Source organism: Grus americana, chromosome 5 (assembly GCF_028858705.1).
Source record: "Grus americana isolate bGruAme1 chromosome 5, bGruAme1.mat, whole genome shotgun sequence".
NCBI lineage: Eukaryota > Metazoa > Chordata > Aves > Gruiformes > Gruidae > Grus > Grus americana.
In genome coordinates, this window is record NC_072856.1 from 7,053,348 (window position 1) to 7,125,436 (window position 72,089).

Consider the following 72,089-nt stretch of genomic DNA (forward strand, 5'->3'; position numbering starts at 1 on the left):
GGTTTCCGAGCTTGCAGCTTTGTTCTGAAATGCTCCAACACATCACTGCGTAGGTGGTCATTTCAGTAGTCTGGCACCAAACTGTAAATTATACCACAGTTATAGCCCTACATAATACCTGACACATACTTTATTAGCGATGTTGCACCAATTCTTAGAAACCGTAGATACCTACTGTGTTATGAAGCACGTAACAGAGTATTGTGGTCCTAAAGGGGAATTTATGATGCGACCACGGAGTAGGTAATGGATTGTCGACCCCTAAAATCATCTCGGGCCACAGGAATGCTTTATTTCAGCATCTCTTCATACTAACTTCCTGCCTTGAAAGTTCAAGCAAGGCTTTAGATCATCAGCCCATCCACTGTATTATTTTCAGTGACAGGCAGGGCTAATTAGCTTGTATAGCTATTGTTTGCACTACTTTATCCTCATTATTTCTTTGACTTGCCATGCGGGCAACAATTATAAAGCCGTAAGGACATGCAGAGTTATGCCTGGAATCTCTGGTCTAATTTAGAGGAGGCACAGACAAGAGGAGCACTGCTACTGCTAACCGCAGATGCCTACCTGACAGATTTATGAAGAGATTTCATGTGCTCGCCTGCCTTTCCTCCGTGTCCCGCGCTGCGCACGCTGAATTTAACAGCTGGCAAATAGGGTCCTGCGGTCCCCGTGCTCCCTAGGCTTCCTGGAATAACATACCTGACTATTGAGGCCTCGATTCAGAGTCACATGGGGATTTTTAGCTTATCGGAAAGGTAAAGGTAACGCATCTTCTAAGGGGACCAATGCTTTCCCTCCAATAGCCTCTTCAGAGGGTTTGCCCTAGTTTCCCCTTGGAAAACAAAGCTGCTGTTTAGCACTTCAGGTGATGAATTTCCATTTCACTAGACAGCTCGTTCGCAACAAGACTTCTGAAAACAAGGAACGTGGCTTATTCCTCCTGAAGCACTAAGGCAGAGGCTACCCGTTGTCAGAATTTAAGTATGGGGTCATCTACACCGTGTCACGCCTTGCAGCGAGCTAACAAGAACTCCTGTTTTATACCTACTACATCTCTATTCAAACAGCACGTAGCAAGGCAAGGAGAGGCGGCTGCGGGATGCTGTGCCCTGCCTTCCCAACCGGAGGGTCCCCTTCAGTTTCCAAAGCCGCATCCCCACAGCCCCCCTCCTGCTGTGACAGCTCTTCGGCGGAGACCTGCGCGGCTGGGAGGTGTGTACCGGCAGCTATTAGCAAGACTGGACGAGCATGTCTGAACTTAGATCCCCTGAAATGGGGAGGAGAGTACTCCACACCAGCACAGCTGGCAGCAAGGAGGGGAAATTTAAAGGGGGGGGGAAAAAAAAAAAAAAAAGCACATGCGATTGTATGGCTCTTGTGAATAGTTAAGCTGAAGCTGAGCGAGACTTTCTTGTGTACCCTTCGGAATTAAACAGCCAGACTATGGCATCTCTAAGTCTAATAAGTCAATCAAATCCACGGGAATAGTGGGCAAAAGATGAGGTGATTTGAGATTGGATGAAGCGAGCACAAGACACCTTGTTGCAGCATCTCAGGACTGGCAGGTCCCTTCCGTCAGCAGAGATCTGCACCTACACCAGCGTCACATCCATTTGACCATACCCTCTGGAGCAGTAGCTCCAACAGGGCAGAAAGGGTATTCGTTTACAAGGTGATGTAGTGATTTTTTAAAGGTTTTTTTTTTTTAATTAGATGTACTCCTGTTGTAGCTGAGACAAGTGGTGGTGTTCTCCAGGTGGGCTGCACCACAGAAGGACATCAAGGATGGCAATTTTGTTTGTCCCATGAATAAAGCAGGCCAGAAGGACAAAAAAAAAAGAGGTTCCGCACAGTTTGGGCAAGAAGAGTTTTCTGTGTGCTGTTTGCTCAAGTAAATGTACTTCTTGTAACAAAACAGGACGCTAAACACACATTTGTTGTTGCTTATTCCTGCTCCAAAGAGAGTTGACTGGCAAAGATGCCGATGTCCATCCTGCTATGGAAAGGGGCAGCAGCAGCACGTAAGATGCAACCATCCTGTGTCCCATCACCTGTACCTCCCTTTTGACAAAGCTTACTAGATTTGTTCCTTTTATGATTCTCAATTCTCTTTTGCGTACATCCTTCCATTCTATTTTACAGCTATACCAATGCGTACACCCATCTTACGTGTGTTTGAGTAAGAGCAGAACGTAGAACTGGGAGCGAAATGGCTTCATTGGGCTTTTTCACGGATGTAAACGACAAAGTTGGCAGCACTAACTATTTTTGTAACACAAACATGGCCGCACATATTTTATATTGTCTTTAAATAACAGATTCCCAAGATTGGAGTCCAAATATAGTGAAACTTCTACAAAGGACCACGCTGGGGTTAGAGCAAAAATGAGTCTCCCAGCAGAGTGGTCTTTAGTTAAAGGTCAGAAAAAATTATAATTGGAAGCCTTATTAAGATAATTTAAAATCCTGACTGTAGATGCCAGTTGATGGCATATTTAGCGCAGTAAGTACCTACGCTCTTATTTAGCGTCTGGGTACTTTTAAAGGCTGTTATAACCAATGTAACACAGTAGGAGAAGAGAGCTTGGTTTACATACACGAACTGCAGCTTTAGCTTGGAAATTCCAGTACTTTATAGACTTAAGCTAGACCAGATTGTTTGCTCGGGGTCTTTTTTTAATAAAGGGGAGGAGGGGATGGTATAAGGAAAGGATTATTTTAGCAAGGGGAAACATTTTCAGAGTGCAGACACGTGGGGTGCCACTCTAGAAGTGCAAAAGTCTGCACTCCTAGCGGGATATATTCCCTCCTTGTAGCCCACCCCTTGGCATATCGCCTGAAATATTGCTCCTATTAAATAAATCAAATGCTTTTGGAGTTCCTGCTCTGGCGTTCTTTACTGCGATACGAAAGGAGATTATTCGGGTTCGGAGGAAGATAAGGGAGAGCGTTACTTCACCTTCTGCTAATGCACAAGAGCAACGCCCGTACTGAGAACCCAGGTTTCTGCTGGCTGCTATCAGAACAGACAAATAACTTTCTTCTCCAAACATTTTAGCTCAGTTTTCCCGAGCCCATTGCATTCCAGCCGCCTGCCTGGCCCTATTGGAAGGGCCTCCAAGCCCAACCACAGCCTTCTGCGGCTGCGAGGGGGCGGCAGTCCCGGGGCGGCGGGCAGGACAGCCTGCCGGCGGGGGGTAAAGGCATACCCGCACGTGCGGATCCCGGTGGTTACGGGTAGCCCCGGCCTCTTCCCGCTGCCACACGGGTGCTTTGCCCAGCTGGTAGAGGCAGAAAGGAGGGATTTAGACAAGAAGCCTCGCAGCTCCGTGCCAAATCCTCTTCCTCATCTCCTAAAATCCCTGCAAACTGGCAACGCTGGCGCCGATGAGATCAGCGGTGTCTGCTGCAAACCGGCACGGCTGAGGGCTCCGGCAGCAGGGAAGCCCTCGCTGCCTGCGTGGCCCTCCCGGGCCCCAGGGAATCACCGGGAATTGCCACTCCTGGCATCCCTCCGCACATCATTCCTACGGACCTGCAGCGACAGGCAGGGCGGCTACAATCCCATATACAGTCAACGACACAGCACCAGCCTGATCAACAGAGACAAACCAGCAGTACCAGTAGCTATTTCACGTCTAGATGAACACGTATACGTATTTGTGACTTCAGTACGGATCCCCAAGAGAACCGAGCAGGCTGCAGGCAGGTTTTAGAGACTCCCTGTTGCACAGCAAAGCAAAACACAGCAGCTATATGCTATTTCCCTCAACAGAAGGTCAGTGTAGCAAAGAGCAGCTTACCTCCAAGTGCTTCCTGCCACCATCTAACAGGAGGAGATTTAAAAGATATGATTTCCAGAAGCATCTCAAATTCCACAGGCGAATCCAAATCTTTCCTGGAAAAGCTGGATCCACTCATGCCATCTCCAGGCCACCTTCTCCCACAGGCATCCAAAATCACTCTCAGTTTAACTCCATCAGTTTATATCAACACCACAGTCCCTGACTGCCCAAAATGGTAGCAAGTGGTTAAAAAAAAAAAAAAAAAATCTCCTCACCCACAAAAAAGGTTCAGAAAAATCTTTTCCTCCTCCAGAACACCTCCCTACAGAACCTTCCTCACTTTAAAATTGCTTCATAAGGTGAGGCCTTGGTGCTCTTTATATTTACTCCAAACAAGTGCATCCATTCCTTTTTCATTTTAATTGCTCTGCCAGAAGGTGTCTTCTAAATGAGATCTTAATTAGGAGAAGTAGCCTGTGGAAGCAGTGTATTGGATCCACCTGGGACAAATTGAAATAAATGTCCTCCCCCTCTCATTGCACTTCAATGTAGCCTTGATACTCTCTTCAAAAATCTTCTTTTACTGCTTGCTATTGTTTTCTGGCTGAGTAATTTAGAAGTCTATAGCTATATGCCTTTATTTCTGCTCCAAGTTATAAAAGCTATGGAAATATCTTTCTTTTCCCCTACAGAGCGAGGATTCAGTAGAGCGTTAAGGATGGATGGTTAGCTCCTGTATCTTCCTCTGTAGCTCAAATGCATAGTTTGAGGGTGCCCATTTCATTCCCTAGGTACCTATGCCATATATTTAACATATATTTAATAAGCTAAACCAACCTCACCCATCTCCGTCCTACCTAAGGGAAGAGGCAGGGTCCGAGCGGAGCCGCAGCCAGGAGCAGGCGCATGGTGTGGTAATAACGCGGCCCCGTTCTGCCATACACCAAAGATTTTAGTATCAGTTACTGCTTCCGTTAGCTTATTTTAAGACAACAATAAAGCAAGCAATGTGCACGCATGTGTGTTTAATATAAATGATAATCTGCAGAAGCACCATTTCCTCGGTTCTCGTGGAGACGTTGCTGGCGCTGGGCTCTTGGGAAATTCGCAGCGATGGAATTTTTTAAGAGTTTGGGTTTGTGCTCTCCCCCCTCCCACTTAAGTTATATGAAAGTTTTCTATTCATCATGAAGATTTATTGATTGTTCTAGGGCTGTGGGATAATTAAATATACAAAGGCTTGGCAGTTGTAGTAGAAAATATTCTTTCAGAAATGCTAACAATATGTTAAATCCAAGGAATTCCACTCCTAGTACTCCATGGGGTCATTAATAAGTTCAGTGCAGGGGATATAAATATACATGACACCATTTAAAAATCAGGTACATGACTGGACTATAGCTATTGAGTTTATGTCTCACTTATCCCTTAGTTACTAAGGTTAGTAACCCCTCCCCCTCACTTCCATTACGCTCATTATTTTACGGCTGAATAAAATCATATATAAATGTCATTCATGGGTTTTTAGTCTCACGAGGACTTGTGTGCTAGAATTAAATGGAAATACATCATTCTGCAAATATCCCAACTTTTATGGAAAGTAAATTCTTGCCACCCCTCCCCTCCAATGCTAACTGTCCGGCTATGAAACGGGGCTATCTGCCCTCCGAGTGAGATTTTATTGCTAAAATAAAGTAAAAATTGTTTTAAAACAAAGAACACACATCTTTATAGTAAAACTCAAGTTTGTTTTACAATTAGAGAAAAGAGTCACATGGTCCCCCAAAAAAACCCAAGTTTTTTATATATATATTTTGAAAATATATTTAAAAACATAAAAAACTCTATAGTTAAACATATATTATGTTAATCAGTACACTTAAATATAGCTTAATTATATTTACAATATGACGCAGTTGCTTTTAAATTTTAATGCCAATTTCAGTTCTTCCCAAAAACCATAAAATTATATAAATATACAATAAATATTTATGTTACACAAGGTGAATAATAGAGAACAAGGCCACAGACATTAACTTACAGTTGCAAGAGTCTTTACTTTAACACAGCACTAGGCCTGCTGACATGCATGATATACCTTTGTCACAAACAGACCACAGCAAGAGTTCAATTAAGTGATGTGAAAGAAAACCACCCCCACCCCCCCATCTCTGTTTTAACGAAAACTGCCAAGCCTGCGATCATGGATGCGTTAGGTCGGGCAGGTGAGAGCCGCGGGACTGCAGTTTAATTGCCAGCTTCACGTGCTATCGGTAGGCACGGAGTTGGCCTGTTACGGGGAATATCACTCTAGATGTAGCTACGGGACACAGATCTTCCGTGGGTTCTCAGCCCCGTCCCCGAGTCCCACGTGGGCTGCCCTTACCCCTCTGAACCTACTGTTAATTCTGCACCTCCCTCACCTATGCCAGGTGGGGACTGCTGACTTAAGGATGCTGCTGTGATTAACACGGGGAAATGAGGAACTTTATTTCTAGCATGATTTATGCATTAATACTTCTCTTTTGGAAATTCAATTTATTTGAACTGGGAATTATTTGACTCCTGCCTCTGAATTAGATTACTGTCATGTCCTAGCTACCATTTCTTTTTCCAGTCTAGATGAGTGATGTGTCTGTTGTTCACTCATTAGCATCATCCTTTCCTTGTCCTAAGCAACCAGCCCATTTTGAAGGAAGCCACCGTTACACCATCTGTCTTCTGTAGTTTAGGAATATTGTTGAAGTTTTGAGACATTTCAGTAAGGTATGGGTTGGTTGGTTTGTTTCATTTCTGATTTCTATGTGGGAGCTTGAATATCTGCAATCAATGGGGAAGGTTGAAGTTTGAAGTTCAGGTGGGTCACACAACCCTCTTCTTCGCACTCAGCGAGCGCGTGGCCGATGCCAAAGGTTTTCATTGTACAGCTAGGGTGGTTCTCCTTTGACAGCCAGTTATCCTAGCAAAGGGAAGCCCTTCTACCCTAAGTAGAAGAAATCACCAATTTTGAAGGTTAGCTTCCACCATCAGTTTCTACTAGTAATGACATAAACTCCCTGTTAAATATACTCTTCAAACAGAATTATTGTGGGGGAATCGTATTTCAAATAAGCTTTGCCCAGTCCAGGTTTTTATTAACTTGAACAGCAAGGCCGGCTACCTGAGTCCAGACTCAAAATCGAAAACATCCAGCCAATGCTCCCAGATGAAAGATGCCAGCACTGAAAGATGGTTCTGGCCTGAAACTTCCCTCAGCAGCCCTTTCGCAACCCCGCTAACACTGGGGCCGTGGGCTCGCCTTGCCACCTACACAGTCCTAACGGCGCCTTGCATCTCTCTCACCCTCTACCAGAGTCCAGCCTCAAAACTGAAAACATCCAGCTCAATGCAGATTCTGCAGCATTCAGAAGCAGTTACATTTTGCAGTGTTTTCCTCTTTGTTCAGCTACTTTTCTTCATCTACAGGAATTACAAATATAGCATCTGCCTTTGGTGATCTCACTAATGAGCTATTTCTGCCTCTCTGCCCACTGTAGTCAGTGCAAGTGCTATACACAGCTCTTCAGCTCACAACCTGCCTTTTTAGAAATACTTCTCAGGATGGTTAGAGGGGTAGCACAGGCTAAATACGTCTATCGGAACCTAAGCAACATTAAGCCAACTCCTCCGGCGCTTCCTCTTCACTTACTTCGAGAGTATACCACTCATATGGTAAGTGAAATATTTTTAAGACCACAACCAACATACTTCCAGAGGGAGGAAAGGAAAAAAAAAAAAACAACCCTCAAACACAAACAAACATGGTATAAGCAAATGCAGGTCTCAAAAGACAGCAAATAGTAATAAAAAAAAAAAAAAGAAAAAACCCAAAAAAGCTTGTTGCCATACAGTTAAATAAGTGCTGTCTTTAAGCCTGAAGTTCAACAATGTGAAGTGGAACATCACCATTCTTTTTCAGTTGCCTCTTTTTTTTATTATTTTTTTGTCAGTAGTTGGATTGCTATTGCAAACACCTTCACAACATACAAAAAACAAATTTGTTTTTAATCCAGAATAAGGTAATGACTTTTTTTTTCTTTTTCAATCTGATGGGAGTTCAAAAGTAAAAGAGAAACAGTAAAACTATGACAACAGCACCTTGACATTGTTTTAATTCCAACGCTATCAGAAGTTAAAAGCAGTAAACAGATATAATACTAACAGGAATAAAGATACTTACTGTCTAAAACGTAAACGGAATGTTTTGGTTCAATTTATTTTTCTGAAAGAGGACAGTTTATCATCAATTCACAATTGAAGCAGCATGCAATTTTATTCTTTTTTTTTAAACTTTTTATATTTTCAATTCTTGGCAACGGCGACAAACCACAATGTTATCGAGGAATGTAATGCAGACTTTTTTGTTTGCTTGGTTTTCTTTTTTTTTTTCTTTTTTTTTTTTTTAAACTTGTGCGCAAATGACTTTTGTTCCCCTTCAGGTCATGGATATGTTCAATAAATAGATTGTGGAACCACTGTACTGTATAAACTTCAGTTATACATGCAGTCCATAAAATTATTTTTTACTGAATAATTTACCCTGTTATGTATATATACAAATAGATAATTTTGTTTCAATATAATCTATACAACACAAATCCACTATCTTCCCCTTTTAATGGTTAATGTACATACACAGGAAGTGTCTATCCTTATAAAGCGCCAGCCGACTCTCTTTTTATTATCCATGGTGAGAGCTCTCACGTAAGACTGGGTAGTTCGGCACTGGGAGTTCCAGTGCCTCTTGTCTATGCCCCTGCAGCCCTCCTTTGTGTACCCCTTGGGGTTGCATTTGGTCTCGTAGAAGTATTGCTTCAGTTGGCCTTTGGGTACTGGGACTTTTTCCAGGACTGTGACAGTCGCCCCGGACATGTCCACTGCAGTCTTTTTCTCCGCCGCTGTCACCCACTCGCTCGTGCTGTCGCACACGCTCAGTTCCCCGCGGCGAGCTGGGTCAGAGTGGCGCCGGACCCTCATGGACATGTTTGCAGCATCCAAGTAGTTTTTGTACTCCTCGAGCAGGAAGAGCAGTGGGGGTTCCAAAGGCACTTGACTGCTTAGCATGACTCGGGATGTGTACAAGTCTGCATCCTTGTTTTCCTCACTGGGCTGGATGTCCTGGTCCTCATCTAGAAGCTCCTCTATGACATGTTCAAAAGTGTCCGCCAGCGATGTCAGTCCTCTTGAACCAGCATTGGGCCCATTTAGGCTCTCAAGAGTCCCGTGGGTCCGAAGACCTGGGTAAGCCAAGCTGCCTTGTCCTCTTACACTAGCTTCTTTCATCGGGGCAGCTTTCATGCAACTGAAGTATGAGATAACCATAGTAAGGAAAAGGATGGTCATCACTCTTCTCACTTGGTGGAACTGCGAAGGACAAGAACAAGAAAAAAAATTTATTGCTCCATCCCTTGTAAGTTAAAAATTCACCCGAGTTGTCATGAGACATTATGCATTTTCTGCAGAGACCTGCTGCATGCAGCCGCAACTCATTACCAGTGATAAAGCATACGCTTGTACAAGGGTATTCTTTGATTTAGAGTTTCAGATAAAGCATATGCCAAAGCTTAGGCAACATTGATAAAAGCAAGTCAGAGTTCTCACATGCCGAAGTCCTTCTGTAGTATTAGATCAGATACTATACAGACCCCTTATTTGTTGACTGATTACACCTATTTCAAGTAACAGCAAAAGCTGAACTGCTGTTTAGCAATGCAACATTCTGCAGTAAAAGGCAGCTTTGCAAGTGTGAAAGGCAAGACTTCCATTTCAAGTGCAAATGCAAATATTTGCTTTTTAATATCTCTCTATGCCGAAAATGCTTTGTCATTCTATCTACAAAAACCTGAACCGCACCAGGATAAATTGCATTTGTATTTTGAAAGCAACCTTCAAAACACAGGAAGAGGCCATACAATTCTGACGTCTTAGCAGGTCAATTCCTCATCTAAAAGTAGAAGTTATGTATGCATAAATACAGAACAAGAAAATGGTCCAGGACAGTGTGCTCACTACCATACTAAATTTGAGCTGGACAGATGCTTGCGTCACGTGAATGCCATGGAAGGGACCTGCTGGATTACAGAGCTGATAAGAGCTATACTGAAATGACAGTACCAGAACCACTGTACTTTCCCAGAGCCCCATACCGCCTGTTCTCAAATGGGCAAAGCATCTGTTTAAACCCAGTTAAAGTCCAGAGCTCAGCATGAAAACCAGAAGCACAACCAGCCCTACTACCATATTGGAACACAGAGCAGTTTGCCCATTTCCCTCACGGTCTGCCCCAAGTTCTGGCGCACGTTATGGGCCACGCTTTGAGGCTAATACGTATGCTTGGCTCTGTCCTCATTTAGCATGGAGGGGTAGCACCAGGAGTGCCAGTAAGAAAACCCCTCACCAGCCTTGGAATCAGCAAGACTCACTCCTATCAGCACCCCCAACAGCCCGGGACTGTCTAACTGCTCCTTCCCAAGCACTTTGCTAAGTCTCTGTAGACTGTATGTTCCTCAGGGTAGAAATTGTTTCCTCCTCAAGTGCAGAGTACACACTTAGGGTACTATTACAACAAGAACCCCCCCAAATCCTGCACTGACAGAGAGCTATGCTTTCTGTCTGATCCCAAGTGCTACTACAACATCCATCATGTCCAGTTGTTATTTTTCCTCCTTCCGATCCCTGCTCTCACCAGGTCTGCTTGCTAGAAAGCAATGGCGTTGTTCACATTTTTGAAGCAGCAGCTAATGCTTGTTTCAGAGCTTTTGAAGTTCATTCAGAAGTACCTCATACTTGGCAGCACTCATTGGAGTAAATGCTATTTCTGTTTGCCAACAGGGTGCTATGTAAAAAGCCTTACTTCATCTCCTGCAAATGTGCTGTGGGAAACTAGTACTCTTAAGGCTCGAACATGGAAAGACAATCTATCATAAAACATGCAAAGAAAAGGAAACATGTACTAGAAAGGCAGTGCCCAAAATGTAGGTCTCAAAGTTTACTTAATGAAGTCGGGGGTGGGAAGTGTTTGGGTTTGTGTCCGTGCCCCCCTCACCCCCAGCCCCCTACTAAACAACATTTTGGCTAAGAATCCTCTCTACTCCAGCACAACTCTTCCTTCATCCCTCCATCTCTTTTCCTGTTTAAAAGTGTTATTGTGGCATAGATTTATTAAGATTAAACAAACCTGACATCTGTGACTCACAGGAACATAGTGTTTGCTCTAACTATGCAGAACATTAATATTTTGCAAATTTTTTTCACCCTAGGATTTTTAAAACATTCTACAGGGAGTAATATCAGATTTCTTCCTCAAAGGGGAGGAAGAGAAACACTACAGAGATGATTTACAACACAAGGAAGAAGGTTATCAGTCTTCCTTTATCAAACAAGGAGAGACAAGACAAGAGGGAGAAGGGGTGGTTTAGCTAGCATAGAAATGCAGAGCCAGTGGAACAGGCAACAAATAATATTCATACACTCCCTCTTCTGAGAATTGTTTTATATAAAACTGAAGGGGAAAAAAAAAACCCAAACACCCACATCACTCTCTGACCACCAAAGCAGTGAACAGAACGCAGATCTTCTGGCTCCTGATCAAGTTCCTGTTATTTTTATTAGAGTAGTGCCCAGAGGTCCCAGCCAATGTCTTGACTCTGGAGGACAGAGTCTGTCTGGGCACGTAGTACCCCAAGGGGCCTTCCAGTTTAAAAGAGAGGACACAACACAAGAGGCACCAAGACAAGCACAAAACAAAGAGAAGCTTGCACCCATCAGCTAAATACACCAGTTGGAGGCTGAACATTTGCTTTTCAACTTAGGTAGGTGAACAACAGATAGAAGGATTCCTGGACCAGGCCACAGCCTTCACTACTGTCATTGGGCTGTTCACTTCTTACGGTAGCAATGAACTTGGAGGGCTGTGAAATGAATAGAATAGTGGCTGTGCAACTTCATTTGCATGGATATTTTTCTTACGAGGCAGAAGACAGGGCAGAGAGGTACAGAGAAACCTCACCTATTGACTTCAATAAGCCCTCAGCATCCTCCCCCAAAGGCTGGTTGGTCACCCGATCTAACAGTACTTTATACCTCACGTTAAATTAATCCTTCCTTAATCAATGTTGCCTTCCATTTAGGAAGGAAACTGCTGTCAAGCTTGATCGATTTACATCCCATCCAATGACATATGACCACCTCTGTTATCTAGGGTAGCAAGAAACAATGTACGACTAGGCTCTGAAAACCAACAACTTTAAGACAGCCATTATCCACGTAAGATGCTGATAATACACAAGAAAATGTGTTTCCCTAAAAGCCACCCCTCTTCCTCCCCTTTAAAACAGTAGAAGAATATGTCAAAGTAATCTTTCGCAGCACAGACACATGGAATATTGTTAGCAAGCAAACACAGATCAAACATCTACTGCTACGTAAGTCCCAGACTAAGCCAAACTGTGCGAGCAGGATGTGAAAAGATTATTCTATCTTGACAGTGACTTGAGCAATACACACAGTCCTTGTCTTTGGCAGCGAAATGATATCAAGTGATTTAATATGAAAAAGTAGTATTTTAACACCTAGGAAATCTCTTCATTTTAGAAGCCACAGCAATTTCTAGTAGCAGCTGCTCAAAATCTACTAGTTTAACATGCTATAGCATAATAAGATTTAAATCTCACTTCATGGGTAGAAACACACCACCTTTCAGCTACTGTTGAACTGACTCATGAATGCACAGCTCATCTCTTACTTAACGAGGCAGGACTAATATCCCAATGTAGCACCAAAAAGGTCATTTGAAACACTTTGGATGGCAGCTTCCAGTCCTTTTCCTCCCGCTCCCCAACTATCAAACCTTCATGATGTTGCAAAGATTGAAAGATACCACCTGTCCTGTTACAGTAAGTGCCTTATAAACCCCAAACACTAACAGATTACGTACACCCTTCGGATTATGAGGCAGTCACTGTGTCACCCCGCATGGAGGCAGAACCGGGGTGGGAACATGGGAGAACTGCTGTATTTTCCTGTTTTCCCAGCATGCCACTACCGAGCAAGGAACTGCCACTTTCCATGCTGGGCACATCCACCACTATGAGGCCTTGCATGGAGACGCCCCAGCATTTCTGTGTCCACCCATGCCTGATGCTACCCTGGCAGACTGAGCAACTGTTTCCCACAGGGGCTCATCAGTGCTGAGTATTTCTTAACTGGAGCAACCTGGCTGATACCGCGTGTTCGGAGGGCATCAATACAACCGAATGCCAGACAAAACAGAGTAGCCATGGCTACTTTTAGTCAGAAAAGCAGCTAGAAAAATACAAATAATGTCACTGATGATACAGCCTCACTCTGCAGTCCCATCATACATCCATCCTCTCCCTTCTCAGCTGTAGGAGGTTCAGGTCTCTACTCCCCACCTTCTAGGAACACCACCACTTCTGCACTCCTCCTGTTCAGCTATGTCACTGGGCATAAAAGATCAAAGACTTCTGTAGCAGGGGGAATCTTGGTTCAATTGCTGCCCCATAGACTGTTGTATACACCTGCTAACTCATATAAAATAGATATAAGCTATTTCAAATAGAAGTATGCTGAGACCTAGCTTTAAGCTACTCCCTCAGGTCACACAAGACGTCTCTGTCAGAAATAACATTTGAGACTGGTTTCCTGAACAACATCTATTCTCATGGCTGCAAGAACATCCTTCCTTCTCTCATGAAGCGTCGCAAAGCTGAAGCAATGAAAAGAGGTCACCCACCATGGACCAGATCTCAGGAAGATGTGACCTAGTTTGTACTTCAATAAAGTCCATACAATTACAGCTAGAATAAGGGCACATAATTGTGGCAGTCGTCTCCACTAATGGGAAGGAGGCTCGTTAGATGAAGGTCATGTCAATTATCTACAGCTAGTTTACATATGCAGTCAATTACCTAGCTGTACTATTTATTTCAGTATTTGTATTTAATGAGGATTCACCAGTTAATTGTTTTATTTCATTATTTTTAGTTATTTTGAGCAGAAGTGTAGCAGTTTAACAGGTTGTATTTCCAGCAGAGAGACCCGAGGAACAGCTATGAACATGTACTTGCTTTTCTGCATCCTGATATGTGCCATGAAAGTTGAAATAACTTTCTGTAGTGAATAGATTCATAATGCTTTAATCTCCAGAAAGGAGTGTGCGGTGGAAGATAAAATTAGCAGCAAGAAGACATTCATTTTCTGCCTTGCCATTTTCTAAGACCTTTATACAAAAGTTCAATTTACTAAATACTACTGAATGGCACAGGCATGAGTTCCTGCTCTACGCATCATTACCGGAGTGTGTGAACAGATACCAAAATGGGATGCATGTCAGCACATGATTTGCAAAGACTAAATGTACTGAGAACAAATAGTATTAACCTTTAACACATGCATAACTGGATGTCTGACGCACTCCGGTTATCCTTGCGGCTATTTATGCAGCAAGCTATATAATTACTTTTTATTACTGAAAATAAAGCGCCCTCCCCCCCAATACATACACATGCACACCCACACCCAATTTGTATTCTTGTAAGTTGGTTCTTCATGTCAGGAAGAAGAAACCCATTTTATTTTTATTCTCTCTTGTTGGTTTTCCCTGAGGTAATAAAATCTACTTAGCTATAATGCCAGAGATGGCAGAGACTAAGAACCATTTCGAAGACTAAGATAAACAGCAAGCAAATTTACAAGTAGTTTGTAAACTACAACTTTTAACATGAGAAATTTGCTTTCATCTTATGTTGCTAACTATTGCCTATGGTACAGCTTCTGAGAGCAAGGAAACTCCAGCAATGCCTACATTGGCTCTGGAGAAGTAATGCATCTGTTTAAAGCACTACAAGGGGGTTTTGGGGGGTTCAAAGGTTTTATCGGACTCTCTCCCCAACGCATACAAAAATCAAAACTTCTCCTGTCAACCAGAGGTGGGAAAGAACCCAAAGAAAATAATGGCAAATTAATAATGCCATGACATTGCACTCTGGATCTTTGACAGAGTTACATATCAGAGTTTCCTACAAACTTTTATCATACCTTTCTGGACACTCAACCACCCATGCAAAGGGCACACTTGCTTCAGCTCTGAGAAGGAGAATTCAGCTGCTTTAATGGGCGTAGACCAGACAGTCTCCTCATTACAAGCATGCTTATACTTAAATTGGCCAAGTGCAGGACTACGAGGAGTTCCCGATCACATTTCTGTCAGATGGATCTCAGACCCATTCTGCCCATACCAGCAAACAGGCAGGATGAGTTCTGGCAGGATACACAAGAGAAGGAATAGCAGGCCAGACTCACAGATGATACCAGAGCTTTCAGAGAGACAACACCCATGGAAGAGAACAGATGTGCACTATTTTTATGCTTTTACAATGGGAACTGATTGTTGACCCAGTGACACACGTACTGCCTTTCCAGCTGTTTGCGCAGCATCCCGCACACGGGGCGCTCAAACTGCACGGGGGTTTGCAATCCCTAGTGTAAAGAAAGAAACTCAGGTCCAAAAGGGTACTTGTGTGCACACCACTATACATATCAAACACAACATGCTTTACCAAAACTTTTTTTTTTTGGCCAAAATTTCATGTTGAAATACCAAAGTATGCAGGGAAAGTCCCCCTCAAATAATAGCACTACCAGCAGGTTTGTTTTTGCTCATCAGGAGTATCACAGGTAGATTAACATGCCATACTCCTATTGCCATGCCAGGAATACCGTACACTAGGGACAGGACTTCCAAGTCTAAAACCTAAGCATTAGCAAATTCCGATTTCAAAACTGACTTCAGGCTTGGAAAACCGCATTAATCTGTTTTAGAGTATTTGTCAAGATACATGCATGCCATTACTGTGTTCATTCAGAAGTAACATTATGCAACCTCTGTGAAAGGAAAGTTCACCTATAGAATAGGCTACCTACCCCCCCCCCCAAAAAAAAAAAAAAAACGCAGAAAAACAACCACAAAACCATTCCATGAAATAATTACTCTGTGCCAAGATACTATCTGGTTCCTCCATGGGAGCAGATAATTACAGTTCTCCGAAATCACTTGCTTCGATAGCCACTAGGGCTTTACATAATGCTAATTCAACCTGTGCGCAGAAGAACATTAGGGCAGAACCTCAGACCTTTGAGCAGCATCTGTGGTTTGTCTCCCATTTCACTAGGGCGCTTTGGTACGAAATACTGTGCTGAATCGTCACAGGACTAAGCTCTTCTGCCAAGTACACACATGAAGCTCCCACTGAAGTCAAGGATAATTGGCACCCGAGAGCAGGAACAGAACGGAGCACGTTGCATGCAAACTAGCGTGAGCTGGATCCCTCATACTGTGACATGTGTCCAGCAGCCTTGCGACAACCCAGAAGCTGCTGTACCATTTGAGCTTGGATCTTACAAGTGCCTATAAACTATTGAACAGCATGTGAAACATCCCACGCAGCCATCGGTTCTGCAAGTGGCAAGCTTCCTAGGACCTATAGAACATTATGCACTCAACAGGAACATAAGTGAAGTTTATCCAAGGAAAATCAATGGTTAAAAAGCATAAGCACCGGATGGAGCAGTCACCCATGGTTTGGGCAGGCAGTGCTTTCTCTAGAGCAAGGGAGGAGAGTAAGGGCTATACCCATTTGTTGCAAGACTCTTACCTTTGCTGAGACCCTGACCCTGTGTGGCACTGCAGTAAGAGAATACCTTGCTTTTAGCCATAATCAGTCCTTGAAACGAAGGAGATCAGTACGTTGTGATATGCACGAACCAGAAACTGGAAATGCCTGTTGTCAGAGCCCTGACAGGTATTAACAATATGCCTGCATTTGCCAGTGGTGTTATCAGTCATCTTTTCACTGCCCGCCCTCGTGTGTGGATTTCTCTCAACACATGCTCAGTCCAGTTGTTGGCACGGCATCTCCATGGAAATGCTTTCCATACACAGGACAAGAGATAAAAGCCTACACTGAGGTACCAGAGCAGCTTCTAGGTGTATTCAAAGTTACATGGCAACAACCAGACCAGGAGCAGAAATCTGTAAGTTTGCAAAGCCACCTCAATCTATATTAATGGAATAATGAGGAATTTGTACTGAACAAGGATACACTCATTAGGAATCTAACCCACCTCACTGGGCAGCCAGCCCTGCATGTGTCCTGCTGTGACAATGGCTTTATCTTTGGAGATAACGCTGTTAGAAAATTATGTTAATATAGTAACATAACTCTATTGAAAACACTTTGGCAAGAAGTGCTCTTTCACCACTGATACTTTACTATGACAATGCAGCACACCACAGATTTCACAGCATTATAGTTTTCAGCTTTTTTTTTTCTCCACCTTCTAAGTGGTTTCATGTCAAAACAAGACTTTTGCAATTGCTATGCCTGGTTCTGTGTCCCTAATCTATCTTAAAAATTTGGGGGCCAACTTCAGCTGGATTCAATAGAGGGATACAAGTTTCACAGACAACGCCATTTCCATGGTCACGTGTTGTAACTTGCATGCAAGTGGCTGAGACCCACCCAAATAAACTCACCCCCTCCTCCATCCTTAGTCAGGCAAACACCAGTATATGGGCTTACCCACTTACAACACTGAGTATTGCTGCTTTCATTTCACAAGATCCATAGACAAAGAGGGTTTGGAATTACTAGAAGGGGTGAGGAGGTACATCTGGCAAAGATGCAAGTATCTGAAAACAAGCTTCATTAGTTGTACTGCTCCAGGTACAAACATTTAATGGAACATAAAGAAAAGGAAAAACCTGCAGCTTTGCAGGAAAAATTAATTTATCAGGCTCCTGCCTTCTCCTAGCTGTATAATGGTGTAATTTCTTTCACAGAAGAGTATTACACTGCAATTCCTGTGAATTACATGGACATTGGGTCCTTCCCCTCCCCAATTAAAAATGCAGTTTACCTGGCTCGTGACCTCTCATACTTGCCACCAGATGTAACACTACATTGTGGCACCATGCGAAATTATTTCCACAAAAAATGTTGAGGTTCATTGAAGCAGTACATTCTAGTGGACCCAATTCTGGTAGACACAGTCACTGCCTGGTGTAAATCCGTAGCGCTCTGTTCATAGATTTATACCAGCTGTAAAGGTGGTCTAGTATTTATCTGATCATAAAATCAGATATGACCAACACCTAAACTATAGCTAATAGCTGTATCATAACAAAATCTGACAGGTTTCAGCAAAACAGCTTCTTCACACTCAGGACTCCTGAGGGATACATGCATATTTGGTAATAATTACACTTTAAAGAGGATGAAAAAAAGCTTTCTAGGTGTGCAGACTATATCCTCCCTTCCCCCACTGATATAAGCACATAAATAGCCCAGACATGCCTATAAACCAAAGTATGCAAAATCCAGCCCAACACCACCTAACTTTCCTCTGCTCCGCACTTGGGTGTCTTGTTTCATGCACACACACCCCTGCTGAAGAAAGTGGCTTTGCTGCCAGCATACTGTTCTCACTGTAAGAGCCCTTAAGCTCCAAAGGGTAGGTTTGTATATGGGATTTCAGTCATTAAATAAACACTTCCTCAGAAAAACTTCAATACCTGTCCCTTCACATAAGCAGATCCTACTGCCCTGCAAGGAAGAAGAGCCTCTCTTCAGATAGCTGGGGGTGAGGGGAAGAAAGAGAAAGTCAAAGAGAGAAACATTAAATTACCCAATTAGTCTGTTGAAACCAGCTAACTGTTCTCCCTCTCCCAAATCTCTGCACAGCACGATATATTATCTAGAAGTCACCATCCGATTCAAAATCAAAAGCAGAGCTGTCTTATCAGAGATAATTAGTAGTTCTAGAGAAGAAAAAAACCACTTAGAAGTTGCAAGAGCAGAGAGACCTGGTACTTATGCTGCTGTGACTCTACACTTGTTCATTTCTTGGAGAACACAACTATCAAAGCTTCCAAAGTGCTTTGCAAACATTGACTCTCAACATCCTTAGGTGAGCAGGGACCGCATCAGAAATCCTATTTTCCTTCTGGGTAGGCTGAAGCCCATAAAGACGTTTAAACAACTTACCCCAGATTGCACAGCAAGTCACTGCTGAGCCAGGGGAGCCCCCACTCCCAATCCCTCACTTCAGCCGCTACACAAAGCTGCCTTAACCATATGTATCATTCACATATTTTGCAAATCTCTCGATGGTAACTTAGATGTCTAACCCAGAAAGAGGCAGGGCAGCTGATTAAAACCTTAGGGGTATTATTTTGAATACATATGCTAGCTCACTTCCATCTGTGTCGTTAATTAGTTCCTGACTGTAGGTTAAATGTAGGGCATGTTGTCACGAGCCCAAGGTGGGGTGGCAGGACCTCCTGCTATTGCCATATGGCTTTTTGTTTCTTCCTTCATTCTTCAGCTTTTAGCCTCATGCTTCTAATTTGTGGGCTCAACCATTATATAACAAAGAACAACAAGAAAACAAAAACTAGTGTTTAAAATAGAAACATTCTCCACCATTAAAACCTCTAAGAGGTTTGATTTGAAATGCAACATGTCTCATCCAGAGGCTGCTTTTACCCACAGCAAATTTGCTATGAAATTCAGGAAAGACCTATTCCCATGGAGAACTACTACTGCACAAGTAGGTATTTACCAGCCCTATGAACACAAGCCAGGCAGCTTGCCAGGGACCAAAGGTCAGCCTTAATTTGTATAAAATGGAGAAGAGCAAGGCTATGCCTACTCATAATACGGATGCTCAGCCCTTCCAGGGGATGAAGCCAGTGTAGCAGCACCATCCCCATCAAAACTATGAAAGGAAAAAAAAAGATGACTGACTTCTGGTCATCTTTTTCCCCCTGATGCATCTCCACAGATGCATCTTTTTGTTAAAAATACGTATGGCTCAGGACTGTCCTCAACAAAACTTCGGATCACATTTTGAAGTATGCCTGAACATGACTAATTACAAGATAGGCAGAGTAACAGCAGCTCCCCTGCAGTCATTTTCTAGTGAGTACAACTTGAATACTAACAGGTCTGGTGGTGCTTTGCAACTGAAGACTTGCTTCAAAGTGTTTAATTTGGAGTAGACATGGAAGTTATTTATTGTGTTTTCTAGCTCTCATTGCATAGCTCTCCTTCCATTAGCTAGAGGCAGGGGAAATGATTTCTGGTATTTCCCAGCATAATATTCTGTAATTTTTGTAACAGTTACAGGAATCAGAGCAAGGAAAAAAAAAATACGATATCTGTGTTGAACAAAACTGATTAAGAACCAGGTGATATGACTTCATGCCTGAGAATTATGGAATTCAAGATGCCTCATCTAGATTTGTCAAACTGGGAGGTAGACTTCTTTGAAGGCTTAGACCTCTGCGTAGTGTCTTAGATCTTATTTCTGCTGGGGTTTTTTGTTCCTTTTTTTTTTTTTTTAAATGGAGGCACAGGGAATTTACTCACTTATCCTTTTGCAACATCCTTGTTAATCATTAACATTCCTGCTACTTTTGCAGTTACAATAGCAGAAAAGTTTTGTGCTGGGGGCAGCAGATATGAATCATTAGTGCAAAACAGAGAGAAAAGGACTTAAAATGAGTCTTCCAAGGAAGGCTGCTTTGTTCTTTAAATTCAGGTGCCAATCATTAGCTTTTAAGGGGAAAACTATTTTCAGACATTCTATTGCTAGTCATTACACAAAATTTGTATTTCTGCTAGAAGATGTAAAGCAGCACCTGCTTGCTTATCCTCTTTGCACCATTTCATTGGCAGCAACTCACCAACGCCATACCAGTAAGTACCCTGCTGTTGTAACGAGACATGAAACATCCTTCTTTGCCTCCCATAGAATAAAAACAACCCTGACATTAGCTGCCAACAAAAAAAATAATCATGCCATTGCCATAAACTGTAATGTTTATAGCTGGAAAAGCAAAAATGGAGAACTTCAGATGTGTTTATTTCTACTTTTGGTTCAACCCATTATAAAGATAAAGGGCAGTCATGACGTTCAGCAGCAAATTCATACTTCACCACAGTTTCCTGGCATGGGTTCTGGTTAAGTTACCCTTGCCAGCTTGAACTTGTTAATGGCTTTGCTTCCCCCTTCAACTCACACTGGCTTTCAGTACAAATTCTATCAAATAGCATTTCTCTCTTGGCATTTATGGCTCAGTCAAACTGGATTATCAACTCGAAAGGAATGTAAATAGCAAGTGAAGATCCAAGTCTTAATGCAGGCAGCCAGCAGGCACAATTATCTAGAAATACCGCAAAACAAATCCTGTCGGTCATCCCAACAGTGTCCATACACTTCTGTAGTACGGTGACAGCTATGACTAAGGGGAGGTTGGTTTACTTACTAATCCAGCCCTTGAATAAAGTTTAGATTTCATTTCTTTTCATCTCCGTATATCAAGTACTAAACGCTCACCGAGAGCGCCATGGCCAGAGAAGAAGGGTAAACTAAACCATATGGATACTAAATGCTGCAGCAAGCTTAGAAAGTAAATGGCATAACGGACTAAGGAATCCAGAGATCATAACCTTTAATTCCTTGATCTAGACAATACTGCATTTCTCCAGGAGCTGTTATGTTTAAAGAAAGCAGTGTTTTGATCACATTAGATAAGGCACAACGTGCACTAGAATTGGCACAAGATTAAGCTTAATTCCCTTTTATAAGATACATATTATTAAAAAAAAAAAAGCCTTAGTCCTGTTCTTATTGTTACAGCCTTAACTGCAGCAACATGCTCCAAGTCTTTTGCTGCTGTGTTAATAAAGAACACGTAACAGCATTTTGCTCAAGACTTTGCCTAGTTCAATCTTTTCCCAGGCTCCTCCTGCTATGCTACATGCGTGCAAGGGACTACAAGCCTACCCGTAGCCCAGTGCGCGCACTGGAAAGGCTGAGGCTGGATGTGGAACTCCAGGTGAGCCCAGGGTAGTTTTTCAAACGCTAGTTTGGTACAAGAGCTCTCTCATACACCCTGATATGGTACGAACCATCTGCAGTTGCCTCCTGACTTGAACAGCAAATACCCCTGTATCACAGCTCCTCTTTTTCCCCAGGAAAACTCTGTTCCCTCACAAGCTATACATTAAGTACTTATCCCGATATACTTTACATTGACAGACTTAAAGTATTTTACAAAGTTATCAAAACCATAACCTGGAAAGATACGCAGTACATGCAACCAACTAGTGGCTTGCATTTTCAAGGTTCTGAGAGATGGAAGTTCTCAACTCCCACTGAGGTTTAGTTGTGTTGGGTTTCTTATTCCACTGGGCATATGATAGCCATAAACTAGCAGTTGTTATAAAAGCCCCCAAAACATACTGTGTCTGTAAGAGTCAAACAGAAATAATTGCACATGAAATTATGAGTTTAGTGGGTAAAAAAGGTACATTGCTTCTCTTTGTAAGAAGTTTCTCACAAATTACATAGACAACAGTACATATTCTCTCCCAATTGCAGAGGAAGAACCTGCTGTAGCCAAAGATTGAAAAATCAGCAGCCGTGAACTCAAAATAGGAAACTACATCCTAAGAACCAAGGGGCAGATGTAAAAAGTGTATTCCATGCTTGCAGATTTGAGGTAGCAACAAATACCTACATACGCAGTTTAACTTCAGTGCTTAATTGTGAAATTGGGAAAATCCTGGATCTAGTGAAATCGAGCTGAAGGCTGCCGAGTTGATACATTAAGAAAATCAGATTTTTTTTCTATTCCACAAAATATCTACTAAAGGACACTCCCTACCAAGCAGACTTCAATGCCAGGGTGGGGGCACCACCCCCCACCTCAAATCCTTAAGGGACTAGTTCTACATTGCACATTTTAGGTGCAAGCTTTGGACACACTACCAAGTCTCACCAACAGCTGTAACAAGCCAATATAAGTTTGACTTGCAAATAGTTCTTCAGGTGTAGTCTAAAGTTCAGCCAGCAAATGATTTACTGAAAGCGATCCTTCTTGTTCACCTATTTGAGCTGCGCAAGAAGACTGTATAAAGATTAGTTACCTACATCACTAGAACAGGATTCGCAGGTACCACCTCAGTTACAGGGTTAACTAAAGCCCACATGCATACACTAACCTTACCCTGCGGAGCAAGAACAATTGGGATTAGCAGCCTCACTCATCTTAATTGTTCAACCTCACTTGCAAGAGCCAGCCATAGCAGCGTGTTTAGCTCCTGCATCTCTAGGTGGCGGTAGCTGCTCAGATTTTGAGATACCAAGAGCTGCTTATCTCAAATTTAGCAACCAGTATTCCTCCCATCCTCCTAGAATTGCCTTTCCTAATTTGAAATGTGACCCCCTCCCCCATTTCTTCATAATTTATAGTAGTCTGAAGCTGAGTCACAAGGATTTCTGCATTTTCCTAACCAAGTACACAAGAAAAGAAGTGAACTGCCAAAGTATTGAGGTAATTTATAGCGTAAAGCATTGAGAGCTTCTAGTCGATCAAAGGACTCAGAGAAACAAACATAAGAACAATCATGCCTTCTGTTCTGTACAAATGCCACGGCCAGAAATAACTGTCCTAATTAACTGGTTTCAAAAAATGACTTCTCTGAAAGATACAATATTCTTACCGAGGAAAGTATACAGCCTTATGGCAGCTGTCACCAGGGCATGAAAATTCACTAAATGAAGTTTCCTTTTGCTTCCTCTGGTTGTCCATGGTACTCATCTTCAGACAGCTGTAGCCATTTGTGATGCCTAAATTATGCTGTAATGGGACGTTCTGCTACCACTAGTATCAGTGTTACTAATGGATTACAATCACATCAAATCAGCATCATTCCAGCCAGCCCTCTGTTCACAATTTATAAAGGGTAGAAACTGTGCCTGAGATGAGACTGGCTTTTTTTTTGGCAAGACTGTTGCCTATTTAGTCAAGTCCATAGCATCTTCAATATTTCAGACTGTTTCGTGCTGATTGTTACTTTTGGGTGTAGCAGTTGAACTCCACCAGTCTATAGCTGCCTGGTAATTAGGTCCTGAATGTTGAAAAGGAGAAAAATAAGAGCCTGGCCCTACAGATCACCTATACTTTATGCACATGACTTACAGCCAAAGATAAGACTGAATAAGGAAGGGAAACAGTAAGATTTGTAAGCTGACAGCCAGTGGGCACAGCCTACCAGCCCCATCCCAGCTCGTACACCAGGCAGTTTGCTCCGTACACACCTGTACTGCTTCCAAATGGTGTACCAGGGAACAAGAGAGCTGTTGGCAAAGCACCTTCCTAGCTGGAACTGAAGACAGTAGGTTATTGAGCTACCACTTCATTTCAGCAATACACAAAAATAGCTTTGCTTTGGTGCTTTTAAAAGCTTCCTTTTAAAGGGTGTTCACAGCTAAGCATTACCAAGAATGCCAGTGTATGAACTGATCTAAGAAATGATTGAGAGTTTCCTAATTAAGCAGTGTTTTAGCTATTCAGGAGGAACCAAACGCTCACAACATATGCTTGAAAACAGGTCAAGACAAGTTAGCAATTAACCTATTAAAAGCATATATCCTCTTCTAGTGGAGCCTACACCAATTCACACAATGCCTAACGTGAGATTTCTAGTGTAGGCACAGGGCACATTCTTAGAACAACGTTTCAGCCTTTTATACAAACCAGGAAGGCAGATATGGGAAATACTTTTTTTTTTTTGTAGTAGGACCACACTTCTTACACAATTCACTCTGAGTGAATTGTTTCTCATCTTCATACAGGCTTACCCACAGAAGGGATGAGAGGGTCTCCTACTCACAAGCCTCTCGTGAGCTGCTTTTATACCTGCACCCTGGCAGAGAACTATTATCTGAGCTAGACGTGCAGTTTCTTGTGTTTTCCTCACTGTAAGAGCAGAGTAACAGTTGCAGGAAGTGCTACAGGTACTGCAAGGACTTTTAACTGCAGCTGCTTTCAGCTCAGCATTGTCACTATGTGTAAAGCCTTAAAGCAAAAGCAGACATCCTTATTTTCCACTATATTCTTTCACATTTTAATGAGTCTTTAAAATCCTTTGCATCTGTGCACTACGTTTCGTAGTATTCCAGCATATTGTAGTACTCCCATAGCACTACACTACAACATAATGCCTTCATGTTTAAAAGCACGCTGCTTGAAATTAAACTTTTTTTCAGTTTAGCCTTACTCCCTCCAAGATAAAAGTCCTTTCCCATTTTTCTCCACTGTTATATCTGGATTATTCAGATAAAGTGTTCTTGATCCTTCTGACCCGGTTTACCCTGATTTCACAGCCACATAACAACAAGATCTACCCTGCTGCTCCGGAAAGCAGAAAGCACTGGCAACGTGAACAGAAGGCATGCTACTTACAAATGGGTTTTCCCAGCCGAGGTTCAGTGAAGCTGAACATTAAGTGGTAGTACTACAGCAGAAAATTGTTGTGAGCTACAGAGCCCTGTAGAAAGGCTCCTGTATCTACTAAATAGCTGAAACGTCTATCAGCTCCTTCAAGGTATTTTAGAGTTGAAACGGAGTCATTGCTTTGCCCCGAGACCCAGGTGACAGACGGCACTCTGTCCTGCTGCTCCCGCAGCGGGCAGGAGAACATCGCAGTTTGCCTTCTCCCTTTCCCTCACCCCGGGTTTGTTTATATAGCCAGTACCTTGTCGCTCTGCGTGCAGGGAGCCGTAGAATCCCCCTGACAGCCGCCACCTCCTCTTGCATGCCAGACCGTGGGATTCACAGCCCAGGTAGAGCTAAGAACATCCCCTCTGCTTACGTTCTCCCACACCTAGACTAACTCTGGGCCATCACTGGGGTCAAGTTTTCACCCAAGCGCTCGCAGGCAGTGGTCCTGCTCTGCAAGCGGAGCCATCGATTTGTACCAAGGCGCTACCTGACACAAACGAGCGGGACGCACAAGCAGAGCAACAACAAACCCCTTCGCTTCTGCTAGCCAACAGCCATTCAGCCAAACTTAGTGCCATGAGAGCTGCTCCTGTCCACGAGCAGGCAGCTCGTTGCCCGGCCCCTTGCTCCTATCTAAAGATGACCAAGGAAATTCATTTTATGTACTTATCGCACCATGAATTAAAGATTATAGAAATACTTGCTGAAGAAAAATGTATCGCCAGGATAGATTCTTTGCATTCATTAGAACTGTGTTACTAGAAACATAAATAAGTAATGACTATTGATCTCGCAATAGTCATAACCTCAGAACAGCAAACTACAATAAACTGAAAGGAAAAGTACATATTTTAACTGCAATGTACAAACCAAGATACCAATAGCATCTCTTAAAAATAAACAACCAAAGCAACCATGGCTGACAGTTGTAACACTTTATCCCATTTAATTTTTTTCTTTCTTTCTTCTTTTATAGGATTAGAAGCATAGCACAAGGCTTCCAAAGTATTCATTAAACCTTTGCCAACCAAATTTACCATCTAACGCCAATTCCACTCTGGCTGGAGGATAAGTGTTTTCCACACCAATGTGAAATCAAACCCAGCGGGTTTTGAGGACCAGAGGACCTAACCTCTCCCCTCTCCTCCTCCCCGCGCACCGCCGAGCGCGGACACACGACCTAGCCCAGCTCACATCGCCGAGCTCCCTCCTCGCCGCACCCAGCGGGCTCCCCTCGCCCGGCGGCCAGCGGAAGGCAGGACAGGCGGAGGACAAAGCCCCCATGGCCCCGGAATCCCGGTGAGGGTGCCCGGCGTGCTTCACATTCCAGCGACGGCTGCGCTTCAACAAGTGCATCGCTCCCCTCCCTGACGGCACCTCGCCCGCCAGCGCCGGGGCGGCGCCCCGCCGGCCCCGTCCCTCCCCGCCCACCGCTCCCCTCGCGCCCGCCGCTGCCCGCAGCCCGGCTCCCTACGCGCCCGCCCGCCCCACGGCGGGGTCCCGCCGCCGCCACCGGGGCCACCGCCCGCCCCAGCCCGAGCCCCCGGGGCGCCGCCGCTGAGGGAGGGAACGAAACGGGGCCGCCGCCCCGCCGCGCGCCCGCCGCCAGGGGGCGCCGCCCGCCGCCCAACGGCCGCCCGCCGCGCCCCGCGCAGGGCGCCGCCACGCGGGCAGCGCGCCCCGCGCCCGGCCCCGCCTCGCCCCCGCGCCGCCGCCGTCGGGGAAGCGCCCAACGGCCGCCCGGCCCCGCGCTCCCCCTCGCGCCGACGGGAGAGCGATCGCGCCGCCGCCGCGGCCCCGACAAAAGCTCCGCCGGGCCGCCCGCCCCGCCGAACACCGGCCGGGCCGACAGGTGCGGGAACAAAGGGGCGCGGGGCTGCCCCGGCCCTCCCCGCCCCGCCGCCGCCCTTCCCGCTCCCCCGACGCTTCGCACCGGCCCGCGGCCGCCCAGCCCCGCGGCCGCCCGCCCGAACCGCCCCCGGCCCCTCAAGTTTCCCGGCGGGGCGCCGCGTACCTCGTCGTCCACACAAAGCCTGTCCGGGTCCCCTCCGGGAAGTCACATCCTCTCCCGGGCGCCCAGTCCCACCGGCCGCCTCCCGCCGCCCCGGCAACACAGGCGGCGGCTCAAGTGTCTCATCAAAGCTTTATGAGGGGCGGGAGGGCAGCGGAGCCGGATCCCCCACCCCCGCCGCCCAACGGGAGCCTCCCGGCCCGGCCCCGCTGCCTCCCCGCGGAGCGGCTTCGCCCCCCGCCCGGGCGCCTCCGGCCAGCGGCTGCGGCGGCCGCAGGCACCGCGCCGCCCCGCGCTGCCCCGCTTAAAGCCTCCGCGCCGCCTCCCCGGCCCCGCCGCCGCCGCCGCCGCCCCGCCCGCCCGGCCCGGCCCCCGCTCCCCTGGCGCCCCCCGAGCGGCGGGCAGGGCGCGGAGGGGCCGGGCCGGGCCGGGCGGGGAGCCGGGACGGGGGGGGGGGGTCGGTCCGCCCGCCGCGGGATATTGGTTTACTCCGCCGGGTATTAAGCAAGCCCGATCCATTTAAATATCGCTCCCGCGCTGACCTCTCCGTAGTTTGCCTATTAAGAATGCAATCAAGATAATAACAGGCATTGCTTATTAATGAGCGCCCCAGGTAACGTTACACCGGTGACTTTCTGGAGGCGCGCAGCGGGCGCGGGTGCTCAATCCAGGCGGCCCGGAGGCGGCTCTGCCCGGCCGGGGACCGCGAAGGGGACCGGCACCGACCGCCGGAGCCGTCCGTCGCGCCAGCGCCCGCCGGCGAAGTCAGGGGCGGCCGCGGTGCCCGCGGGATCCCGGGCGAAACGCCCCGCTCGGCTCTGCCCGGCCGCCCGCCTGGTGGTTTTCCGTCCCCTCTGTCAAAAATCTGTCTTGCCGTTTCCCCCTTTTGCCTGTGCAGCAAGTACAGTAAATTATTGATAGTGGAAATTGCATGGTGGAGGCAATAATGGCATCCTCTGATTGAGTAGCTCCATTTGATCTTGGTAAAGACAGAGAGATGGCACGCTCCCCGGTCGGGCTGGCTGGCTGTGGCAAGCGGGAGCGCACGCGTGTGCTGGCGGGGCGCGGCGGCGTGCGCCTCGTGGCACGTCCCACGGCGAGAGCCAGCGCGGGAGAGGCACCCACTTCGTCCCCAGCCTGGCACGAGCCGCCGTGGCTTCACCTCTGCCCTCCTCTGTCCCCTCACTGGTAAAATTGGAGGTGGTCAATTTTCAGAAGAAGATATCCTGTCTCTTTTATGGATCGATTAAAACGAGTACCTTTCTACACCTTAAAGCTTGACTGCCATCTAATTGCAATTAACGCCAAAGGCCCATCCGCTTCAGCATGCTTGTGGCCGTTTATTTATACTAGGAGAAATGTGTGCAACTCATTGCTGCCTTCAGACAGTCTGATTGCCTGTGTGCTTTTGCTATGAAACACCTGCATTTATTAGATCAGTAAAGTAATAAAATATCCCAGGCGTTTGAAATTTGAGTACACCTAAGGCCTTCCATATAAAACGGCTTTTAATATATATTAAGGGAAACAATCCTGGTGGTTAATATCCTTTGCAGCTTTAAGAACTTCTCTAAAAATCATGTTCCAGTACCACATTACCATCCTTCTTGCACTTGGGGCTTTGGTTTCATGTGTTTTGAACTAAAAGTGTCACTGAGCTGTGAAGGCAGTTCCACCTCTTTTGTCCCAGTGATTTCCAGTCCAAATCAATTTACAAGAAAGGATATGTTTTTCCAAAGTCCTCCCTAACAGCCTGGGCCTGAGGAATCACGCCCAGCTATTGCTGTCTGATAGATAGTCGCTAATAAAGGTACCTCTTCAGGCCAAGTCCTCCTCGGCTATTTCTGTAATATTCAAATTCTGCCATTAGGGATACATCAGCCATTTCTTTCCGCACTCTAATATGCCAGTATAACCTTATATCTCTCAGCGATACTGCCAGGTGGATGTTTGAATGCGATTTCAAACACGGGGATCGGAACTGGAACTTGCTAAGTTAACATGTGCATTTTATTTTACGGCTTTGGACATGACACCATTCAGCTTTCCAGGTATGACTGTATTTGTGTGGGTGCCTGATTTTGCTAGGGCAGCACGTTTCCAGCAGCCTTTCTGCATAGCGATAAGACAGCAGAGTTTTAATATTCTGTGTTCATAAGATGACACCTGCAAATGTTTGGATGATCTACCAGTCAAGTTTAACAGCAGCAGCAGAGGCTACTTTAATCAGCTGTAATGTAATACATTACACACATGTTATTCCTGGAGGAAGGACTCTTCTCCGGTACACTAGACATGCAGATGAGCAGCAGCAAGTATCATACTTTAGAGACACCGAAGCATCTGCTGGCTTGTTCTCAGGAGTGAAGGAGAAGGCACATATTCTGAAAAAGTCTGCTTGCAATCAGAACAAGTTTTTTAATTTTGGAAAGGAAGCGTGTTACGGACTGCCTGACAAGTCCTCGCTCTGCGGTACGCGCTTTCAGCTCGGCTCCGCTAAGAACGTGAGAACCATCGATTCCAGGCAAGCATGTGCTGAAATTCCCATTTTGCTCTGCTAGAAACGCACTGCCTTTTGCCCCGGTACAGAGATTTTCCCGGGGAAGAGGTGTGGTCAGAGAGCTGCTGTATCTTGCCGGTATAATCAGCCCTTTTGGGGATCATTACCAGCCAGTGCTTGATTACTGGGAAAATGAAAAAGTAGTGTAAATAATGATCTGTTTGGATTTTTAATGCACGTACAAGCTAGGCTTCATATTCTTCCATTGGACCCTGACTTCAAGGAGAATTTTGTGTGAATGAGCCCCAAAAGATTGGGCCCACAAGGATTTAGTTTGTGAAGCAACTGAGTCATCACATGGAGACACTGCCCTGGTCAGAGCTTCGCTCCTTTGTCCATAAGACGTACTGTAAGCTTAGAGGTATACAGACACCCTCGCCTTCGGAAGCTGTGGGATACGTAGGGTGCAATGATCAGACGTCCCGACGTTTCCCGTGAATTCCCAGGTGACCCCAGAAAGAGGTCTCTCTTGTCACGTCTGCAAAATGACGTCTCCCAACCCAGCTCGGGTGCTGCTGTTTTCCCCACTTGGGTTGTACAGGCGTCAGAACTGAGCGGCCCTCCAAAGGAAAGCTACACCGCAGGCTGCGTGGGGAAGCAGTGGGCAGGCAGGGCCTTTGCTGGTGGTTTTGGTTGGTTAATTCAGCATATCGAGCCTCCTGGTGTCATTGTCACGGCATGCCCACCTTACAGCATTTACCTTGAAACCGAGTAACTTTTTCCTATACCTAACTAGTTAAAATTCTTTTTCGCATACATAAATTACACTTCACCCTTTTCCACGTGGCACCAGTAAGAAAGAGTAGAAGTACGAGTTGTCAATCAACATAATGTTGATTTATCCCTGCAGCAATATCAGATTGCTTGCAGGGGGGTAAGACCATTGCTTTTTGCTGAATTCAATTTAAACTGTAGCATAGGCACTAATGATGCTGTAGATACTATAAAGAAGAAAGCAGAAGCACGCACATCTGGTTTCTGTCTCGGTGGAGGTTATGCATTATAGTGATTGATGTATGAGGTCCAAATTTACTGATAAACTAATTATACGATAAAGTAGTTCGTGGGGCTTTTAAATTCCCCCATTGCAATTGTAAGAGAAGCAATAAAAAAGTCAATATTTGAAAAGAGCAGCATTCTTAAAAGGTCCATAGTTAGTCGATACATAATCGGCGACTCAGTCTCCCCCCCCACAAATGTATCTTTACACTCCCCATTTTATTCACGTAGCATCTTGACCTGTTTTGAATGAGAAAAAGGTCAAGAAGCAAGAATTTGGACTGCCTTTCACTCGGCTGTCAGGAAATATAAACTAATCCTGATTACACAAATGAGAATGCCGTTGATACTCGGGTTTTGACACTAGAGTATTTTTTCTATTAATAATTTTAATTGGCCGAGGTCAGTTCTTATATCACTACAAGCATTTTATGTTTAACTATGTTTATTCATGTTTCCTAGTTACCTATCTTTGCTATTTTTTCACTTTAAAGGGCTGGAAAGTTCATGGAAATAAACTTTTCCGACTCAAGTAATGCTAAAAATTGCAATGGATTATAAACACAATTGGAGGTTGCAGGCACGTCGCATTTGTAAGAAGATGACTGGGCTGTGACGCCACTCTCTGATGATTCAGCGATCGCAGCGCACACAGCAGAGCCACTGATGCTCCTCACTAACATCAGCAGGACTAGAAAACCCTCAGCATCTTCGAGGACTGAGCCCAAATTCTGCTCAACTACGTAAAGCCTTTGTAATCGGCCAGGCTGTGGCTGAGCGAGATGGAGAGAGAAGGAGGGTGGCGAGTGCTTCCCCAGCCCACCCCTCGCACCCAGGGGTCGGCCAAACTGCGGCCATGGCCTCTCCCAGGTGTCTGCGTTGCGTGTTAATGCCCTGGGGTTGGTGCCACTTGGATCTCATAGCCTCAAGGTTTACCTTGTGTCCAGCCCGCAAAGAGTTGCTGTGGTTCTGGTCTGCAAGTAGCTTGCTGGGTGGCCAGACTATTCCCTGTGCCTTAAATAGCACAGGGTACTTGTTCTTAATATTCAGCGTAATTTCACCTTCGGTGAGCAACATCTGCCGAGAGGCCTTTTGGCCTCATTTTAGCAGGGAAAGTATTATGTGAAACAGCAAAGACGGGAATACAAACCCAAAGATTTTTCATTAGACGTAGTTTGTAGGCTGCATGTGTACAGGATAAAGCAGTGAAACCTACCCTTTCAATCACAGGCACCGAAACCACAACATTTTTGCTGAAAAAAAAATCACCTAATAGCTCAGAATCGTCACCCTGCAGCTACGGCAAAAGTGAATTAAAAACTCCAACAAACAATTAAAATAATTGGTCTCTTCTCATGTCTGCTAGAGGTATGCCAGCTTTCCATCACAGGGGGGGATCTGTACCCTGGATCTTGTCCCATGCCTTCTAGTCAAGGATTTCAGCACAATTTATATTCATGAAACTGCTTCTATAACAGAGCTCTGTGGTAGGTGCAGATTAGTCTCGTGCAAACGAGGAAATGCATGTGTCTATTACATATAAATTTATTAAGCTGCTCATGAACATACTTGTTCAACGAGCACGCCCCTTCTGTGTTCGTTCTTTGCCACCACTCGGGTAGCTGTCTCTACTGGCATCGACTGTCACAGAAATGGAATATGAGTCATATATGACAATTACCACATGCATCGAGTGATGAACACACACGCGCACACACGCTCCTTCCCATCCAAGTGTGTGTGCGCACTTACCCAGGCAACGTCACCTTATGTCACAGCTAACCAACACCGTGCACGCGCCGGTGGAGGACATGGCCGATGAGGAGGGAGCCAAGTACAGGCAGGAGGTGGACGCACGTGCTGGCCCTGCCAAGGCTGCTGCAGAGGGACCGAACCCTCTAGGTAACTGCAGGAAGGGAGTTAGAATCATAGAATCACAGAATGGTTTGGGTTGGAAGGGACCTTTGAAGGCCATCTAGTCCAACCCACCTGCAATGAGCAGGGATATCTTCAACTAGACCCGGGTGCTCAGAGCCCCATCCAACCTGACCTTGAATGTTTCCAGGGATGGGGCATCCACCACCTCTCTGGGCAACCTGTTCCAGTGTTCCGCCACCCTCACCGTAAAAAATTTCTTCCTTATATCTAGTCTGAATCTACCCTCTTTTAGTTTAAAACCATTACCCCTTGTCCTATTGCAACAGGCCCTATTAAAAAGTCTGCTCCCATGTTTCTTATAAGCCCCTTTAGGTGCTGGAAGGTGCTCTAAGGTCTCTCTGGAGCCTTCTCTTCTCCAGGCCGAACAACCCCAACTCTCTCAGCCTGTCCTCACAGCAGAGGTGCTCCAGCCCTCTGATCATCTTCATGGCCTCCTCCGGATCCGCTCCAACAGCTCCATGTCTCTCCTGTGCTGAGGGCTCCAGAGCTGGATGCAGTACAGAGTTATGGGGTTTGGCCCTGGCTGGTGCAAGGCAGGGTTTAACAGCCTCCCCGGGCTGCCTCCCCAAATTTCTAGGCCTCCCTTTCAGTGTTTTGCAGGAACCCCACGTGCTGCTCGGACAGCGGGACTCCTAAACCAGGCACGAAATCCCTCTTCCCCACGCAGAAGGGCTGGGAGTAGCCGGGAGGATAATTCACCCCTCGCATCCTGACCGCTCGGTGCCGTGACCGGCGCGGAGCCGTGCCAGGCCGACCCTGCGCTGCGGGGTGGAGGGCGGCTATCGAGGACAGCGGCACAGCCAAAAAGGCGAGGATGGCGCGGAGCAGGAGGCAAGGACCAGGCAGCACCAGAGCAACAGCGAAGGCCCGGGTGGAGGTGAAGGAAAGGCACCGTGGCAACGCATAACCAGAAAAAAGAAAGGAGAGAACGAGTCTGACCCAGCAGCAAAATTAAAAGTTGGGTTGATGATTCCCTTATGCTTCAACACTCACTAAAACCGGGAATTCATCTCACAAGTGTCTCTGCATTACCGCTGTTGTTTTGGAGGCATTAAACACGCGGCGCCTGAGCAAAGAGCAAAGTATCTGGGTTGTGCCTGCGAGTATCCAGTGTACCGGCTGTCTGGCGTACGGTGCCCGAGCCCTTCCCCGCTCGCCCCTGACCTCCCCACCAACAGCCCGGCCACAGCTCCGTCGCAGCGGACAGCAAAGAGGGGATGAAACAACAACAACAACAAAAACGCAGGCTCCGAGTGAGTCACAGACATGGGAAGGGAACAGAAAATCCCCTCTCCCCCAAAGAGGCTGTGTGTGATTCCTCGGGACGGGGGAAACCCGAGCCGAGTGCGGAGAGATTAGATGGCTGGAGATGCACTCCTGTGACGAGTCCGGCCATTGGAGCTCTATGATTAAAGAAGATCAGAAAACTGTTGGTGCACTTGTGGGTGAAAGGTGTTGGGATTGACTCAGCTCTCCTTTCCTCTAGGTATTCAGTGGGTTTCAATTAGATGCAATATAGTGGATTATTTTTAATATTTAAAGGGATCAGATTCCAGGGGTTTTATAAACTTAGCCAGGCATCTTGTCAGAGCCGACAGTACGTACGTGCCTTACCAAACCCTCCTCAGTGTGTAACTGCGGAGACCTTACTTTGGCTATGGCCTAAAAATAAGCAAGCCCCCAAAACCCAGGTTTGCAGCCCTGCGAACGCTCCTTTGTAGTTTATTTCTATTTAAGCAACTAAAATCTCCTCTGACATCAAGCTCAAGCGCTCTGTTCGCCAGGTGCGGGCTGCTCAGCGATATTGCCCGGAGGGTGACGGGCGATAAGAGATCTAAAGCAAACAGTCAGGGAGCAGAGATGGAGGATGGGTGCTCGGTGCCGGGGGGCCAGTAGCCGTGCCGGGGTGCCCACCGCCCACGGGGCCCCGCTCTGGCCTGGAGCTGGCGGGAGGGATCCTCCCCAGGTACGCCGAGATCCTTGGGAATGAAAAGCATGTGTAAACATTAAATAGTTCTTCTAGCTCTCCTGCCCTGCGCTACTTTCATATTAAGGCATTTTACGCTGCACTTAGATCGCAGTCTTCATCTTCCTAGAGAGGTTAAGGTGCTTTGGCTCCGTCCCTCTGTAAAGCACAGCCACGTCAATACATTTAATGAGCTGATGTGTTAAAAGATGAATTCAAGATATATATTTTTTTTAAATAGCGTATTGAGCTATTTTACCTAAGAAGCAATTCTAGAGTTCAAAACATGTTAACCATCTAAAGCATGAAAGAGAGAAATATCTGAGGAACAGTAGGTATTTTTGTTAATTGCCAAGTAAAATTATCAGTGCAGCAATAAAAATTAAATAGAGTCCTCAAAATGAAACCCAGACCACATTATGTTCTCCTCCTCCAGTTACTGTGACTTGTGGCTCAAGAAACAAGTACCGGATTAGTCGCATTAAAGCCAAAATTTCCCTTGACTAACACGTTTAATTTGTTTGCTGTCTTTTCTGTTTATTGAACACTTGGGATTGTTAATCTTCCACTAATTTAATGACTGGAACCACGTTGTGTATAAATGTTACTACATTCCACTTTGGAGATTAATAGGCAGCCATGTGTCAGTCCGGCAGTTTTCACTTGTCCGGATAAAAGGGATCGTCTGTTTATTTGCAGCGGAGGAGTGCCCGGGCAGCACGCGAGCAACGACAGAGGCCCAAGGTTTGGGCCGCCATCACATTATGTGCTCACCCAGTCCCCAGCAGGCATTAATGCGGAGCAAAAGATGACAACAAAGAGGATGCCATCCCCGCTCCCTCTTTCCTTCCACCATAACGCCCAGCCCAGCCCCAGGAGTGGGATTTGCACAGGAGCCTTTATTTCTCTGCATTGGCCAGATGAAATGATTTAAATGACCTGCCCTGCAGAAGTGTTTTAAATGGTAATTAGTACCAGTATACATATTTGTGGTACCCCTATTAAAATATTATTTTTTTCTCCTTGCAAGTACAGTATGAGAGTAATTGGATGCGCAGCTGGCTCTCTTTCTGCAGCACGTGGACTATCATTTATAGATGCTGAGAGATGGAAACAAAGCACAGGGCGGATGTACGGCTACTCTGGAATTCAAAAATCCTGAAATATATATTCAGAAAATCAATACAAATTTTAAGATATTTTAAAATCGCTTCCCTCAAGATCTACACCATTTCTCAAATGGGAAAACATATTGATTTCTGCGTCCCAGGAAGAAGCCATCCTGTGCAAGGACAGGGTGGCTCTGAAGGGGTGGTGGTGGGGCAGGAGCATCTACCGACGGGGACACCACAAAACCGATGCACCAGAACGACAAGCAGGAGGAAATCAATGGAGCACGTCCGATACGTGTTCTTGGAGCGCGGCAGCCTGCTCCCACCATCCAACACCTCACAAATGGGCTGACTCACGGTGCCTTAGCACAGGCTCCTCTCCTATCTTTTGTTTCCACTTGACGTGCCCAACGTCCCTCTATTTTTAGGGTTGGATGCGACTCAAAGACTACTTAAGTAAAATCCACCCCTGGCTTTGGTGAGACATTTAGTGGGGTTTTTTTCTTGGTGGTTCAGGACTCGTGCCATTGGAGTATAAATTCGTAAACAACGTTATCTACATTTATTTCCTAGACACTGTTTATTTTTCATGTAGTTTATACAGCTGAAACGTAAAGGCTTCAAGGGAGTGGTAGCTTTAAAGACCTCTTTGTATTTCATTAGTTAGCCTATTTCATCTTCTATAATTTATTGCAACTCACAGTTGTACTATATGGCTTTATTGTGCCTTCACTTAGTTGAATATAAACACCACTGAAGTCAACAGGAATGCAAAGTATTTAAATCAGAAGAGAGACGAGTGCTAGATTTTAAGCAAGGACTCCGCAGCAAGGCATTTAAACCATTATTTTAGACTTTAGTTACGTTTCTGTTTGATGCTTTACCCTGCTACGTGCTCCGAGCAGAATCCCTTTCCCTTCCAGGCATGTATAGCTTCTTCCCCTTTGGTTTCTTAATTTGGGTTAGATCCCATAATATGAAAAATATACTCTGATATTGCACCTAGAGCACATCGATGAGGCCTAAAGAGCTCTTCTGTGATGGGAATTAAGATCAAAAAGGATATGGAATTTAAATATTCAACATTTTTTCTCAGATATGAAACAGAAAAATTGTTTTGATGCAAAAGTCATTGCGACAGAATATGTTACTTAGACTCTGGGACCATATTAGGGTAAAATGGCTTTTTAGATAGGAATTGCACTGAGAGAAACTCCTTCATATGGAAATTATGACATTTTGTCTATTGCCTCTTACTAGAAATGTTTAAAAGATCTGTTAAAAATATTCTTTTAAGAAGTTGTATCAAGATAAAAGAAAGTAAATAAGAACCGGTATAATTTAGAGGCTCGTTTCTGATTAGTTTCTTGATTTAGGCCCTGTTAACTGCCAGAAAATTGCACCAGTTACCAGAGTTGGGGAAGCATAAATGATAACATGGTTTATTTTGCAGTTTGCTGTGCTTTTGTCAGGCCCTCGCCCTCACAGTAAATGAACATTGTGTTAATTCCATGTACTGATGGGCTTAGAGAGACTCGGGGAAAAAGGCTGAGCCCGAGTTCTAACACAAATGAAAGACGAGCGTACGAAAAACACATTCTCCCTGTCTGTTTGACAAACTGGTCCTAGACCTCCATCTGAATTTAGCCGATCGATTTTTAGCTAACCATTGATCTTCACTAACATCCCACAAAAAGCACGGACTCAGAAGGCGGCGGACAGCTTCCCCCATCAAAGTTTCAGATACAGCCAGGCAGGACACGCTCGCAGGCGGCCGAGGGATTGCTAAGCCGGCTTGCCTGGAAGATGGACCTTTCGTCCCACGTTCCTCGGGATGCACCGCTATTTGTTTTCCATCCAAGCACTGCTCCCCCGGCATGGGCCAGCCCGGAGCTGCCGGGGCTCCAGCGCCATCCATCATTTCTGCTTACCCATCATCTCCTAGTGCTCCCCCACCTCATCGCTGGCAGGGGATCTGCGGTGGCCCCCGAGAGCCCCGCGGGGCCACCCTCCGACCACACAACCCATTAGCCCAGGGACCTGCTCCAGGCCAGCGCTAACCCAGCAGCGACAGGGATGGGCATTCATGGTAGTTTAAAGTGCCTGTGTAAGCGTGTTGTAGGCTCCTGCTCTGGGCTGCATTCTGGTCCAGTGCTTTCCCTCTCTTCTCATTTCCCAAAGAGAGGGGTATGTTAAAATTAATCTTTATAAATAACCTGGTAAAGTCTTCAGATAAATGCTAACAGCCTTCCATGACATTTTTTTTTTGTATTGGTATAACAAATAGGGCTTTGGGAGTATTCTCAGGTACCTAAAGCACATCCCTTCTGTATGTGCTTGAACCATACAACCCTATAATTCTCCTTCCCTATCACTTGCCTATCTGTGTTACCGTATCTCCATCTAGTCTCTGCCTTGCCAAGCAGTGACAGTGCCTATGAGAATGGATAAAGGAAAATTAACTCAGCCACAGCTGCCTCCTCTCCGAGGGTACAACCGGGCTGTCACTGTGGGAGCGGAACTTGGGGGTGCGGAGAAGGCTCGTGGCCACGGCTCCGTCCCACCACAGCAGTGGTGCTCTGTCCTGGCCCAACGTCTCTGAGCGCCTGTGCCTGAGAGACTAAGCCGCCTTTTTCCAGGAGGAGTCAAAAGTGGGGTTGGACAAGGCTTGAGAAGAGGTTGACAAAACTCACAGTGATGCTGAGGGTTCAGGCTGAGCACCTGGAGCACGCCAGGCACCTGCCTCATTTCTTGCCCCCCAGAGACCCCTCCATGGAGCTCCTTCCCCCACATCACACAACACCTCCTCTTCCAGGGGCTCTCCATGTCCTCCCCCACCCCTTCCCTATGGTCGCTCATATCAGGGGCTCTGCGCCCTCCAAACCACCTTCTTGCACTGACCTCCATCCCTCTTTTCTCCATTCCTCTGGCTGTGGGAACCACTTAGAGGTCTGCAGCGAGGGCGAGCGGGAGGCCATTGCTATGCAGGGGGGTATTAATGCCCACCCGCAATTAGCTCTGTGAGCTGAAGGCAATTCCCAGCTTCGTGGAGACGGCTGATCCTACACACAGGGTTTCAGGGGTTACCTCACCCTGCAAATCGCGTCGGAAACCCAAACTGAGAGAGATAAAAAGACAAACCGATCCGAACAAGGCTCGGCTCCGTGGCTGCATCATCCCCAGTATGTCCTGGAGGAGGACGCACTGAGGTCTGCCCGACACTCTGTTTCTGAGGGAACTGGCATAACGCACATCATCATCGTGGTGTTTACAGCCCTGGCAGAGGCGAGCCGGGAAGTTCTGCTGCTAATCAGAGCCCCAGGCAGCTGTCACACACAAGCAGCAGCTGGTGAAATGGCCTCTGGTGGTCCAGGAGGCGAGGCAGTACATCGCCTTGCTCTTCTCCTATTGCTCTTGGATGGGCTGACTTGCCAAGGGGACGGTACGGAGCCGAAAGAAAACAATTTTGAAAGGTCCATCATCTTTGGCTTTCCCCCTGGCCTGAAGCATATGCCTCACGTTAGTCTGAATTTCCTTCCCTCTTTGTCTGGAAAATCCCTATGAATAACTGAATATGAAATTCTGGCCATTTCAAATAAATTTTCTAGCTTTGTCTTAAAAAGGGCTTAGCCTTCTTGTCAGATGTTTTGGTTTCCTTAAAATTTGGGAGTCAGCAGAATTTCCTTCAGGGAATGCTGCAGGGAACCTTTGATGGGAAAGCAGATGATAAAAATAACGGTTTGGTGCCAAAGGTGGTAGCCTGGGGATTAAAAGCCCCTCTGAAGTCAGATGTGTTCAGGCCTTTGAAAGAGCTCAAAAAAAAAAAAAAGAGGCAAGAAAAGCAGTGGGTATCCTGGGCTATGACCATGGCTGGGCAGCTGATGACTGAGTCTAGGTGAAGGATTTGGGAAGAGGAAAACAACAGGTGGTGGGCGGAAAAAAGCCCGAGAACCAGATCTGCCTGGGGAATAGGTGGTGGATAGAGTGACCGACTGCTGATGTAGAAGCAAATACCACGGAGAAAGAGAAGAATCAGGTGAATCTATGATTAAACTCTCACCTCTTGCGCCACCAAGGCCTTTGAGAAAGACTTACTCACACTAAAAAAAAACCCCAAACAAACCTAAGGAAAAACCTTAGACTTCAAGTGCTTGTTCCCTCAGAAGAGGATGAGAGCAAAACCTGTGACAGATATTAGTCATGTCACTTAGAAAGGTCTTCAAATACCACGATGAATGATGAGTGTGGTATAAGGACTTAGAATAACTTAGTCAATAAACCAAATTTGGGACACAAAGAGATTCTTATGGGAAATACTGTGAGATTCACTCCTTGTGTGGATGACTCTTGCTATAACCAATAGGTACATTGTTCTTTTATTTTTCTCTGATGCAATAAATTTTCAGCAATTGAATAAGGGGTATCACACTTCAGGCTACAGCAAGTGACATGTACAGAAGCAAAAGACATTGGATGTATCATCATCCACTGGAAAATTCCAAACCCAGAATTTAGCCTTGCTTAAAAACTGCTAGGGCTTTTTGTTTTCCTGGCCAATACTATTTTATCAGATATCTGTTTACAAAATTCAGCCAAATATCCTCTCAGATGGTTTTATAAACTTTCAGCAGATGTGAACGAACACGTATTTGACAGACCCAATTAAGTGCCTAAGCAGCTCTAGTCTCTTGACCCCTGCTCATGACTCTCACTTCATCTCATTCTCAGTAGAGTTGGTCAGGTTTCAAAAGGTATTTGCTGTTAGAAATCAACTCCCCCCTTTTTTTTTTTCTTTTGGTAACCACCTGTTTCCCTGAAATCCATGGTCTTTTCATGATATATTTTGTTTTGAATCTGAATATTTTATCAAATGTCATTGTCAGACTTTTGACGATAGAGGTAAATACTGAAAGCCTCTTTGAACACCCTGTAAAACAATATAGAACTGAGTTTGTGTTGAAAAATATTGGAAAAAAGATAATTTTGAAATGTCAACAACTTTTGCAAGTCTGTCTACATTGTCAATGTGGCCTTTTCTGGTTCCTCGGGGAAAACCTGAATGGGAGCTGTGATAAATATAGAATGACCACTGGGCCACCATACAACCTTCTTCCATTGCTGTTGTTTTAAGGAATGAAACATGTAAAAGAATAAATAAACCTGAATGCAGGATCAGGCCTGAAGTCGATGCTTTGACATTTCCGTAGCTGTACAGGTTATTAGAATAACACACAGCAACACCGAGTATGTTAAGCTATACTGTTATGTCTTAGGCACGAGCCATCCCCATCTAGACAGCCTCCATCATTCGCTTACTATTCACAAGTGTTTCTTAAAAAGAAAAATCTACTTATAAAGGAGGTTGAATTTTTTTTTTTAAATTTATGGTATTTTTTCACCTTATTCAGTGCTCGTGGAGGAGTTTGGTAACACCTCTGCATTGCCGATGAACAAACGGAGGCAAAAGAACTAGGAAGATCTGCCACATAACACACAAGCTGTATAGGAACCAGCCTTTATGCTCTGTGGGTTATTAATGGAGGCAGCCGAGGAACCAGCCTCGCTGGTCTTCCCTCCACTCCATCTTTAAAGAGGGTGTATGACCGCATGTACAAAGCAAACCCCTTGGACACCGCCCATGTTCTTCTACTCTTGCTAAATGGATGAGAGAAGGGTTAATCCTGAAGCCTTCCCGCTGCCAGGGTCCCCTCCTCCTCAACATGCCTCAACTTCTTTTTTAAACTGCTTCAGCTTGTATTTTACCATTTGTTATAATAATGGAGTCTAGTCAGAAGCTTGTGGCCCCATAAACTTTAGACATAATTTTAACTGTGTCAGCTTTAAAAAGTCAGTATCTGCCTCATCAAAGGGCAATCATGTCCAATGTGGGTGTCTGTGCCAATTGTGTTTTGAACTGCAGCAATAATCCAACCAAACCATGCAAAGAGCTTTTCTACACCCACATTTCTTAATTATCATCATGAGACTGAGGTAGCTGAGACCAGATCTATAATATTTTCTGGATGTCAAAATGCCCACACACCTTCTGTAATCCTTGTGCTACCAGCCCCCTTTCATATTGCTTTTCGCCGGTCCATCTAATTATCTATCACCGTGACTGTTTACTGCATTATTCCCGAGTCCCACCAAGGCTTGTCAGGAGGAAGGGGCTCTGTTTAAGGAAAAGGAAACAACTTGTCTGATGAGACCTCCTTAGCTGCACAACCCTGTAAACATTTTAGTGGATGATAAACCCCTCCTCACCCCTTGCAGAAACGAACCATTATTTTTTTACAACCAGGTGAGACCTCGGGCTTTAAAAGTCTCTGCATACATTGCATCCGTAAACAATGAGTTTTCTTGGGAGGTTTGGGGTCTATTTCCCGTTTGGAAATAAATAAGTTCATTATTTTTGCATGTGCTACAGTCAATAAGGATCTGAAATGGGAAAGTAGCGAAAATGTTATGACTTAATGAACATGTTGCGTAATCATTCTTGCCAAATGTCAAAATAAATTGGAGGCCAGAGCGTACGGTTTACGCTTGTTAAATTGGGGTTTTGTGTGCTATTTTGGGAAGGAAGAAAAAAAACCCAAACCACCAGCAACCCAGACAGACCAGACCACGAAAAGGTAGGGGGAACAGAAAGTACACACTTGGCCGCTTACGGCAAGACCTTGGTCCATTACAGTCCCACCGCTAATATTCCCCACGGGAGACCATACAACAGCCTGGGACTGTAGGGAAACCACTTACCGACAGTAGAGTTGGCTCTGTGACAAACGCCCCGGCCCCGAGGCTCTCCGCTAGCCAAGGAGGAGCAGGGGCCAACCCCCCGCAGCCCGGCTTACGCCACGGACCGGACCCGGCTAATCCCTGCCTCCCTGGGAAGCATCGAGCTGCGCCAGGGGTGAAAATCAGTCACGTCCATTAACGACTTCAAAAGACATTTTTCATCAGGAGACTATGAGTTTGCGTTTCGCCATAAAGTTCAAATGACAACAGGAATAAAGCCACTGGAGCCAGATTTCGCTTTTGCTGGAGGCTGTTGTGAAATGTCTGTTCACTTCTACAGGTATCCTGTCGAATCCGGTTTTGGCACAGAGGTACTGAGAAATGCAGGTTCTGCCTACGTTACGCAAAGAGTTTTCTGTTTGTCCAAGCGATGAGTACCTCGAAAGCTCCAGGTTTGGAAATACCCACACAGCCGAGGACCCGATCCTTTGAACACCAAAGCATGTCACGGCTATTTTCCCTTTGAGATTGCCTCAGGAAAAGACCAATTAGGATTACGTGATAAGTAAAATTACTCCCATACTTACGTGATCAGGAAAATAGGTCTCTCAAACTGCGTGTTCAAAAGGAGATCAAAGCAATATTGTTCTTTTGCGGTTAGATTTTGACTTATTTATGTTTTTCCCATTGAGTTTTAGCAGCAGTGACAGGCCACAGGCACACGCTTCTTACTCCACCTCTACTTCTAGTAATGGGAGCACCGCAAAGGTGCCTGTATATCTTGCGTGAAATGTGTGGATACATATATGTGGCTTTCGTTTATTTTGTTTCATGACACAAGGAGGGGGGAAAAATCCTTTTCATACACCTACATCTATCACATAGCAACTAAGAATAGAAGCAATATTGAGACAGATGGAAATGTTAACGGTGACAGCTCACAAGCACGAATCACACATTTGTGAAATAATGAAATGGGTGGGCAGTTGTTATATGAACTCCATGTCAGTTGGTATGTTTTCCTGGCTGTAATTTTGCAAGAGTATGTCTCAGAGATATTTTCAGTTAATGGGAGAAGTCGGTGCCCTGCCCCGCACTGCACCTTGCTGGCGTGTGGGTGTAGGGATTTACTGAAGTTGGCGAGCGGTTTGCACGCGAAACTGCTCATCACGCGCCCCGGGCGCTGTGGGATGTCCCCTGACATTTCCCTGACGGGGCATTTCAGTATTCTTAACGACGTGGTGGGAGAGACACAGAAAGGAGGTGTAAAAACATTTGGAAACCCAAACACGAGGGAAACATGGGATACTCGCATTTGTTTCAAACTCTTACTTCCAGGCATACAAGCATTACCTTTTTTTAACGTATCATCTGCCTATATTCTGTGGTCCCTATTACTAGCTGAACTCGCCAACCACGAATGAAAATGAGGATTACAAAACCAGTCCCGCGTCCCTCAGTTCTTTCTTTCTAGTTCTTCATGCCCCAAAAGCCATCGTCTCCATTTTAAGGACGGCTTTGACAAACCTGTTTTTGCTAGCCCCAGTTTCTTAGCCCCAATCTAATGTTAGCTCAAAGGGGAGGGAGCTGTGAAAGTGTCTATCCATACGTATTTTACCTTGTGCTACCTGTCTCTTTCCCAGGTCTAGGGAAGCTACTGATTTTCAACAACTTTGAGAGGTACTGTTTCTTACAGATGCTGTTTACAGCACTTGACACGACCATTTTTTGCTAGAGGAATGAACTAGATCTCCTGAAATCTTATGGATGCTCTCTTTGTTTGCGTATCTGATTAAAAAAATTCTAGCAGCTACATCTTCGAGTGCTCGGTGATGATTTACTACAGTGATTCATGGTAAGACTTACAGCTCTGAGGAAAATCTGTCCCTCGAGATTCATCCACCTTTGCACAATTTCTCATGGCAGGGCAATCCTATGCCACTGTATTTAGGAAGCAACGTATGGTTACTAAATGGCAGCCAGTCTGCGTTTTCTTGGGGCATTTCTGAGAGCTCAACAATACCGGTGTGATAAAGAAACGAAATAAAGGCCTTGTTGTACAAAGGCAAAAGTGTGCATCCAGCCACCTCAGATTAATGAAATGCTAGACGTAATCCTCCAGCATACATGCCTGCGAATGGTGGCCACTAAAAATAAATAGTGAGAACTATCAGACCATTTGAAATAGTAAATTATTGAACGATGCTGAAAATCAAGTGGTTATCCAAATAGAGAGGTGCGGAGAATGATAAACTTGGAGAGAGACCATGCCTATGTCAAACGCCACATTAAAAAAAACATCTCATGCTGGACACAGACACCCGACAGCCACCAAACCACTGAAGACAACACTCGTGGTACCAGGTAAAATACCAGGAAAACTATAAAAAAGAAGAAGGAACGACTGCCACATCAAAACTTTGCAAGATGAAGCGATATTTGAAGGAGATCAGACATTTTACAGTATCATAACCATAAGAGATGAAAGGTGGTGACAAACCACCACCAAAGTGGTGACAGCTCTCGGAGAAATAGTAGGTACTAAAATCAATAAAGCTACTTGCAGATTAAGGTATGAGTCACCATGAGCAAATGTGACCAAATATGGCCCAGTGTCATTTGTTAGCAGCCGTACGTCCCATGCGTCTCTGCAGAGAACGATTAGAATTCAACACAAACACGGCAACGGAGGCAGAAAGGGAAACCAAGAGGTTTTTAAGACCCGGTAAGAAAGTAATGGGTGTAAAATTAAAATATATAAAGATATACAAAATTATCCATGGAGTGGAAAATTCACATAAATAGAAGCTCCTTGGCAACCTCCTATATAACAGAACCATTTATTTTGGGAAGTGGATGAGTTTTAGCAGGGCTCATCATCACTAGTAGATGTACTCAAATATTAGCTCTAACATCTGACTTTCTCCTAAGTGCAAAAAGGTCAGAGGACGTTTCGTTATGAATTTAATGAAAGTGATACTGCAAACTAGGTGCGTTTGAGTTTCATCTGGCCCGCTGATGGCAGATGCTTCTGCGAACCACCTCTTCCTGGGCCAGCTTCTCCTCGCCCTAGAGCTCCCGAGAAATGCCTCTCATCGCACCCAGACAGGCATCCCCAGCAAACGCGAGTTCTCCAGGTGGAAACGGAAGAACACACGGAGGGATCCCGCCCGGCGCCTTCCCCGGGCTCCCACCCTGCTCCCACCACCCGGGAGGGAGGGAGGCGCGGGGGGGGGGGACCAGCGCGGAGCCCGGGCCGCGGTTAGCGCATCTCCGGGAGAGGAGGACGGTTGTTTTTCTTTAATGATAAAAAAAACCCCCAAGCCCAACCCTCCCACAAATAGATACTAACGCAGAAGAGACGCCAGGTGACCGACTTTCGTGGGAGCTCCGCGGCGGTGCCCCCCCGGTGCCGTCCTGCAGCACCTCCATTTTGGCTGTGCGCGCCGGTGCCCGGCCGGGCTCCGGTGCTGCGAGCGGCACCGTCCGGGGGCTATTGACGACGTGCCTCTCCCGGGGGTGGGGGGACGGGACGGAGGGGGCGGGAGAGGGGCGGCATCCCCGGCCCCCCCCCGTCCCAGCGGCACCGCGCCCCCGTCTCCGCAGGACGGTGCCCCCCCGGGGGGGAGGCGGTCGTCGTAGCAACCGCGGCGGGAGCCGGCGGGGGGAGCCCCGTTCCCGGTCCGGACCGACCGGGGCGCGCAGTGCCCTGCGCAGCGGCTCCGCCCGGCTGCGCGGTGGGGATGCCGCCCCCTCCCCCGCGGCGGTGCCAGCCCCCCGCCTGCCGGGGGGTTTCCCTCCTCGGCGGCGCTACGTGAGAGCCGGAGCCCGGCGGGAGGCGGGGGCGGCGGGGCCGCGGGATCCTCCTTCCCTCCCTCCCTCCTTCCCTCGCCCGCTCCCTCCCCGGCGGGGCCCGGCGCCGCAGCGGGGCCGGCCGCCGGGCGCCGCCGGCTCTGCCGCAGGGAGCGCCCGCCGCCCCCGCGCCGTGGCGGGGTGGGGGGCACCGGAGCCGCCCGGCTCGGCCGCCCCTCGGCTCCCCCGGGGCGGGGAGGAGGGGTGGCTCCCGGCGGCCGGGATCCCCCCCCGGGCGGGGAGGCGCACGGTGGCTGGAGCGGGGCGGCGGAGGCAGCGCGGCTCCGTGCGGACCCCTCCTCCGCGGGAGCGCCCCCCTCCCCGGCAGCGCGGGTGGTGGGGGGGATCAATGCACGGTCCCCGTGCAGAGCCGGAGACCCCCAGAGCTTCTCTACCTGCGAGCACTGCTGCTACCGCCGCTGCTCCGCCAAACTGCTGACTTTCCAGAGCTTATTTTTAGCCCAGAGACTAAATATTATTAGCTACATTTCTACGTAGGAAGAATCGGAAGGGGGGGGAGGCACTAGAGAGAGGGAAATGAGCAGAAAGCTTATCCGAATGATCTCCAGGTGGGGGGGCTGCGTTTAGGTTTCAGGCTTGTCAAACACCTACCCCCCCTCCTTTTTTTTTAATTATAACAAAGTAGATGCGGATATGGGATCATCAGCAATACATGCACGGCTCTCCCGTTCAGTCGTAGGTTGCGTACACAGAGGGGCCATCAGTGATCCCTCAAGCCGGGGACCAGCTCATCTCCATGTAGGTAAAGATCAGCTGCGTCTCTTTATCTATGTAAGATCAGTTGTGCACAGTGCCAGCTAGAGCTCAGCTGCATCCCTTTAGCTATGCAAAATCAACTTGCATCCTTAGCTAGGAAAAAAATAATAATCCGTCGCATCTGCTTATCTAGGTAAAGGATCAGTTGCATCTCTGCCCAAAGCATGCACACGCACATAGAGAGACGAGATTCCCAGATTAAATCAGGCACAACTTAACTCAACTCGTAGTGCAATCTCATCAAGCTTCTCCTACCTTTTCTAGCCTCCACACACCGAGCAGCCAGCAAGGTAACAAAACTAGGCAAAGAGCAGGCACCCATCCCCGCGCCACAGAGAGGCAGAAGCCAGAGGGGGGCCGCCGGGGGGGTCACCCCTCCGCTTACCTTAGTCACAGCTAACACCACAAGCAGTGGCTAGATCGCGGAGATAAACACTGGCATTTCCCAAAGTTGACACCGTCAAACCAACCCCCGGAGCTTGCAAGACTCTTTTTTTTTTTTTTTTTTTTCCCTCCTTTTCCTATTCCAGCCCGCACCGCTAGGAATTCAACTTCGCCCAGCTCCAGCGGGGCGAGAGGGCGGCGGGCGGGGAAGGGAGGGGAAGAACGGCGCGGGGGGGGGTGGGGGTGCTGACGGAGCGGGGGAGTCGGTACCAAGTGCCAGCGGCTCCCCGAACCCCGCAGGGGCGCGGAGCGGGGCGCGGAGCGGTGCGGAGCCGCCGCCGCCCCCCGCGGGCCGCCCCCCCTCCTCGCCGCCTCTGTCCAGGGTGCTGCTGCCGCCGCTCCGCCGCCGCTCCGCCGCCGCGCCCCGCTGCGCGCCCGGGCCGCTCCTCGCCCCCGTCCCCGCGCGCTGTCACGTGCCGCGGCCGCGCCGCTCCGCACCCCCCCCCGCCGCCGGGGCAGTGCCCGGCCCTCGCTCCGCGGCGGGGCGCGGAGGTGCCCCCCCAAAACACCCCCCCCCCCCACCACCACCACCACCCCACGCCGGGCGTCAGCCGCCTTCCGTGCCCGCTTGGAGAGAGGGCAGGAGAGAGCCGGGAGGAGCGAGCGCCCGGCTGCAGCCAAGTCGCCGGCAGCTCCAAGTTTCTCAAACGCGGTGTTTCCATCGCAGCCTTAAATCAAAGAGCGTTGCAATTAAAGTTACACTGTCTAAAGCACAATTCTTCCGGCCTCCGCGGGGTACATGCTTTGGTATATTAAGTACTAGAAAGCCGAGCCCGTGATATTAGATACTGTCGTTAAGCAACATCTGAAGCCTTTTTTGTTGTTGTTTTGGTATTTTTTTTCCTCTCCAGTTATAAAAATAGGCTTTTTTATTGGTACTCACCATTGTTTCTTTGCTGTCCTGGAGACAGAAGTGTCTTAAAATCCAGTCTCTCCAACAGATGCTGGAAGGTAATGTGTCTTGTTTGAAGTCATCATGTGAGAACTTCTGCTTTGCTCAGTGGATCGCCCACCACTTGGTGTGACTTATGAATCTAATAACCCTTTGCAATATCCGCAAGCTTAAACTCTCCACCACCTTGGTGCCTACAGAAGACAGAAAGCAACTGGCAGGGAGTTTTAAAAACCTATAGATTTACGCAAACGCCTTAGCTCAGAGTCACGTTTCCCTTTGAGTTCTTACGTGATCTTAATGAATGAGAGGGGTTACCAACTAACACGCTATAAAACGTGATCGCAGCCACCTCCCAGGAAACCGGAGCGGGACAGAAAGTTCCCGAGGAAAGTCCTTCCCGGCCGGGCGCGCTGGGTAATCAGCCCTGACTCCCGGCCGCTCTCCTTCCACCTCCCGGCTCGCACCTGGGGCCGTGCAAGACGAGCTGGCTCTGGAGATTTGCATTGGTGACAGGTAAGTAAACATTTGGCTTTTTTAAATGTCACGTTCACTCTCGCTCACACGGGAAGTGCTCCAGGGACTTGTTGCATACTAGCTCCTGCCACAAGAGGAACATGGCACAGTTGCCAAGACGAGCTCCCTCGGAAACCCCTGCCTTTCCCGAGCCGTAACTTCCCAGCACACTTTTCCTCCCCCTCCTCGCTCTGCCCTCGCCGGGAGGCGCAACCCGGGGGCGGGCTGCCCCGCCAGCCCCCCGCCAAGCCCCCGCCGCCGGGGGGGAGGAGGAGGAGGGAAGCGGGGGGGGGTGTGGAAGCGCATCCCGGGGACCTGCCTTCCCCTTCTCCCCTTCCCGCCCCGACCCCACCGCCTCCCCCGAGCTCGCCCCGCACCGCCGATGCCGCCCCCCGGGTCCCCGCGCAGCGCCCCCGACCCCCCGGGCGTTATTTCTATCGCTTGGTCTGTTTGGCACCGCCCGCGGTGTAAAAACACCCGCCCGGGCACCACGGCGGTCTCTTTCCCCCAAGAGAGGTGGTCGAGCTCCGGTGTTACTCCCGCCAAGACTCCCGAAGTCCTCATCCCCCGTTTTGTCTCCGTATCTCGAATTTATTTATCACCAGCGCCAAGAGCGTGTGCGGGGCGGGGTGGGGGGATGGCGGTGCGGGTTTCTTTGCCTCTGGAGGCGAACTGCAGCCAACTGAACCTGGACTCTCCAAAGTTTGTAGGCGCTGCCTCCCATAACAGCAAAAAACACGACCAAGACTCAGAAGCTCCTTGCCTGCTCCCCTTCTCTCCTGACTGGCTGTTGCAATTGCGTTTACGGGTCGGTTATCTCCAGAGCGCCCCTGTTCCCCCCGCCTCCCCCGAGTCCCAGGTACCTCTGCCTGGGAGCCAAAGCAAGCAGCTTCTTCCATGACAACCATTTATGTTGATCCATGCAATAACCAGCAGATGCTGCCCTAAGACTGGTACAGCTGGTACTTTCCTGCCTCGGCTGTCCTGGGGGCAAGGTGTTAGAAGCAAAGTCAAGTGGTCTCCAGCAAAGCTGCCCTGAAGAGAACTGCTGAATCCCTTCACTGGCATTAGGTACTTGCTGTGTGACATGTAACAGGCAGAGCCGTTCAGAAAGGCTGTTGATGATGTAAGGCTGCACCCAGTAGATCACCCTATCAGTTGTCACCTGAGCCCCATCCTTAAGTATTGATCTTCAGTCAGGAAGCTGAAGTTTTCTTCCGACAGTTGGAAGCACTCATAGTTAGTGTTAATACTAGTCAGGAATATCACTTTCTAAATTACATTAAAGAAAAAAACCAAAACCCCACAAGTGTTTCAACAAGTGGGCTTGCAGCAACTTCTGCTTTCTCCCAGTTCTCTAAGCAAATAGTTCCTGCCTCTCCCTCAGGGGAGTAAAACAACTATGGTAATATCTACTTTGGGTAGTAAGCGACACTACTCATATTTTGACTACACAAATATGTATCTAAGTCTTAAAAGTTTCTGACTCCAGGGAGTACTCAGTGATTTTGGATAGAGAAAACTTTATAAAGATGCAATATCAGTTAAAAATTTTTCTACATACTTATTTCATAGCTCAAGAAACATAGTCTTTCAATAAGAAGGTAATTCCAGCTAAATCACTTGTAAGAAAGTATTTTATCTATGGGACTGTTCTTCCCCTACTTCTCATCTCATTAACTTCTAGATATTTTCATTTTCTGATGAAGGTCTCAGTCATTAGAGACACCTAGAAGAAACCTTTGCTGGGTCACAGTATTATACCTATGTAGTAATTTTAAACTTACAAAAAAACTTCCACAGAATCTTCCCAGGAGATCCACAGCAGGAACTGGACATGCTATCACTCTGGTCCTGCCCAGCTGTATTTTTCCAGAGCAAATCGACAGGCTTTACTAGTAGTGCTAAGGCAGGGTTACACTGACAGAACCATAAACAAAGATACACCTTTAGAGAGCTCAGTAGAAGAGCTCCTGGTCAAGTCTTCTGCTTAAGATAACACAGCTCCACCCACTTCACTAGGGATAGGTGAGAGCTGATAACCCATCTCACGCTCGTTAGACTAAATTAAGCACGTGTTTACTTTACATTGCTTCAATCATGTCAGTCTGAAGTAATTGATGAAAAAACAAGCACGGTAATCAAGAGAATGGCACCAAAGTGTATGGAAGAACATAAGGTCATCGGTAGGGTAACACAGGACACCTTAGAGCATGGGAATTATCTGGCAGAAGAGGGGGAGGTAAAATAAAGCAATCACAGTCCTTTCCTCATAATGCTGTTCACTGGTGAGAGAACAGCCCAAGTCGTTCTGACCAGAGCTGACGATGGGGCACCAGTCAAGGCACAAAAATGATGGAGGAGAAGCACTAACAGGCAGCTGAGAGGGATTCCCGCAAGAAAGGCATTAGAAAGGGGACGAAGTAGAATTAAACCCAGATGTTTGTTGAGTTTCCAGCTATTTCCTTTCCCTATGATTTGTTTCTAACTACGGTTTTTATCTCTAGAGAGGTTGATCCCTAGGATATGGGAGACCTAGCCATGAAAAATCACTTGATGTGAGTAGATGTGGAGGATTTTTTTTTTATTATTATTACTGTAGAGGGGCACAATTGGTTCAAAGTTACTCATTTGACAAGTCTTACATTTCAGTAAAAGCTGGAACTAGTGAGTAGAGTTTGGTCCATCATTTAAAACTAATAATCAGGTGATCCATTTACAGGGTGTTGAAACAGGATAGCTGTTGGCTTTTGCCAGAACGACGCGGCACAGCGTTTGCTATATTCAGGTAGTTCATACATATAAGGCAATGTACATCTCTTGTTCCAAGTCTGTTTATCTTGGATTTACATTGTTACCAGATGAAGTATACAGCTGTAGGATTTGACTTCAGTGGGACTACTCATATGTAAATAGTGACATAACTGTTTAGCAGATGAGGCCTAATTAAGCGGGAATCAGTCATACATTTTTCCCTCTCTTGGACAAAAGAATGTGAAGAATACTGCAGGAGCATTGCTAGAAACTCACAGTGCCTTGAACCAACCTGCCAAACACCCCAAAATCCTAAGTGACCTGCAAATGTTCATTCCCTTCCTTAAAACACCATTGAAAACAATGAGTTATTACTGGTTGGCTTTTTCACATGCTTGAAAGGCTACCAACATGTGCAGATGAATGCTAAGCACACGCTAAAAGACACCTTACATCCATTATGCACGGGCTGCTTCTTCAGAGATCACTGAAAACCCGCCTCAAACACCAGCGTTAGCAACCCGAGCAGAATCAGACGACAACAGTAGCTGTCAACTTTATGGAGACACTTCTGAAATAAGAGCTATATTACATCATCGCTGGTGTGAAACGGGGCTGCCAGCTTCTCTCCACGCCAGCAATCCAATGGTGTGTTTGAAAGAAAGGTCCCCCGGGGTCATTGTGCGCTAGTTTGGCTGGTAATCTCCTGCTTCTTCAACAGGCAGATCTGGCACCTGCCCTGTTACTGCCTGGAGGGTAAATACCATCCTCCCAGTACATATTTAGGGTAGCCTCCCATCAAGTGTTGATTTTCTGTGCCTGATCTTCTCCTCCTGGAGATTATCCCACTCTGATATCTCCATCTTTTCCCCGATCTTCATGCTGCAAGTGTTAGCAGTCTTTCACTCTGCCTCCTCCCTCCCTGGAAGAGTTTTCCTTTCTTTCCGAGCCTACTCGTCTTCAAACTGCTCCCAACTGCGTATATTCCATGCTGGTAACATGCAGATGAACATCGTAGTCATGATCCCACTCAGATACTAAACAAGCCTCCCACCAATGCCTAGTCCTCCTTTAAAGTGCTAGAACATTTCAGCTTGCTTTCAGTCTCCTGAAAGCACCAGGAAATCCTCTGGAGTAGGCAGGCAGCAGCAAGCGTGCTTACTGTGTTTGTACCTCAGAGAACGGCTCGGCACGGACTCGCCTCCAAGCGCACGTTTGGAGGGAAGGAGAGGGTGAGACCCCCCCTCCCCCCGCCCTAACAAGGTGGAGCGGTGGGTCCATAGTCAGTAGAGAGCCTTGGCTCCTGCCCACCTCATCTCAGCGCCCCAGGAGAGGGGCTTCAGCATCAACGGGAGGCATTTTGCGTGTTGACTTCTTTCACAAGTTGTGCAAGCTCATGAGCACGCTTGGTAAAACCAGGAGAGAGACCCAAGGGCAGCTCAAGCTTGGTATGCCCAAGGAAACCCAGACCTGATAGTCAGGATAACATCAGGGTTTCCATCATCCAAGGTGTTTGGAGCAAACACCCTGAGATGGGTGCCTTGGCCAACGTTCCTCACTGTAGAGGCAACAGTGCAAGCTAGAGCGGGAGGAAACGTGGCAGAAATAAGAGTGGGTCTGCCCCCATTGTGTCAGCCGCCGATTTGGTCGTGGTGGGGAAATCCTTTGCTCTGCACTTTTGGCTGGCTCTAGGTCCCCCTGCATAGCTCTTGCAGCACAGCGGGGCTGTAGTGAGAGTTTAAGAACCAGCCTGAAAGTTTTGCATTAAGTATTTATTTGTCATCAACTATTGTAAAAATTTTTGCTTAAACTATTTTGGCTATTTATGGAAAAGGCGTGTTTTAGCAAAACTTCTAGAATTAAGGTTTTTCTGTTCTCAAACTACCACTGATGCAAACGTAGTTCAGACTATATCTTATCTGCTTGTGTGGCACTCATTTAGGTTAGCTGCAAAAGACAGGAGATGAGATAAATGTAATGGAAACTATTGGCCCATGTAAGTTCTCCTGGATGACCTGAGCTAAATGAGCCACCGGGTATCTCTTACTAGAATAAAACCAGAGATAGGGAGAGAAATCAGAACCTGGAGAAAAAAGAAACATGACAGCCATAATCTGTTACTATTGCAACCTGATTACGGGATTCGTTGACATGGTGGGGGACCCTTTCTTTTGGCAAGAATACGTCTTGCTTCATATAACCACAAGGAAAGCATTTGCGGACACGTCAACTTTTAAAATGGATTCTTTCTTCAATTTCCTTTAAAAAGAGCAAACATACGATACGACCGTGAACAAAATAAGCTACATCACCACCCTCATCATGTTTTTACATGCTGTTCTGTACAGTCCTGAGTTAGTAAAGAACTCCAGCACTTCCAGTACAGAAATACCCTTATAAAACTAAAAGGGAATTAGCCTTAATTGTACTTGTGAGTGAAAAGTAAACACATACTTTAGTTCCTTTCTAAGTTAGTGTTTCAAAGGAAACTCTCTCCCAAACCATATTAATCTACTTCTCTACAGTCAAATACCCTATCAGCTTCCATGGGAGTTCTCGGTAACAGCTGTGTATTTGAACCTCATCGAGCATGATGGAAATGTGTTATTGTTAAGAACAAAATATCTGTTGGAGAAATTATACACTGAGTTAGCGGAGAGCAAGAGGAACGGAGTGCATATCTTCTAAGGATTATTAAGGGATGCTGGCAAACTCTGAGTAAGAGTGACCCTTGACTTTGTCTTGGCATTTATATGATGAACTCTTTCAAATATAACTGTGTTGTCTTTAAGTCCCCAGTGTAAAAAAGGAAGAAGGTGAGATGACAACAGAAGAAGAGTCAAACAGGGAAATAGTAATGTAGGAGAAAAACACTGAAGCAAAGTAGAAATACAGAGAAACTCTTATGAGGCTACCATCAAACTAAGGCCATTTAGTAAAATAATAACCTCCATCCAGGCTCTTGCATCGAGTTAACGGGGAAAAAAAGCCCCATACCAGCTATGTTTGCAACTGTCCAGTGTATTTTTATGCTATCATTTTCTGACTAAAATGACAAACAAATTCTCCCCTGAGATGGTATTCACAACAGCCAGGAAATAGTGCTAATGTTGACCTAAATAAATAAAGCTTCTCCTGCAAGGATCCTTTATCACAAGGTACTTTGAAAACATTTACTGCAAAATGCATATGAAACCCCCGGGGACAACCAACCTGCTAGACACTATGGTCTCACTATCCTGATTTGGCAAGCGAGGCCGAGAGCTTTATAAATATGCTGCTGAAGAAAACAGTGGTACACGGGGTAAGATGACTGATGCCAAATCAGAAGGTCCCGGATCCTTCTGGTAGACCTTTCAGTTACAGCACAGATGAATTTTCATGGAAATAAAATAAAAATATTATTTTGTGGAGTTGTATGCATGGGTTTGAGCTAACGGGTGTTGGCACACATACAGTTTTAACTACCTGCGCTGTCTTATGATGATTTGCATGATGTTTTCTGCCGCAGGTTGTGCTATTACTCCTGCTTAACTGTTTGATTGGGTCATTCATTGCTGTTAATGAGAGCAGTTACACACTTAACTTGAACAAAATAGCTCTCTTTAGATGCACTGTTTCTTGAGGTGAATTATATCTCTTGTTCTTAATCAATCTGAAGCAGTAGAGCTGACATCCCTTTCCAAAATCAAGCTGTCCAAAGATAGGGGCAAGTGTAGAGGAAGATTTTGTGGAAGCTTATTTAGGATTTTATTGTAAACGCATCAAACTCAGCAGTGTTAGAGGTTGCTGGTAAAAATATTATTGCTACTCCTACTTTCTATTTGCATCATAGATTTGAAGTTGGTTTTGTTCCATTTGCAGCCCACATACTGCTGCAGCATCCTTCCTTTTGCTCTACCTGCTAACCCGTCAAAAAGGTGGGCCGTTAGCAAAACCTCCACTGAGCCGCAATTAGCAAGTCTTCTGTTCCAGCAGAGATGACAAAACCGGCTTTTGTTTTTCCAAGTCTTGGAGCTAGACTGGCAAAGAAGGGCCATTATTTTCATTTAGTGCCCCCCGTGATGCTGCCCGCTTACCTTAAAGATGTTGTTCTGCATGGGCTCTACGAGTCAGTACCTTCCTCACGTGCAACATACACCCGAAGTACCTATGCAGGTGTCGCCGTGAATTAATCCACTTCAGCCACCTAAGCCCTCTCTGCTTTTCATCACCTCTACTTGAGTTGAACTAAAGAGAATCTACGCATTTTCCCTTCCATTTTCTTTTCTGATGCACTCTCCTATTCTAATTGCTCCTCATAGGAGCCAAAGTAACTTTTGTTTGTGACCCAGGGAACTTTATTGAATAAGTATATCTAGAAGTGTTTCTAACACTGAACAGCACACAAACCGCGTGATTACTTTTAGTGTCTCTTATTGAACAAAGTATTGTAATAACCTGAAAGATTCTTCAGTGAACAGTGCTGGATCTGCGCAATTTATAGCGTATTTAAATATTTTTACATTGGTACCCAAGATTGAATTCCAGTATTTCTCTTTTGTATCTCTGAGCGTTTTAATACACTTCTGGGAACACTTACCTTTTATGATGAAAACAATATTTTCTAACATAAAGTGGTGATTTCAGCTTAAGTGCAACCATATGTATCTTAGGGCAAGGGCTTTTGGTTCTAAAAAACTGTTTAATGTTAAGGATCTTTCACAATGGAAATGTCACAAACTACCATATACCAGCTTGCTTGGGGAAACAAAGATAAAACGCAGAGCAGTACAGCTTCTATAGTTAAGAATAAATACTTTGAAGCACAACCGCAAATTGAGATTTTTTCAATGGAAATTGTATAACTACAGAGATATGGGGAAAACACCAAACAAATCTGCTTGATTTAATGAGCCTGTCTCTCTTGGTGAGGGTTAGATCATGTCCTATTTTAGTTTACCAGTTTGATTACTGGTGGGTAATAACACCGTTAAACCTAATTCCACAAGACTATGCAAATAACTTATCCCTGGGTCTGTACATCATATACCCCTCATCAGCAGAAACATCACATTCAATTATTTTGTTTCAGGCAAAGATCTCAAATCTTTCAGAAACCTGAATTAATCTTTACAGCTTAGAGGGACATTTTTGGGTCCATTTTACAAAAAGAAAAACTGAGGCAGAGAGCATTTAAACTGCCAGTAAATGACTCTGATATTGCAGCTCGGTCCCTAAGCTCTTTGCCCACAATAATAATGCCGGTCAAGATTTGGCAGTCCCAACACTTTTTTCTAAGAAGTATATAATGAGTCTTCTCCTGTGCCCTCTGGGTATATTACTTTGACTCTGGGAAAAGATCCATGTAAAAATAGTTGTATTATTATATCAAAGATATGCACTCATTCATATCACCTAATGGCAAAACACTGGTGAGGAGCAATTATTAATTTGGGGGTAAAATGACTTTAGTTGTTCAACCGGTACAAGAATCAGAAGAAAAAGCAGAGGACTCGGGCAAACAGCAAGAGAACAGCAATCAGATTTTCCAGCTCTTGAGCCTTCTCAGATTCACACCATCTACCCTAAAGGTTAATGTTCACCTGTGAGTCACACGTTTCTTGTGCATTTACCCTGTGGCCTGCACCCTGGGGTAGTGAATTTGGAAGAGGTTTTATGGAAGAGCTGTGAAATCATAGAATCATTTAGTTTGGAAAAGATCCTTAAGATCATCTAGCCCAACCATTAATCTAGCACTGCCAAGTCCACCACTAAACCACGTCCCTCAGCACCACATCTACGCATCGTTTAAATACCTCCAGGGATGGTGACTCAACCACTTCCCAGGGCAGCCTGTTCCAGTGCTTGGTAATCCTCTCGGTGAAGAAATATTTCCTAATATCCAATCTAAACCTCCCCTGGTGCAACTTGATGCCATTTGCTCTTGTCCTGTTGCTCCTTACTTGGGAAAAGAGACCAACACCCACCTCACTACAATCTCCTGTCAGGTCATTGTAGGCAGCCTCCTTTTCTCCAGGCTAAACCACCCCAGTTCCCTCAGCTGCTCCTCGTAAGACTTATTCTCAAGACCCTTCACCAGCTTAGTTGCCCTTCTTTGGACATGCTCCAGCACCTCAATGTCTTTCTTGTAGTGAGAGGCCCAAAACTGAACACAGCACTGAAGATGTGGCCTCACCAGTGCCAAGTACAGGGGGACAATCACTGCCCTAGTCCTGCTGGCCACACTATTTCCGATACAAGCCAAGATGCTGTTGGCCACCTTGGCCACCTGGGCACACTGCCTGCTCATATTCAGCTGGCTGTTGACCAACACCCCCAGGTCCTTTTCCACCAGGCAGCTTTCCAGCCACTCTTCCCCAAGCCTGTAGCATTGCATGGGCTTGTTGTGACCCAAGTGCAGGACCTGGCACTAAGCCTTGTTGAACCTCATACAGTTGGCCTTGGCCATCAATCCAGCCTGTCCAGATCCCTCTGTAGAGCCTTCCTACCCTCAAGCCGATCAGCGCTCCTGCCCAACTTGGTGTCATCTGCAAACTTACTGAGTGTAAGATCATTAAGATATTACACAGAACTGGCCCCAGTACTGAGCCCTGAGGAACACCGCTTGTGACCGGCAGCCAAGTGGATTTAACTCCATTCACCACAACTCTTTGGGCCTGGCCATCCAGCCAGTTTTTTACCTGGTGAAGTGTACGCCCATCCAAGCCACGAGCAGCCAGTTTCTCCAGGAGAATGCTGTGGGAAATGGCGGCAAAGGCTTTACTAAAGTCCAGGCAGATAACATCCACAGCCTTTCCCTCATCCACTAAGTGGGTCACATTGTCAGAGAAGGAGATCAAGTAGATTTAACTAAACATTAAATGCTCTGGGAGCACCCGGCCATGGAGGCAGGGGATGTCGCTGCTTCTGAGCCTACACTGGTTGTGCTCCTCACCTGGTACCTGCTTTCTGTTCATGGCCGGGTGCCCCTCTGAGCCCTACCTTCCCTCAGAGCTGGAGGAGCTGGGTAGCAAGAGGAGTGGGTGGCTCATCCCCTGTGCCCCCGCCGTGCTGGGGTGTGCGTGCCGAGGTGTGCCGTACCGGGGCGGCTGGAAGCGCACGTGCCCAGGCGGGCACTGGCGGCGAGCCTCTCCTGTGTGCCCCACGATGCCGGGGGCCCTCCATGCTGCAGCAGCCATCCCGTGCTGTGCCGCCAGCCTTCCCTCTTTAATCAGGCTTTTAATCAATCAGCACTTGGGACAAAGCATGAGCCTGCCAATATTTTCCGATCTTTTATTGGTGACTCATTTTTTGTGCAGCGTGTTTTCCATGAAGAGAAGGCAACCCAGATACTACCAGGGAAGAGAGGTGTGAAGATTCAGATAACTACAATAAAGATAATTCCAAATAATTTGTCAGGAAAATTCAAGATGACTATCGTTATTAATAATTTCGGTCTCTGAGGTCTGTGCAGTTACATGAGACTGAAATGAAACTTGGCCTAAGGTTTCCCTGCCTTTCACTGGGTTTTATTGTTGGCTTAAAGATGCAGTTGCTGTGAAGATGCTGTCTCTCATAATCTCACGTTTATCTTACTCTCAGGTTTCTCACAAATCTTTCGACATTCCTTGCTCGGGAGTAATTCCCACTAAATCTAAAGTACGTGGCAGTACTCTGAAGGAAAAAAATCTGGGAGTAAAATCTAGAAGGAAAACCATAGGCTGAAAAACAAATGATTAATTGCAAGTAAGTAGGTAAGAAGAAAATCATAGAATACAAGTACTTCTCAATTATTTAAGCTTAATCAGCAGCATATAAATCACTGTATCATAAAATGACACCTTCCTGTACCACTGAGCCTCTCTCAAAAAATGTATTTTGGATATTGGCCTAAAGAATGTTCTGAGATGGTAGAGCAACGCAAGCAAAAAATGATAGTAAAATGAAACGATTGAAACAAAAGTTATATAGTTAATTAACAACATAAACCCCCTTGAACGTGATTTAAAAAATGCAGGCTGGATTCTTAGCTGCTTAAATTGACATAGCTCCACAGTTTTGTGGAGCTAAACCATCTTCCATCTGTCTCCCATGCCTTGGACCTTTTACAGAAACAGTAAAGAAGAAAACCAACCAAAACCTGTTCAAATCACTCTAATGATTGCTTGTCTGTATTGGTAACTAAACGAAGCTAATTTAAAAACTTTTTGCCACCTAATTCTTTATTATGATAAAGGCTTTTTGTTGTGCAAACTCATTAGTAGAGCTTATTCCCTGTCATTTACATAAATAGCCCAAAACTGCTGATGAATAACCCACTGGCCCTGAAGTCCGGCAGTACTGAGAGGTCTATGCTCGTAGTCACGTGCAGTAAATAACTATGATATTCTAACCTCCGTCGTTAACATTCCCTGTCCTTACATATGTCATTTTAAACATTTGATGTCTTAAGTGATTCTTCCCATTGCAGCTACGTAGGCACCACCAAAAGCAAGAAGCACCTGAGATAATTGTGCCCTGATGTCAGGGTGCACGCTAAGCCCTGGGAGGTGGTGCTGTGTTTCACAAAGGGAGGTAGGAAACCTACTCTTCCTTGGCCAGCCAGAGGAGCTGGTGGGAACGCACAAGCTCTCTCTAGCAGCTTCTCCAGAAGAAACAGGGCAGGGTTGGAGCACATGGAGCTGGAAGGGATTAGATGCAGGCGACACCCGCTCTATGTGTTTCTAGCTGGAAGGCAGGAATTGCTAATAGGTGAGGAGGTGTTTATTGGGGTTCAGCAGCAGAGAGGGCAGTGACGGGGCCCAGTGCTGGGGAGAAACGATAGTGAGAAGGCCCCGGTGAGAAGTGCCATGCCAGCCCAGTACAGCAGCACCTGGGGAGACGCTGGTGCCACAAGGGCTCAGGTATCTCAGGTGCATCTGGATTGCAGGCAAGAGGAGGCGTCTCCAGATGTTGCCTCTTGTGCAGAACGAAACTCTTAGGAAGAGATTAAAATCAGAGCCTCCTGTTTGGATCTCAGCCCTTGCAACCTGCTTCTCCTCCCAAAGCGGTAAAGGCTGGGATTCAGACAAGACTTTCCAAGTTTACCTTACAGACACACGGCTGGTGGCCGCGCACTGTGCTCTGGCGAGTCCTACAGCCTGCTCGCGGGAGGGGAGGCAGGCAGGGCACGGCCACCCTTCACCACTGCGCACCCCCATCAGTGCCAGGGACGCCGGGCAGGGGAGGGGATGGGCTGACATCTGCAGAGATGGCAAAAGAGCTCTGGCAAGCAAAAATGCTTTTATTCATCTGAGGACTGTGGCTGTGTAAAGCAGGGATGTTGTGTCCCAGAGTGAAAGGTTGGGCATCGTATTGGCCTACTGCTTCCTGACCTTTCTGTACACATAGACTCATAGAATGGTTTGGGTTGTAAGGGACCTCAGGGGTCATCTAGTTCCAACCCCCCTACCATGGGCAAGGACACCCTCCACTAGACCAGCTTGCCCAAAGCCTCATCATATATGCATAACATATATACATGCACACAAAGACTGACTATAAACCAGAACGCAAATACAGCAATTTATGGAATAAAAAACTAGTGATTAGAGAATGACTGAGAGCAACAGCACAAGAAATGGTCTTCCTCAGCTCCTGAGGTCCTGTAAGTCAGAATGAGCTATCTGAAGCCTTTTCCCTGGAGGTACACTGGAGGAGGGGTGCCAGCAGGGGTACTGCGGTGAGAACATGGCTCGGAAGATTATTTGTATGAGATAGGTTGAAAAAAGTCAGGAGGACTTAATGTCTATGCCACGAGGATGAAAAAAGTCAGGAGGACTTCATGTCTGTGCCATGCTCTCCTATGGATATGACCCTTTCGCGTGCATGGCTTTCCTTGGGTTACAGGAGTAAGTGAAATTGTGAGAGCAGGATCTGAAATGCATGGGCAGCATTTTTCCTCAGTCTTATCAAAAGTGAAGTAACATCAAAGTACTGAAGCTGACAGAAATAATTTTCATACGTAATCATTATTTCCCACACACGGCTAGATTGACAAAAGCATTCTTACTTAACCACTCTCACGGACAATGCGCAGTTCAACAGCCAAGTACTAAGAAGTTACAATGCTTCTCCCAATAAACTTAGAGCAGCATAGAGAGGGTGTAAGAGCCATCGTAGCTGTGAAAATCTCAGACTCCCTCACCTTTGTCTCTTACACACGCATGGGCTATGGAGGACGCAGGTATCAGCGAGATAGGCAGGAGCATACAATGTGAGCCCTGGGAAAACTCTAGCCTAAACCTAGTGCCCTCCTGGACGGGTCACCCACCACCCGATCCTACCTCTGAGAAGACACGAAGAGCCGCATGAGCTCCTTGCCTCCCGGAGATGTTGGGAGGATGCGATCCTCCGTCCGCAGGGCACGCGCGTCCTGCCGCTGTGAGGATTCACCGGGCAGAGGCACCGGAGTAAACACTTGCGCGAGTGAACAGACCAACAGATTTGTACAAATGTCAGGTAGCGGTTGTGTAACAGCCCCGGTGATTTACATCTGCTATCTGCAGATAGGGATGAAACGCGGGTTGCCTGCAGTGCGCTTGCACGCTCGTACACGCACACCCTGGAGGGAGAGTAAAGCAGAGCCCTTGGATCTTAGTCAAGGCGGTGATTCAGAGGCAGAGCAGCGTGCGCGGGATGGGTAGCTGCTAGCCAGCTACTTGTTGGGTGGGCTTGGGCTAATTAAGCTGCCTGATTGGAGAAAGGAATCAAGGATTCAGGAGTGAGAAGAGAACAAAAGTGCAAGTCAAACTTCAGTGTCCATTAGCTTGACGTGTAATTTCATGACAGTTTACAGACCTGTGCAAGAGAACAAAGCAGAAAGCATCTATTTTTATGTTGCGGAGGGATGCTGAGCTGAAGACGAGACGCAGTTTGCGCAACCCAGTTTTGGCTTCTTTTTAGTTTTAATCCACCTCCTGCTAAACCCTCCTCTGTTCAAAACAGCACACATCTTCATAACATCGCTTGCATGCGGGGTAGCCTTGTTTTGTTACAGGACCAGGCTCAGGGAGGAAATTGGTTTCTGATGCTCTGAATGGCTTTGTAAATGAATGATGAATGAAGACGCAGGCAAACTGGGAGATACAGGGAAGAAATTGATAAATAGAAGAGAACGCTGTGGAAAAAACCCAAGGGGATCTAAATTACACAAAATCCAGTAGTAATTTGCATGCTTGGTATTAGGTATTAATGGCATCTCTCTCCCTGCCGCACCAAAACATATTTTATATGCACAAGTAAAGGAGACCGCCAACCACCCCAGTGTCTGTGTTAGTTTTAGAGAACCTCCACATTTAATTTCCAAGCTTAAAAGGAAATAAGAAACCTGGAGCTCTGGAGATCATTGCTGTTTCCTTCCAGAGCAATTCTGCATGTTTGACATCTTATCTATTGTTTATGTCAGGCAAACAGTGCCTGGACAACACACAGAGTGGGCTGCAGCGGTAACGCGCCAAGCGAATACCTATGAGTCTTGGTGATTCATCGCTCCAAGGAGCTCTTGCTTTAATCACAGAGGACTGGCAGATGAGGAAGACCATGAGGATTTATGACTTTGGGGCAGAGTGACAGCTGTCCCAGGTATTCCAACACAAATCTACAAATCAATATTTTTATTAGAAAGTGACAGCATTAACGGTGAAGGGTTGAGCAACCAACCTCCCCCAGAACAATACTGCCATGTGAGAGAGCAACTCTGCTTCACCCACAGGGGAGAGCGGGGGGGGGAATCAATCGGAAATGAAAGCTTTTCAATGGCTGAGGCATCCATCTGTAAGCTCATCTCTAGCTATGGTAATCTGGCTTTCCTGAGTGTTGGCCTGCTTGTTTTATCACAGACACGAAGAAGCAGAGAGTTCAGTGCCAGGACCTTGTAAGTGCCAATTAACCACGGAGCATCCCCCAGACCTGCCAGCATCCCTGCGTGGACGCTGCATTTCACTGCTCCACCTTCGGAGACCTTTCTACACCCACTCTGCTGTTTTAGATGAACAGTTCGGTGTCCACATCGTGTTTTACGTAACAGACTGATGGTCCCTCCACAACTGCACTTCTCCTCTCCCACAGACAGCTGGATCCTGTCGGAAAGCAACAATCCCTACAGGTCATGGAAAAATGAAAGCTTCCCTTCAGAACTCGCGGCTGGAGTGTATAACTAGGAATTGAAAGGCTAGGGCTCGGTCGTCCCTTACGACGCTCACACACGGAGGTGAATATTTTCCTTATCTGCGTGACTTGGTTTCTCCATCTCTGAAATGGAAAAGCTGCCTCTCTGGAGTGTTTATTCACAAAAATGGATTTCAGCCGGGTGGAGACATAAAAGCGTGAAGCGCTAGTTTGGGCAGCAGCTGCGGCCTGCTTACATCCAGAAATAAAGGAAAAGAACTAACAGAGGGATGTACCGAATGCTTTCGTATCGCCTACCACACAACCCTCTGTACAAACCAAGAAATGCACTTCATTTTAGAGGAGGGACCTGCCCCGCAGCTACTGCCTGGTGGCGAGGTACAAGGGACCCTCAAGCAGAACCTGCTCCCAGACCGAACTGCTCCAGCAAAAGCGATACCTGCCTTCTACCCTCAAAGCAATTTCCACAGGAACCGTGCCCCTTTTCCAGCCCTGTTTGAATCACTTAAAGCTGCGAGCCTTTCCAGCCCACAAGCAGTTGATTAATCAAGATGTGTCAGCCCGTACCTGCTGCGAGGACTGAGCCACACAGCTGCTGAGGTGGCTATTACAGTGTCCCATCAGGGTAGTTTAGGGCCAGTTGATTTGTCTGTTTGATTTCAGTTTTCAGTAGCTGTAAAACCAGCACAAATAATCAAAAGGGGAGAAAAAAATTAAATAAATAAAGAGCAGCTCAAATCCTTGCTTTCCGACTGCACGTCCTGCAGTTCTTTGCAGAAAGCGAAGCCAAAAGTAAGGTTGTGTTCACAAGCCGATGGCCATTTTGTCCTCGCAAACCTTACGGACAACCCGTTTAATTTAAAGAAACTATTTGTGGAGCTGAACGCAGATACAGGACAAGGGGCGCCTAATGCTGCAAAGGCAACGCCAAGAGGTTTCTCTGCACGAGAACACAAAATCCTACGTGAAGCCCGTACACTACCACGGTGTCTGCGTTGCTGTCTCTGAGGAGTGCTTGGGAAGAGGAGGGTCATCGCTCCCAGAGCTGCGGGAGGCTGCCGCTCGGCACTAATTGACAGGGCTATCGTTAATTGGCAGGAGATCAAGCGACAAGCCCGCCTCCTTCCGAGAAAGAGCTTTAGGGTCACTTCTAATAACACCCTCCTACTAGTCTCCATTTGCTTTCAAGGGGGATCAGAAATGTAGCATTTTGGGGAGGGGGAAGAGAGATTTTTTTGAGGGAGTGATCAACCACTTAAGATTTTGTTGAATCCTTATGACATACTTTTACCATTTCGTTAGGAAATATTGCTTTTTTTTTTTTTTTCTTGAGCTCTAATCTTTTAGAGGAGGCAGCATCAGTAGCCAAACCACCATGGAAGTGTCTATACAGAAACATCCTCGCAGAGAAAAGTCCCACACGTGAGCATTACTGAAACTTAAGGTATCGGCATAACATTTTCCTACTTCTACTTTTACTTCTGCAGTGGGTCACTTCTACCCACCACGTAAGCAAGACCAAGCGTTACTTTTGAGGATGTTACCCCAGGGATGTGATTTTTTTTTTTTTCTCCTATTGCTGATGGAAAAGACAAGAATTATCTTCCAAGTCATTACCGTGGCTATAGTCAGTTATCAGAAGAAAACATTAAAAATATTTTGGCACTTATATAAAATAGTATCAAGCAAATGCTTAGAAATTAGGAGAAAGTAAAAATAACAAGCCAACAGCATCTTTGAAGTTCCTACAGTAATGTGAAACATTATTCTAGCATTTTCTTTGGAAAAGGATTCCCTGCAGCGTTGCCTCTATATGTGCAAGATGACTGTTTACGCAGCTAGTTCCTAAGGTCTATACATTTCCAGCTGAAAGATCAGAAAAAATAGATAAGTTAGAAAATGTCACCTCAGTTGGGATTTTTGATCACAAAAGACTCTTAGGAATGACAATGGTTCCTGGGATAAGATGACTGAGCATTTGAAAGAAAGAAAAAAAAAAGTGATGTTGTCAAGGCAATGCCTGATGACTTGGTGGCTTGAGGAGAGTTTTGCAAAGTTACAAGGAAGCTGACGGTGCTGTGGGCTGTGATCTATCAGCTTAGCGCTTCCGTTCTGGAGAAACTCTGAATTTCCACTTACTTCCCCGCTCTCCGGAAGGGGACAAGTAAGCAGCTTTGGGAAACAACAGATTCCAAGATCTGCCATAAGACTATTTATAACATTTTAATGACCTGCGGGCCAGACTGTTTGTTTGTTTTGGTTAGTATTTCAGTAACATGCCTCAGATGTTTTATTTCACTTCTTAACCTCAAAGGTGGTGCAGCATAGCCAGACGCTTGCAACGTGCAGCGTCGTGGACGGGCACCAAGAGCGCTACGTATACAGTGGCAAAACAAGCAGTAGCGACACACACGCGTCTATAGCCACATATACACACACACGCTGACGTGCAGGTAAGCACGTGCAGCCTGGATTTTCCCAGCTGACATGCTATTTACTCTTTTCCCAGCCTTGGGAGGATTTTCCTGGTGCTCGTAACCTGCCTTGCTCTGACCGGGCTCGGTCTGGGGAGCTCACCCAGCACAAGTCTCTTCCGAGAGCCTCCAGCTCAGCGCCCTTCCCAGCTGACGTTAAGTAAACGTCAGCTTTTAACCCCTAGGGTATTACACTTGACCTTTGCACCCGCTGCAGATATCTTCTTAAATAAATGCTGAAGTAACGAGGAAGGAGGAGAAAGGATTCAGGGTAAAAATAGCATATGCAGAACTCGATTGAGCTGTCTGGTCACTACATCCTGATACAAAGGTGGTTGGGGAGGTTTCGTGACGGATGACGTGTCATTCGCGAGAGCTCCATCTGGAGTTGCCAGCACAGAAAGAGGTCCTTAAAATTCCAGCAGCTGAAGCCCTGCCATCCATCAGGGAGAGGAACACAGCCATCCACCCACCCGCTTGGCCGGCGCGGGAGCCCAAACGATGAGCATAAGTCACAATCATTTTGTTTGTGCAAAACTCTTGGCCGTGAAGTAGCAGCCGGTGCCTGGCTTACCGTGCGTGGCGTCCCTATTTGTACTGACAAGTACATCTGTATGCAGGGGCTCCCGAGCTCCCGGTGCGACGGGCTTTTCCCACCCAGCAGCAAACCGGTCAGAGGGGGAGACGCTGCTTCTTATGGCAGGAATATTCGGCCGCGGGAGTGCAGTGCGTTCCTACCTGCGAGAATGACTGATTTCATAAAACAGCTTGGAAATGAGGTCAGTGTTGTTCAGGCTTCCATTTGTAGGCATTCAAATACTATTGTAATCCAGTTCAGCTTTTTTTCCTGTCAACCGTCACCCATCACGTAGGGTGCAAAGCGGAAATGGGTTTTGTCTGCCTTTCTTTGGATCTCAGCAGCGTTAATTTTTAATTGAAAGCCATGCTCTTACACCAAGCAGCCAGATGGATTTGATTCAAACTTCACTCAAGCATCCTTTGACTGAGTTTTAAGTACTTTATATTAGTTTAGACTAAAATTAAAAAAAAAAAAAAAAAAAAAAAAGAAGTCATCTATACAGTGCACTCCCCATTCAGAATGTTTGGGAAACTGCAGATAAGACCCACCTTTTCCCCCTGCAGCTCTTGGTTACGTGGTCTGGCTCCCACACCGCTCACGCTGGTTACACACAGACCAGTTCCTAGCGACATAAATAGTGTTTCTTAGTCAGTACGAAAGCACATGGCTTCTTTGCCTGCATTATAAATTCTCCACAAGTTACACCTGTGGCCAATAGGGCCTGAGGGATAAAGCAATATGAGAACAGGTCATTATTTGAGTAAACATGAGATGATGCCAGGAGGAAGTGTTTGGCTCACCGGGTGGCAGAGAGAAACGGCAGCGTTATTCTGCTTTACTCTGTTTCTTCGTCAAGGCGGGCACCGCCAGCCATTTTTCACATCACAGATCTGTCCTCCCCCATCGCCTATGGGTGAAGCTGTGGTTTAGGGAGTGACGTAAGCGGAGCAGGAATTTGGGCTTGACAGCTTTTTCCCCCACTTGTTTGAGGCACCGGGGGGGAACACCTGCAGCAAACAGGACCAGCATTTTGCTACAGAGAACGCAGGGCAGTTCGCAGAGGACGGTAAATCTCGTCACCCCCGATTTACACAGGGGAAACCGAGGTGTGAACGTGCAAGTCAAGGCACACGTATTGCCGCAGCTGAGAGTTACTGTCATTTAATCTTGATTTTTCTGGGCTGAAGGGGAGCTACCCACCAAAGGGAGAGGCGACGGGGTTGATCCCCGGTTTCCCTCCCCCAGCCGGCCCCCAGGCTGGCAGGATCCGCTCGCTGACCTTTCCAGGAACGGGGCTGCGCGTCGGAGCGAAGACTCACTCAGGATCAACCCCCGTGACTCTGGATAAATGAAACACTTTGCCGTCTGGCATATCACTCCGTTTCCCACGAACGGCACAAATAGTCACTGCAGCACGTACAAACACAAGGCATCTATTATTGGCGCTTCTCCTTGGCTCGCCGTCGTGACGTCCAACCTGGAGGCAAGTGTTAATGCCCTTATAAGGCTCCTCGCACACATTTAAATGTGTTATCCTTTGGCCGATGATACAAACTGCTATCTCAGTAGCATACGGCATGGGGAGGTGGGAGATTTTCTTGGCTCTGTGGTGAGAGAGAGAAATTAAAAAGGAGCCTACAATGCTGAGTCACTGTGACAAATAACTTACTATGGAATACATTCAGGCTTTAGCAAGGAGGCAGCTGATAGTGAGTCAGTGACTGACTAGTGCCTCCTAGATTTTCCTCCTTGGGAAAGATTCAATTTCATGGGGTGAAGTGCCAGCAAAAAGTCGCTCTCGGTGTTACCGAGTCAATATCGCTAATTATACACACGGTTTAAACTGTCAAGTTACATCATACGTCACATAATGGGCGCAATTTTTTTTTGGCACATAGCATCTCCCTGTTACGAAGCGGTTCAGTACGTCCCATTAAAAACACTGGTTTTCAGACGCTAGAAATTTTGCCAAACGGTTTGGCCGTGTTAATTCAAGTATCTCCCCTCTTTTGGTTGCTCAACTTTGCAGGCTTACGAATGTCCTATTTAGCATTCTGGTTTAGCCCTCCATAGCACGACTTAAACCAAAATAGATAGTTTTGTGTTAAAAAAACCCCAACAACTTTCAAGTGCAAAATGGGTACAGTTTTGAGGCAGAAGGTACAATGAGGTTACAATTCACCCAAACATTTAGTACCAGTGAAGTCAAATTTGCATGTGCTCAATCGTGGCCAATTTTTTTTTTGGGGGGGGGGGTTGGGGGGTGGGGTGGTGGCATCTTTTATCCTCCCTCCAGTCTGACAGACCCATACTCAGACAGGGAAACAAGATCTCACCCTGCGAAATGGCTCGCTCGGGACCATAGACCCAGAAGAGGGGAGCAGAAAGCAGGTCTGAGCAACTTTATCTGGTTCCCTTTCCCCGGACCCCAGGTCACATATCTGCCATTGAAACAGCAGAAACACCAAAAACCAAACCCTCTCAATGGCTGAAAATCTGCGGCTGAACCCCTTTCTTATTGCCACAACCCCCTTTCCATTTACACTGCCTGGCACAGCTGCCGAGCCAATTCTCAAATATTCATGCGATCTCCTACCGCCACGTGACCGACACTGCTCCCTTTAGGAGACAATTTGCTGTCTTGCTGAACATAAATAATACGGTGAAGTTAAAAGGCAATTCTGTCACCCCAGAACCAAGCGTTGAAGCCTTTTCAGCCAGCCCATCCTTGGCCATGGCAACAGGAGATCAAGGGGCCCAAGCAACGCGATACCTCCTCTGTTCCCACCAGGCTTCTCACCCACCTGAGGTCCCTTTCATCTTTGCCTGTGCTCTTGCCTCCAGAGATGCCCAATAGCATCAACCCCCAAATTCCTAAGATACTATGCTAACTAATACATTATGGGGAAGATTATAACTATTCCCTAGCAGACCACAACCAGGTGGAAAGAATTTCCTATCTTCCTCTTCCACCTGCACTCTGGGAGGAGACATGAGGTTCAGCCTAGCAAGGGGAACATTTTCCCTCAAGTAATTCCAGCTGGGACACTGCAGTCAGAATGCCCTTTCTGATCACAAGTATCAAAGGCATAGAACAATCCACCGTTCGCCTGAACCGTTAATTAAGGAATTATACTAATGCTGTTCCTGCCTAAAGACTGGCTGCTAAGGAAGCGTAATCAGTTATTCACTTCTGTTGTCCAACTCATATGAACTACAGTGGTCCAGTTGCTAGTGAATGGGGTCCATAAAGCTGGTCAAATATTTTTGCACGATGCTTTTGTTTGTTTCTTGAACAAAAGTGTCTTTTTTCCCCCTAAAACAAAGCTTTTCTTGAGAAATGGTGATATCATCAACAATTTCACTGTCTTTTTTTAGATGAGTGCATCTCTCTCCAACCCTGGGAGACAAAGGGCCTCCTTATTTCCACCGTGGCTCTAATACAGCACATTACAAACCCACTATTAAAGCAATGGGCATTCTCGACAGGGGCAGCCAAGGGCTTTTCCAGGCCAGGGAAGAGGGAAGTCCACAGGGCTGCAGGGAACTACGCGTTCCGCCGATGCCAGCGTTAGCTCGCCTGTGGTTGCTGAAGGACTTTTGAGCCAGGCATATCGGCCCTGAGGCGATCAAGTGGTCTTAAACTGGATGTGAGCATATAGTTATGATCAAAAGGGTCTTCTTTTAAAGAAGAATTGTCTTCTATCTCTGAAAAAAAAAAAAATTACACACAGGCCCTTCTTTTAAGAGCAGCAAATTCATATAATTTTAAAGAAAAAAATACTCATGTTTTTCTTTGCGCACTTCTGAAGAGAGACTCTCAGATATGACCTTTCCAAAATGCCTGTCAACGATCAGCTATAAAACAAGAGATCTCAGTAATATTTTTCTAATGCAGAGTGAAGAGCAGCCAACTTCCCATAGAAAAGGAGGAGGATTTTCTCAAACTAATTTTATTTCCTTATCTTTAGTCATCTGTTGAAAAGAAAACACTAAATATATTCCTCAGTCTACTCCTTCCAGTGATAGCTCGAAGGAGTAAAGAACCATATGCTCCTTCAGCTGATCTATACTGTCTCCATGACAATGCACATTTACAAAGTTTGCCTCTAACAACTTCGTAGTATGAGCTCCAACTGCTTGTAACGAAGGGTACGAGGCAGCCTTTCAGGAGGGAAGGGCTGCTCGTCACTGTGGCCAGGCTCCCCTTCCAACTGCTGCTGGAGAGGGCTGCCTTTCGGCACGGGGCTCTGGGTGAGGCCATTACACTCCTGCACAGAAACCGCCCGGACCTTCGGCTGGTGGAAATCAGTTTAGCTTCAGGCATGTCGGTGCAGCTCAGCCATCTAGCACCAGCCAAGAAGTTAATACGCTTAGTCCTTTCAAGTTCCATACCAGTTTTAATACATAAGACACCTTAAAAGGGTTTTTACTAACCAGAAAAATCGTGGATTTGCACAGAGCGTCCTCCTTGTTAAAGGATGTTTTGCTCACACAGTGTTTTAACTTGGTGAAAACAGATTCCAAAAGGTTCCTCTCTCTGGACTAGACCAGGGTCTTCACGCCACAACCTCCTTGAGCAGGGCAGAAGGGTGGAGGAGCCGGAGCTGGACATGGGTGCCCTGTGTGAGGGCACCCACCACAGCTGGAACACAGGCAAGGAGAGAGGCGCTGGCTGGCTAGCGGGGAAGGGAAACACTATGCCAGAAAATAAAGAGGCACGATTTACAAACCAGGAGGGTTAAGTGTCAATAATGAAAGCAAAAAGTAGTAACTCTAAGATGGGAAGGTGCCCTCTTTGTCTCAAAGGCAAATTACAGGATTTGACAGCATCATTTTTTAATGTTTTAAAAATGTAATTCTAGACATACACATTTTATTCTTTCCAAAAAACCAAACAACAAACATCTCCCTGTGTGATCATCCTCCCAGTACTTAAGGCAGACCGAAGGTCAGAAAGTCCCACATTTAAGACTTTTACTCCTCTCCGGGGCAGCTCAGCTCACCCCAGTGCGACGGGCTGGAGTTTCTTCCCAGGCTCAGTGGCTACGTCAGGAGGGGTGTCCCTAACCTGGGGGAAGGAGAGGGGTCCTGGGCAGAGACAGCAGGCCGCACCCCTCCAA

General features: G+C 46.4%; 1 protein-coding gene across 3 annotated transcripts; it reads right to left on the minus strand.

Moving 5' to 3' along the window:
• Positions 1 to 5,675: 5,675 nt before the first annotated feature.
• BDNF (brain derived neurotrophic factor) lies at positions 5,676 to 48,813 on the minus strand. 3 transcript variants are annotated; one of them, XM_054827168.1, is made up of 2 exons: positions 48,484 to 48,813; positions 5,676 to 9,194 (listed from the first exon to the last, which is right to left on the minus strand). In XM_054827168.1, exons 1-2 carry the CDS (start codon positions 48,484 to 48,486, stop codon positions 8,433 to 8,435), a joined length of 765 nt encoding a protein of 254 aa, XP_054683143.1. In that variant the 5' UTR covers positions 48,487 to 48,813; the 3' UTR covers positions 5,676 to 8,432. The 3 variants fall into 3 exon arrangements, with proteins under 3 accessions (XP_054683143.1, XP_054683145.1, XP_054683144.1); XM_054827170.1 differs by lacking the exon at positions 48,484 to 48,813 and adding an exon at positions 27,221 to 27,439; XM_054827169.1 differs by lacking the exon at positions 48,484 to 48,813 and adding an exon at positions 26,244 to 26,511.
• Positions 48,814 to 72,089: the final 23,276 nt, after the last annotated feature.